This window comes from Quercus robur, chromosome 1 (genome assembly GCF_932294415.1).
Source record: "Quercus robur chromosome 1, dhQueRobu3.1, whole genome shotgun sequence".
NCBI classification, from domain to species: Eukaryota; Viridiplantae; Streptophyta; class Magnoliopsida; order Fagales; family Fagaceae; genus Quercus; species Quercus robur.
In genome coordinates, this window is record NC_065534.1 from 34,528,042 (window position 1) to 34,600,130 (window position 72,089).

At 37.2% G+C, this 72,089-nt stretch overlaps 3 protein-coding genes and 1 long non-coding RNA gene across 6 annotated transcripts; 3 read left to right on the top strand and 1 right to left on the bottom strand.

The window, feature by feature from the left end:
- The first annotated feature begins 27,700 nt into the window (after positions 1 to 27,700).
- On the top strand, positions 27,701 to 31,242 carry LOC126732804 (laccase-17-like). Its single transcript, XM_050435837.1, has 6 exons — positions 27,701 to 27,936; positions 28,068 to 28,219; positions 28,356 to 28,600; positions 29,072 to 29,200; positions 29,293 to 30,273; positions 30,831 to 31,242. Exons 1-6 carry the CDS (start codon positions 27,814 to 27,816, stop codon positions 30,959 to 30,961), a joined length of 1,761 nt encoding a protein of 586 aa, XP_050291794.1. The 5' UTR covers positions 27,701 to 27,813; the 3' UTR covers positions 30,962 to 31,242.
- A 2,314-nt stretch (positions 31,243 to 33,556) lies between these two features.
- Positions 33,557 to 34,096, top strand: LOC126732823 (uncharacterized). Its single transcript, XR_007659567.1, has 3 exons — positions 33,557 to 33,755; positions 33,840 to 33,908; positions 34,013 to 34,096. It is a non-coding gene; the product is annotated as an uncharacterized LOC126732823 (long non-coding RNA).
- A 2,503-nt stretch (positions 34,097 to 36,599) lies between these two features.
- Positions 36,600 to 37,052, bottom strand: LOC126703401 (uncharacterized). The gene has a single exon (XM_050402386.1). It carries the CDS (start codon positions 37,050 to 37,052, stop codon positions 36,600 to 36,602), a length of 453 nt encoding a protein of 150 aa, XP_050258343.1.
- A 5,613-nt stretch (positions 37,053 to 42,665) lies between these two features.
- LOC126732830 (lysine histidine transporter-like 6) lies at positions 42,666 to 49,617 on the top strand. Of its 3 annotated transcripts, none has more exons than XM_050435867.1 (10): positions 42,666 to 42,842; positions 43,306 to 43,385; positions 44,322 to 44,568; positions 44,673 to 44,818; positions 46,676 to 47,059; positions 48,120 to 48,513; positions 48,837 to 48,942; positions 49,063 to 49,154; positions 49,269 to 49,337; positions 49,417 to 49,617. In XM_050435867.1, exons 3-10 carry the CDS (start codon positions 44,545 to 44,547, stop codon positions 49,513 to 49,515), a joined length of 1,314 nt encoding a protein of 437 aa, XP_050291824.1. In that variant the 5' UTR covers positions 42,666 to 42,842; positions 43,306 to 43,385; positions 44,322 to 44,544; the 3' UTR covers positions 49,516 to 49,617. The 3 variants fall into 3 exon arrangements, with proteins under 3 accessions (XP_050291824.1, XP_050291840.1, XP_050291832.1); XM_050435883.1 differs by having other exon boundaries at positions 44,676 to 44,818; XM_050435875.1 differs by lacking the exons at positions 42,666 to 42,842; positions 43,306 to 43,385 and having other exon boundaries at positions 43,535 to 44,568.
- The last annotated feature ends 22,472 nt before the right edge of the window (positions 49,618 to 72,089 follow it).

The window sequence follows — 72,089 nt, forward strand, 5'->3', positions numbered from 1 at the left end:
TATATTCATAAGTTTTTCCTCGATTCATTCTTCTACGAATTGCGTAAAACGAAAAACAGTTTATTAAAATTCAACATCTAATAAAGCAAATAGTTCAAAATGACTCTTAAAATTAACGAGCTTTTGATTCTCAAATACCCAACTGATTTATTAAGTATTTATAAAATACTCTCTTTTTCTTTGACAAATAAGACAGCAATCGTTGACGTTTTCCCAAAATTTTATAGAGACCTCTTTAAGAGGAATAGTCTTTTCTGTGCAATTCTAAATGTGAAGTAAGTCTTCTTATTTTATTGGTCCAACGAAATACTTGAAATTCAACAGATCCCCTATTTTCTTCTTTTTTTTCTTGCGAAATAAGCGAGATGAATGAGTTTTGTACCATAAAAATGAATCGCCCCTCTCTCTTCTTCTTCTTTGTTTAGATATTTTTATCCATATATTTATTGATCAATAATAATAATTACACTCATTTTAATTTGATATACACAATAATTCTTAATTTCGTTAAGAAGTCTTAATTTTGTCAAACTTACTTATTTTAGTAGTCAATAATCAATCCAATTTTAAAATTTTATTCAGATAGGATATACTATACACAAAGTATGGTCTATTTTTGCACTCACCAAAAAAAAATAGACCTTAAAATAAATAAGACGACTTTGTTGATTCATTTCTAGATCGAATAAATATTAATATAATTCAACGCGTCATTAAATTAAGTATCCTATATCAAAATGATGTGTAAGATAATAAGATAATGGGGGTGTTTATTTCTTTGTCTTCATATACTCGATATGGTACGTGAATTGAGTCAAAATGTACCATTAATGAATTTTCAAGAATTCAACTGATATTTTGTACTATAATTTTGACATGACATGGAACCATAAATCCTCTAAATATTGAAGACATTTGCTAAAATGTAATACGCATGACTGTCCTTATTTTTCTATGTGCATTCGTTTAGTCATTTTGGTGGGGGCCTAGATGGTCTGAAATTAGAATAAGTACAAATATATATATATATATATATATATATGTATAGGAGGAAATTAGTTGGGAAGTCTGGGTCATTTATGTCACACATGCCACAATTTATATTTCCAATTGAAACCAACCTTAAGGGGTTGATTAGAGATTATAAGTTTTAAGTCCTCCGGTGACCTATAAAGTTTTGGCTTCAAGTTTTCTAGCGCAACATATCTAGGGATCATTTTTAAGGGATTAATCTTTCTTGTAATTATCCATGTAAAAGGATGGATCACACTCACCTAAGGATTAGTCAGATATTTTAAGGTTGGTTGTAATTAGCTTAATTGGTAAAATATCTTATTATCGAATAAAGTATTTGGGTTTAAATCATGCTTATACCAAAACTTAATTAGTATCTTGACTTAATGATAAAAAACAGTCTTTATGAAATGAATGTCATAAATTCAAATTAGATCATATCTAAAAAGAATTAGGAAATCTATGAGTCTTGCATGCCAACGTTTGCCCAAAAAAATTAAAAAAAAATTCCAATTTCGTCCAATCTTCCACCTAGCTAGAATGCCATAACATATTTAAAAGCGTAAGAAAAATAATCGATATATATATTGATAAAGTATATATGATAGCTTCAAATGTATAGCCTCTAAGTCTTAAGTTCCTAACATTAGCTTAATTTCTAATTCCTATGCAATGCATTGTTCATTATTATTATTATTTTGGGATTAGTAATGCAATATATATATATATATGTGTGTGTTGTTATCATTAATATGCAACACTAATAAATTTATATTAGTTCAATACCTTCTTTTCTGATGGTAGACTTTCACCTCCGGCGAGTGAAGCAAGCAATAACACACAACACGCCAAGAACGATGCACTGCAATTCCTCATCTCTATTCTCTTTTGTCCTAACACAGATATAAGCCCTCGGCATCTAGCATCTCTCTTTGTTTTGCAACTTACATTCTTTGCTAGTTCATTCTTTCCTTGCATACACAAAAAGTGTGTATTCTTAAACTTTATATATGAGACCTTATTTCACGCATACGTATAATAGGTTCCTTAACTTTTACTTATGCTTGTGAACTTTCTGAAGGCTAATTATCCCTTTATCTGGGTAAAGCATCCTTATATTAATCCTAATCACTTTATATCTCGATGGTTAAAGCTAGATTCTATCACTTCTTACTTGATTATGGGGCCACATATGTCATGGCCATGCATTTTCAGTTCTTTTTATATATACTGCAGCACCTAGCTAAATCCCTTTTTCTTTCCCCATGTTGAGAGTGGGTCGGAGGGAGTTAAAGGGTCTAGAATATGATCCAAAATGCACTTTGTAAGGTCATGTTTTTATGTGGTTGGCATATCCTTCAACAAAATGCATTTTACATATAATTGAGTCTTAATTTTTAGTGTGTTCAAGAAGACCTTGACTTTGAAAAACAAGTGGTATTATTGAAGACACAAGACTACTCAAGAAAAGCTGAAACCATAGGTCCCAATACCTTCTTGATACCTGTTATCGATATATTGAGATTTAATGAACCTTGATACCTAGCTCAACACCTTTCAATCTATTGAGCTTTAGGAAAATTGAATATAAAATTCTTTTCTTAAGCCCATGATGACTTGGCTTTCTAGGGATTCATGTACTAGGGTTCCTGAGCATATAAAAGACATGTTTAATAACCATCATCACAGAGACAAAGAGACATGCCCACATAACAGGAGTTGATGCGATGTTTGTGTGCCTAGGGTTTTGTGTTAAGCCATTTATGGTTCATCTTTGCTATATATAGAGTTAGTCACAGATAAGGAGATTCGTGCAGAGGAGAAGTCTTCTACAATATCAAATTCAATTGGGAATTGGAGCTGAGACTGGCATAGCTCAATAGGTTCTATTGTAGGTAAATATTTCTAGATAAGCCTACAGAGTAAGATTCATTATACTTATAACCGCTTTTTCTTGATTAGTAAATTCTTAGGGAGTGGTGACCTAAAATTCACCTAGTAAGGTTTTGCCTACGAGTATTTTCCTCATCATTTTCAAATCGTTGTGTTGACCTTATTTTTTGCTGCACTCTAATTTAGTTTAGTGATTTAATTGTACCTTAATCTTATTTACAAGTAATTTGATTAATTAATCAAACTAAGTAATTGAATTGATTAACTATGGTCAATCTATAAACCAACACAATTAATTAATACATAATTACTAACTCTAATATCTTAGACCCATTAGTTTGAGAAAATATGTGTTCAAAGTTAATGCTTTTGTAATATCCAAATGCACTCATTTTCTTACACGTTATCTAGTTGGGTGAATGTTAAGGCTATCATTAATGTTTGAAAAGATATTCAAGTTATTGGAGAAGTCTAGAATCTTTTTTTCTTTTCTTTTCTTTTCTTTTCTTTTCTTTTTCTTTTTTTTTTTTTTTTTTGAGAGAGAAGTCGACTTATATTATTCCAATGAAACGGCTTAATCGGCCTGAACAAAATAAAAAACTGATGGTGGAACATCCCCATCCATATTATTAGGTTCTAAGACTTTAGGATCTAAATGTATTAAAACTTCAATGTGTAATGTTGGCAAACCATGATCAAAACTTAGAGTCTAGATTTAGGCTGCTCAAGGTGTGTTTATGTGTAAAGTTGGAATTGAGTAATTGTAGGAAATTACTATTCAATTTCTGCAAGGCTCGATCAATCGAAGCTTGTGCAGATTGTTTTTTCTACAGAATTTCCAACTCAACCCAAGCCCATATGACGTGTAGGGTTTTATGTTTTGCTTAAAGTATAAAAGGAAAAACCCTAACCATGTTTTAGAAGTTGTTAATATGTTGTGTGTGTGAATCTTCTGTGAGATCTAGAGATGTTTACCTTCATACACACTTAGGGTTATCAAGATCAAGATTGATGTCGAGAACTTGGTGATCTCTTCAGTTGCTATTTTAAGAGCTTAAAGAAAACACAAGTGGAAGCACTTGTGGTTGCTGTGGATCAAGGAAAAAAGTAGTCCGTGGACTTGGAGCTGTCACGTGATTGTGGTAGTAAGTTTTTTACTCGAGGTAGTAATAGGATGTTAATGGTCTAAATCTTATTGTAAAATTTCAATTTTTTCATAGTGGATCTATTTTACCTTGAGGATAGCTAGGTTAAATCCTCCTTAGGTTTTTTTACCGGTTTGATTTTCCTGACTTATCATATCGTTGTGCTATTTACTTTTCTGCATTGTTTACTTGATATGACTTGTTTGTGTTAACCTAAATCTGTATAATTTATCTAAGTGATCACTTAGCTAAATAACTAAGTTAAACAACTTGTGTTTTAAGGGGTCTAAAAACATATAAGTGGTATCAGAGCGGGTTAGCTCTAGTATTTAGATCCTTTGATTTAAGAGTTGATCCTTGACCCTTGTTGTCGTGGAACATGGTCACTCTCTTGTGATCCCACCTCACTTTGATGGGAACAATTATGCCTACTAGAAAGTAAAGATGAAAGCATTCTTGAAATCTATTGATGAGAGAGTTTGGAATTCCGTTGAATACGGATGTGAGAAGCCGACTACTCCTATAAGCGAGTGGCAAACTTCTCAGAAAGAAGCAGCCACTTTTAATAGCAAAGTCATGAATGCTATTTTTAATGTTGTATCTATGGAGGAATTCAAGAGAATCTCTAATGTTGAGGTTGCTTATACTGTAAGGAATATTCTTCAAACTGTGCATGAAGACACAAAGGCAGTTAAGATTAACAAACTGCAGTAGTTAACTACTAGATTTGAAAGTATTAGAATGTCTGATGATGAATGTTTTGATGAATTCTATGCTAAACTGAATGATATTGTTAACTCTGGTTATAATTTGGGTGAAATATATGATCAACCTAAAATTGTTAGGAAGATTCTTAGATCCCTGACTGAGGACTTTAGACCCAAAGTGACTACCATTACTGAAAGCAAGGATGTGGACTGCATCTCTGTTGATGAACTTGTAGGATCTTTACAGTCCTATGAGTTAGACCTACCTAAGACAAACAAATCCAAATCAATGGCTTTTAAGTCAGTTGATGATATTGACAGTAATGGATTTGATGATGAACTCACTACTACTGAGATTGCATATCTTGCCAAGAATTTTAGAAACTTTCTTAGGAACAACAACAGAAGGGAAAGAGGTAAAAACAATGTTGTACCTAGGAATTTTAAGAGGAATGAACCCAATAAAGTGAACAGTACTGATAAACCTAAAAAGAAAGTAGGTCAAACCTCTAATAATTCCATGGATCAACAATGTTTTGGTTGTCAAGGGTATGGTCATGTGAAATCAGAATGTCTTACATTCTTGAGATCAAAGGGTAAAGTTACAGCTGTAACCCTTAGTGATGATGAAGTATCATGAGTCTGGTAGTGATGAGGATGGAAACTTCATTGCTTTCACAGCTACTACTATAGTTGATAAAAGTGTTGTGGTTGAGGAGAACCCTTCTAATGGGGAACTCTCTGAGAATGCTAATTTGCAAGAAGCATATAATAAGTTTTGCAAGATTGCTACAAAGGATGCTATGAATGTTGATTTAGGTTTAAAGAAAATTGCTTCTCTTGAACTTGATAAGAAAAATTTTCTATTGAAATTGTTTGATGCTAATGAATTGCTTGATAAGGTGAAGACTGAGAACATGTTGTTGCTTGATAAAGTTAAGAACTTGGAACTTGAATTATTTATTGCTAGAAAACAAAAAAATAGGTTTGCTAGTTCTAAACTTAAACACATGTTGAGTATTCAGAAGTCTCCCTTAGAAAAAACTGGTCTAAGTTTTGAAGATAGCATCTCCATCTCTAAGACTCATTCCACAAACTTTGTTTCTTCTTTTGTACCCCCCCCCTCCCCCCCGTAAGTGAGATTGTCAAACCATTAGAAGTTACACCTCCAAGGAAGATTAGGGTTGATCTTAAAGAGTCTAAGCCTAAGAATCCTACCCTTCCTAAGGATAAGTTGCATGATAAACCTTTGTGGGTTTGTCATTTTTATGGAAAGACTGGACACATTCGTCCAAACAGTTTCAAGTTGCAAGCTACTAAGCCTGCAAATAAGCCAAAAGTATCTGTGCCTCAAGTACAAGATCCTATGGTACTTATTGGTGAGTTGGTAAAGGCTTTGAACTTTTATACCAATCCTAGAGTTGCTCATCATTCTAATATGAATAATAACTTCAATGCAAGAGTTACATCTAAAAAGTTTTGGATATAAAAGGCTCAATCTAATTAAGTCTTTCTAACATGGTCCTTGTGCTTCATCTCTCTACTCTTTGTGACCATTCTTCTTCGTTGTTTTGTTTTCTTTATTTTTAGGATTTGCATTGCATAACATTCATACATTTTATTATAGGTTGTTTTTGTTATTCTTTTCAAAAATTAAAAATTAAAAAAAAAAAAAAAAAAAAAAAAGGAAAAGGAAGGAAAAATGTGTTTTGCATTATTTTTCTTGGATTTGTAATCAAGGCTGACCATATTATCTTTACATAACATGCTTATGTACACTTTTTAGCTTGGATGAGCTTATTTTACTACACTTTGCTAGTTTTAGCTTTGTAGTGCATGTTGTGTGGGAGTTATTTATAGTTTTTGATCACATGATCTTGATCTTGAAGTCACATGTTTTTTATTATAAGAACTAAAAAATCCTAAGAGAAAGGCATAAATAACCATCTCACCATTGTTTACTAGCCAATCATGAACACCTTAGTGCATATCATAAGATTTTGTGCTCAAGAAAGTGTAGCACATGCACAAAAAGAACATAAGGTGTAGTCTTGGCTTCATAATAAAATTGGTGTTAGGTTCTAAGGAATTAGGAACTAATGTATTAAAACTTCATTTTGTAATGTTGACAAACCATGATCAAAACATTTTAGTCTTATTTAGACTTGCTTAAAGTATGTGTTTTTATATAAAGTTGGAATCAAGTTACTGCAGGATTTATTGTGTAAATCTGCCTAGCCACGTTTTCTGGTTGCTCTTTATGCTGTGTGTGTGAATCTTCTGTGAGATCTAGAGGTGTTTGCCTTCACATACACTTAGGGTTTCCAATCTCAAGATTGATGTCGAGAGCTTGGTGATCAATTCAATTGCAGATTCAAGAGCTTAAAGATACACAAGCACTCGTGCTTGTACTTGCTAGGAATCCAAGAAAGAAGTAATCCGTGGACTCGGAGCTGTCACGTGGTCGTGGTAGTAAGTTTCCTGCTCGAGATAGCAATAAGATGCTAGTGGTCTAAGTCGCTATTGTATAAATTTCAATTCTTTCATAGTGGATTCGGTTTACCTTGAGGATAGTTAGGTTAAATCCTCCCCAGGTTTTTTACCGATTTGGTTTTCCTAGATTATCATATTGTTGTGTTCTTTATTTTCCGCACTTTTCAATAATATGATATATTTGTGTTAACCTAGATTTGATAATTTGACTTAGTAATCACTTGGCTAATTAACTAGGTTAATCTAGTTGTGTTTTAAGAGGTCTAAAAACAAACAAGTGGTATTAGAGCAAGTTGTTCTCTTGTTGTAGATCTTTTGATCTAAAAGCTGATCATTGACCCCTGTTATCATGGAACATAGACACTCTCTTGTCATTCCACTCACTTTAATGAGAATAATTATACTTATTGGAAAGTAATAATGAAAGCATTCCTGAAATCAATTGATAAGAGAGTTTGGAACTCCGTTGAATACAGATGGGAGAAGCCAAATATTCCTGTTAGTGAGTGGAAAACTTCTCAGAAAGAAGTAGCCACTTTTAATTGCAAAGTCCTGAATGCTATCTTTAATGCTGTTTCTATGAAGGAATTTAAGAGAATCTTTAATATTGAGATTGCTCATACTACTTGAAATATCCTCCAAACTGTGCATGAAGGCACAAAGGCAGTTAAAATTAATAAGTTGCAGCAATTAACTACTAGATTTGAAAGCATTAGGATGTCTAATGATGAATCTTTTGATGAATTCTATGCTAAGCTTAATGATATTGTTAATTCTTCTTATAATCTGGGTGAAATCTATGATCAACCTAAAATTGTTAGGAAGATTCTTAGATCTTTAATTGAGGATTTTAGACCCAAAATGACTATCATCACTGAAAGCAAGGATGTGGACTCCATTGTTGTTGATGAACTTGTAGGATCTCTTCAGTCCTATGAGTTGGACCTACCTAAGACAAGCAAATCCAAATCAATGGTTCTTAAGTCAATTGATGATGTTGATGTGAATGGATTTAATGATGAGTTCTCTGCTACAGAGATTGTCTATCTTGCTAAGAACTTTAGAAATTTTCTTAGGAACAATAATAGAAAGGCAAGAGGTAAAAACAATACTGAACCTAGAAATTTTAGGAGGAATGATCCCACTAAGATTAATAACACTGAAAAACCTAAAGAGAAAGTAGGTCAACCTTCTAATAATTCTATGGGTCAACAATGTTTTGGTTGTCAAGGGTATGGTCATGTGAAATCAGAATGTTCTACATTCTTGAGATTTAAGGGTAAGACTATGGCTGTAACCCTCAGTGATAATGAAGTTTCTGATAATGAGTCTGGTAGTGATGAGGATGAAAAGTTCATTGCTTTCACTGCTACTGCTGTAGTTAATGAAAGTATTACTGTTGAAGAAAACCCTTCTGATGGGGAACTCTCTGAGGATGCAGATTTACAAGAAGCTTATAATAAACTTTGCAAAATTGCTGCAAAGGATGCTATGAGTGTTGATCTAGGCTTAAAGAAAATTGCATCTCTTGAACTTGATAAGAAAAATTTGCTTGTGAAACTATTTGATGCTAATGAATTGTTGAATAATGTGAAGACTAAGAACATGCTTTTGCTTGACAAAGTTAAGAATTTGGAACTTGAATTATCTATTGCAAGAGAACAAACTAATAGGTTTGCAAGCTCCAAACTTGATCACATGCTGAGTGTTCAAAAGTCTCCCTCTAACAAAACAGGCTTATGTTTTGTAGAAAGCATCTCTATGCTTGAAACCAATTCCACAAATTTTGTTCCTTCTTCTAAGTCCCCTTTGAGTAAGATTGTCAAACCTGCTGAAATTACACCTCCTAGGAAAATTAGGGTTGATCTTCAAGAATCTAAACCTAAGACTCCTAACTCTCCTAAGGGCAAGTTGCATGATAAGCCTGCATGAGTTTGTCATTTTTCTGGAAAGTCTGGACACATTCGTTCAAACTGTTTCAAGTTGCAAGCTGCCAAGCGAGCAAAAAAGCCAAAAGTACTTGTGCCTCAAGCACAAGATCCTATGGTACTTATTGCTGAATTGGTAAAGGCTCTAAACTTTTATTCCTATCCTGGAGTTGGTAATCATTCAAGTGTGAATATGAACTTCAATGCTCGAGGTGCATCTAAAAGTTTTGGATGCAAAAGGCTCAATCTAATTGAGTCTTTCTGACATGGTCCTTGTGCTTCATCGCTTTACTCTTTGTGACCATTCTTCATTGTTGCTTTTGTTTTCTTTGCTTTTCTAGGATTTGCATTGCATAACATTCATGCATTTCATTCTAGATTTTTTTGTTATTTCTTTTCAAAAATAAAAAATAAAAAATAAAAAATAAAAAACAAAAACAAAAAAAAGGAAGGAAAAGGGAAGCAAAATGTGTTTTGCATTACTTGTCTTGGACTTGAAATCAAGGTTGGCCAATTTATCTTTACATAACATGTCTTTGTACCTTGTTTAACTTGGATGAGCTTATTTATTGCACTTTACTAGTTTGAGCTTTGTAGTGCATGTTGTGTGGGAAAATGTTTATAGTTTTTGATCACATGATCTTAATCTTGAAGTCACATGTCTTTGATTGACAGACTTGAACTTATTGAGAGAGGTATAAATAACCATCTCACCACTGTTTACTAGCCACCTTAGTGCATATCGTAAGATTTTGTACTCGAGAAAGTGTAGCACATGCACAAAAAGAACATAAGGTGTAGCCTTAGAATAAATGCTAAAATTGATGTGTACATTATCCTGACTATTATTAATAAGTTTTTGATCAAATAAAATTGGTGTGTACAATATGAGACAAATCAAGAAACTTACATGATTGCAAACTTTTATTCTAGAAAATGTGGGAGTTATATGATGTAACTCTTTAGGTGATAGTCTCTTTCAAATCTATGTGATGAATTTTGTAGAAAGTGTGCTTAATTACTATTCACATATCACCTCACATGTATCTCAAGTTTTTGCTAGTTGCGCACACTACACATGTTACTCTTTCTAAACTTAGTACATGTTATTGTGTGTGATTTTGTTTTGGCCATCCAAGATTGAAAATCTCTTGATTGAAATGCAAAATATGTTTGAAGTTTAAGAATTTAAGGATAATTGATTGAAAACCTTATTTTTGAGAAGTCTGGGCTCAAAACAAGTGTTTTTGAAGAGCATTTCATTTCATACTCATGCATTTTATTCATAAAATACTATGCTTCGAGGAGTTTTTGCATAAAATTGCTCTGTTTTTACAAAAATTGTGTATTCCAGATTTTCGATTGATCAAATTTGTTTCTCGACCGGTCGAAAATGCGATTAAAATTTTGGTTTGAATCTAACCATTTTTTAATCGTTGCTCGATTGGTTCTGCATCAATCGAAGGCATTTTCGATCGATTGAATCTAATTTTCGATCAATCGAAAATCGCATAAAGAGTTATTTTAAAACCTTGAGTTTTCACATGTTCAATCACTTTCAAACTTTTTCAAAACACTTTTCTCTCTCTCTTCGATCGGTCAAGGCTTCAAATCACTATTTTTGTTGTTTTCCCTCAAATTTCTTCAAGGGTTTTTGTCCTCTAAGGCTGGTAAGACCTTTTTGCCCCTCTTTTTTTCATTTATTTTCATGTTTCATGCATTTTAGGGAGAATGTCAAACCTATGAAAATTTGGGATTTTTGTTAATTTCATTCAATTATTTTAAAATTAATCATTGGGTTTTTGTTATGGGATGTTATTAAACTATTGCTTGGTGTTTAATTTGATCAATTTGATGATTTTGGAAAAATTGGATTTCCTAGGGCTGGTAACTACTCGAATTGGGGATTTTGTTCAATTGAGCTTCATTTGATAAAATTGGCTTATTAGATTGATTGCTTTGATCATTATTTTATGTTATCTATCTTGTGTAATGATCAATTTGGTCAATTTGCTGGATTTTTGAAAGTGGGTTTTCAAATTTGGGGTTTTTTTTATTTAAACTCTATGCTTAAGCCAATTTTGTGATTGTAAAGTGCAATTGAACTTATTCTCACTGTATTAAAACATGCATCATATGTTGATAATGTTCAAGCATCATAAAGAATTATTATTTCTACATTTTTCTGTGCTAACATGTAGTCTGCCTTTGGTTTTTCTGTTTTTTCTTTTTCTCTATCTCTGTTGTGTCTGTCATTTTGATCCTTAGCATCATGGTTAGGAAGACTAGAGCCCATAAGACCTCCACCTCTTCTTCTTCCCCCACCTTTGATAGTGAGAGGCTCCTGAGTGAGAAAAACCAGGAAGCATATGAGAAGCTGAACCTTCGTTGGAATATTTGGGCTGAAAGGAAAGTTTTGTTAGACAAGCTAGATGGTGAGATTAGGAGAAACTTTGACCGTAGGGGCTGGTTACCTTTGTTGGATGTTGATCATCTTTCTCTGGCTACCTTGATCAGAGAGTTCTACTTGAACCTCTATGTCCACTCCTATGATTCCAACACTCCTGTGAAAAGTTGGATACGGGGTGATGAGTACACCATTACTCCTTCGGTAGTGGCTGCTGCTCTTGGGGTGCCATTGGTCCAGCATCCTTTTTATCCGTACGATGAGTCTCCGGCCCTTGATGACATTATGTCATTTATTACTGGTACTTCTATCCAGTGGGGTTCTAATCCTTGGATCACCTCTCACGAGTTGACCAAGACTCGTTATCTCTTTTTCCTGATTTCTTGTCATTCCATCTAGCCCATCTCTCATTTGCAAACCATCCCTATCAAGCGTTGTGCGTTTTTGTATGCCCTTGTCTCTGATGCTCCTATGAGCTTTCCTCATCTTTTCATTCGTTCTTTGATTGAGGTTCATAGGAGTAGTTCTACTGCACGTGCCCTTTTCTTCCCGATTTTATTCACCAAATTTTGTTACATCTAGGTTTAGATGAGTTTCCAGCTCAGCCTCCTTCTCTTGATGACATTATGTCATATCTCACCGGTACTTCCATTCAGTGGGGTACTGATCCTCATATCACCTCCCATAAGCTTTCTGAGATCCATTATTTGTTTTTCCGGATTTCTTGTCATTTTATCTGACCCATCTCTCACTTGCACGCCATTCCTATCGAGCGATGTGCAATTTTTGTATGCTCTTGTGACTGATGCTCCTATGAGTTTTCCTACTCTTTTCATTCGTTCCTTGGTTGAGGTTTATAGGAGTAGTTCTACAGCACATGGTCTTTTCTTCCCTGTTTTTATACATAGGATTTTGTTACATCTAGGTTTAGAGGATTTTCCCGCATCTGAGCCCATACATATTATAGCTCTCATATGTGCCACCTTTCTTAGGCAGAAAGCAACTCAGATGAAAGCTGGCTCTAAAAGCCCTAGAGTAGAGTCTTCCACAGGTGCTGCAGCTCAGCCTCCTTCTTCAGGTAACCCTATTGCTAAGGCTTATGTCGATCCCACTGTCGCTGTTGATCCTCCACCTTCGTCTTTGTGTGATTCATCCATTCAGAATATGTTGGATACTGTCATAACCGTTCAAGCAACGCATGGATAGCTTTTTGTGGATGTGTTCACAAAGCTTCAGGCTTTGCGTGCAGATTTGGCGAGTGTTCGACGGTCTACTCCACCACCTTCTTTTAATGATGAGTCTTGATTGCCCTTTGGCAATTCGTCACAAAAAAGGGGAGTATATATTGATGGAGATAAGGGGAGATTTTGAGTTTTTGGAGCTTTGGAGCTTTAGATTGTATCTAGGTGCTTCATGATGTATTATTATCTTTGGCTCATGATGTATTTATCTTGATGTATTTATTTTTATGGGTTGTATATGTTAGGGGGAGACACTTTGTTTTATGTTTTTATTTCTATTATTGTTTCTTGTTTCACATGTGCTACATTGATTATTGATTTATATTATGAGGTTATTCATGATATATGTCTTTTATTTTTTTGTTTTATGAAATCAAGAATTTTATTTTGTTTTACTTGTATTTTCCATACATGTGTTTATGTGTTTGTTGAGTGTTTCAGAAATATACAGGTTTATTCAGTCGTGCTGCTGTCTACACTGGCAACTGAGACATAGTAGTTAGGTTGAATTGTTTTTGGGCCTGTTTAATGTTTAATGGGCTATTTTGTAACTTTAAGCATTTCAGTTTTGTTATATGTTTTGTCACGGATTGTCAAAGGGGGAATTTGTTAGGTTCTAAGACTTTAGGCTGCTCAAGGTGTGTTTATGTGTAAAGTTGAAATTGAGTAATTGCAAGAAATTACTATTCAATTTTTGCAAGGCTCGATTGATCGAAAATTAAACTTGATCGATTGAAGCTCGTGCAGATTGTTTTCTTTGCAAAATTTCCAACTCAGCCCAAGCCCATATGACGTGTAGGGTTTTATGTTTTGTTTCAAGTATAAAAGGAAAAACCCTAGCCACATTTTAGAAGATGTTGATATGCTATGTGTGTGAATCTTCTGTGAGATCTAGAGGTGTTTACCTTCATACACACTTAAGGTTATCAAGATTAAGATTGATGTCGAGAACTTGGTGATCTCTTCAGTTGCTGTTTTAAGAGCTTAAAGAAAACACAAGTGGGAATACTTGTGGTTGCTATGAATCAAGGAAAGAAGTAGTCCGTGGACTCAGAGCTGTCACGTGGTTGTGGTAGTAAGCTTTCTACTCGAGGTAGCAATAGGATGTTAGTGGTCTAAGTCTTATTGTAAAACTTCAATTCTTTCATAGTAGATCTATTTTACCTTGAGGATAGCTAGGTTAAATTCTCCCCAAGTTTTTTACCGGTTTGGTTTTCCTGAGTTATCATATCGTTGTGTTATTTACTTTTCTGCATTGTTTACTTGATATGACCTGTTTGTGTTAACCTAGATCTATATAATTTATCTAAGTAATCACTTGGCTAAATAACTAAGTTAAACAACTTGTGTTTTAAGGGGTCTAAAAACGTACACATACAACAGTATCTGACAAGCTAAGCACTAATCTCGCCAAATAATGTGCAACTTTGTTATTCTCTCTTTTCGTATGAGAGTAGGATAATTCTGAAAAATTTCTCTCTACTATGTTCGCATCTTGAATGAGTAAACCATATGACGCTCAACCTATATTTTTTGACCTCAAGGCTTCCGTAACAACACTCGAATCCCCTTCAATCAAAACACTATCCACTCCAACTTCTTCAGCAAACTCAATGGCTCGGGTTGCTGCCATAGCTTCAATCTCCACCGGTTTGTAAGCTTGACTGAGTCATTGAGCAAGTGATGCGATCATCAACCCATCATGATCTCTAATCACAATGCCAATACCTAAACGGTTTGAGTTTGAACAAACAACGCCATCATAATTGATTTTGAAGGAATTAGAGGGAGGGGGCACCCACTGTATTTGACTAGCTGGTACAGACCTTGTAGAATCAATTTGGAATAGAGAAAGAAGAGAAAAAAATTACAACCGCTTTGTTAATTGTACCCTCATAAAAATTTGATCTTTGATAACTGAATCTCAGAATAAAAAGTCATCAAAATATGCATGCCACTCTATTTTAAAGCTAACAATATGGTTTTATCATACCCAAAAAAGCAATGTGGATTTATTAGCTTTTGGTGCCAAATCAAATTTAAGAGTTATATAAGTTTTTTTTTTTTTTTCTTGGATGAATGAATGAATGAATTTATTAAAGAAAAACAACCTATACAAACAACAATTCAACAACTACTAATGTTGTAACAAAACATATATACAATTCAACGTCAATTAATGTTGTAACAAAACATATATATTCAGCAACAAGCGATACAAACCACGTTAGCTGCAAGAAGGTAATTGGCATCAACACAACATCCCTCAGTTAAGCCTATTAGGTTTTTAGTTTTGGCTAATTCTAGGACAAATTTCTATGTCTTTTGGGTTATGCTTGTATTGTAAGTTTAGGTACTGAAGACCATATTGAAGCTGGAAAAATAGTTCTAATCAAGCTAGTTTAATTGTTCGAGCAAAGTCAAACCTCAGCTGAGCCAAGTTGAATATCTTAGTAGAGCAAGACCATTTTCAATCGAGCGAGATTGAACCAAAGACTTTCATTAGACCTTTGTTCAAGGGTGGAACCAAGGGGCAACTGCCCCCCTTGACTCCACTAGAAATTTCGCATACATATTACCATTAAGCAAATTTAACCTAACATTTAAAAAAAAAAAAAAAAAAAAAAAAAAAAAACCAAAACACTCCACAGTCCACACTTAGAATAATGACAGAAAAAACAAAACACTCCAGACTTGGGAACAGTGAAACCTGACATCAAAAAGAAGGAAAAAAAAGGTTACTACGTAGTCTTTATACTCCAAAGTCTATATCATACCAATCTTGTCCCATGCTTTTTTTGCCTTATCCCAAATTTACCCTTATTATCACTCACAAACTCATTAGCTAATCACTTTAACTTTCTTAGTAATCTTCAACCACAAGGCTTAAATTATTTGAACAAATTAAATTAGATGTTTAAAATTTATGAATTTAGATTACTATCTTACATTAATTGTTATTAACAATAAATTGATTATTTTCATTCATTGATGATATGAAATTAAGAAATGATTAATTTCATTGTTATTTGTTTTGATTAACAATTATTTGTTTATTTTTTTAATATTGATTAATATTTTTAAAGTTAATTTCATCTTACAATCTTGCCCCTCCTGGATTGAAATCCTGGTTTTGCCATTGCCTTTGTTAGAGGCTCCATCGAATGAAACTCTATTACATAAATTTTCATGATGTACTTCCAAAGTAATATATATATTCTAATAACAATTATTAAGTAACTTATTATATAATTTCAAATATTTAATATAGTTTTCTAGAAATATATCAGAATTCTCATTCCAAAGATATCTTTAACTTCAAACACATGAAAAGGGGTGACCGATCAATCCTCAAAACACACAGAACCAACAGCGGGAACTATCTTCGTCTTTTGTCAGAGGTTAGTACGAGAATTTTGCCATTTTCTAAATAGATCAACCCTTTGATTTAGGCAATGGGGATCAACTTCCAATACAGGAAAGGGTGGTTTAGTAATATTATCAATACTATGTTCAACAGGAAAGCCGCACACCCTACTATTTATATAGTATTAAAAAAAAATTAATAGAAAACAAACAAAAACCTAGAGTTTTTGTTTTAGACCCCCGTATCTTAACCTCGAAGTAGGGCAAGGGCATCCCTAAGATCCTAAAATGCCCAACCCGCTCAAGTTATTCTTAAAAAAGAAAATCATTATGTTCAGTCGAAGATAGGAGCTACTAGTTTTCGTGTGATAAATTATTACTTGTTCCAAAAGTTTAAATAGTTAAAAAAATGTTAACCTTTTAATAATTAATCACTATAATAATATTCTCTTTCAAGTGAGACTTCTAACATTTTAAATAGAATAATACTAGAGATGCAAACTATTTTACAAAAATTTTTACAAACTACTGATGTGGTGAATAATTGTTGGTAAATGAAAATGTGATATTAATGGTGGGTCTAGATAAAAACTAATAAGAGGTTGACCACATCAATATTTTGTAAAAGTGTTGGAAAATAATTTGTGACTGTAGCATTACTCTTTAAAATATAAGGTAGATTGGAGATATGATTCGAATTTAAGACCCCTTATTCTAATACCATAATAAATTATCACTTGTCCAAAAACTTAAGTTATTAGAAAATGATGAATTTAGTCATTTAACAGTTATTATAATAATATTGAATGAATATTTTTAGATAGGTTGTAGTGACAGTTTATATAATATTTTGTTACTTTTAATTAGTTAACATAAACTTCTTGAGGGCATGAATTAAAATGATTTACAAAGTTTATTTTTTAATTATAAATTTTAAAAATTTTAGGGTTTAATTGAATCACTCAAAAGTACAAGAAAACTATATAATTTATCCAAGTCTTTAGTTAAAAATATTTAATTATGAAGTACATGATTTGAATGCTAGTATCATTGGAATAAAAAGCTTTCATATAAAGGAGTTGAACCGAAAAAGAAAAAAAGAAAAAGCTTATCTTTGTCTTTTTAATTCTTTGCTAAGGAAAAGAAAAGCAACTCAAGACATTGGAAGGTCATGGAAGAGAGAAAAAGCTTATGCTTACATTTATTTTTAAAAAATAAAAAAAAAATCAACTAATGGCATACCTAATGACCATTAAAGTTTGGGCTTGTCAGGTCACCAATCCTATTATGTTTGTCTAATTGGAATAGAGGGATCAGTTGTTGTTAAGGCTGGTGCAACCGCAAGTTAAGTCTTGTGAAGCTTAAGATACGACCTAAGAAGCTTCCAAATGAAACCCCCATCAGCTTTATTAAAATCTATATATTCATCTTTCGGCTGTCCTTCATCAACAAGCTTTTGCAGTTAGCTCGTATGCTTGAGAAAAAAATTGCGTCAATTGAGGTTCCCCAACTATTCACCTATGATCTGTCCTCATGAAAATCTAAAAACTATGCATTCATCTGCCTCTAAAACGACTGCTGGATGGAAACCCTTCCTTTTCCTTTTTTACTAAGAATAATGGTTGAGAAAGCTAGTGTCATTCCCATGCTTCAATATTATTAGTGAAATTTGTAATTCCAAACAATGTGAAAAGTAAAAGTGTAAAACAACATCAAACCAAAAGTGAAAGATGTTGTAGAGAGGAAAAATTCCCGACCTATCACAAGCTGACACATCATACTACCAAGTCCACAAAATATAGCCAATAACAAAGCGCCACGTATTGCTACTAGGTTTTGCTATCACTACTCAAAAACCAACAGAAATTTGCCAAGTGTCATTGAAATAGAGGCATAAAATGCATGCAAAAACCAATCACACATCAGCGCGTGTAAGCGATGACATAAGCACTCCAGCACGTGTAAGCGATGACATGGGCAGTCCAGCACTTGTAAGCGATGACATATGTAATCTAGCACGAGTAAGTGATGATATAAGTGGACCAATCAAGCTGTGACATGTGTCACCAATCAGATTCCACCATGTGTCACTCACCCACCCCAAAACTCCTATAAATAAAAGCCTTCCTAAGGCATTTCAAAAGACCAAGACATCTTGGGACAAACCAAGGCATCTTAGGAGAGGATCGGGAAGAGATCTTGTGTTCAAAAGTCCAGAAGCACTACTAGAACCAAGCCCTAAAGCCTCTAGGAACTTCAAAAACTTCAACTTCAAATACAAAGAACATTCGAAGAGAAATCATCTAAACTACCTGCCTAGATCTCAAAGGTTACTGGAATCAAGCTCAAAAGTCTCCAAAAACCACAACAAATCACAAATCAGTGAAGCTCTTCAGATTCAAGCCTCCAAAGCCCCGAAGAACTTCTGCCACAAATCTTCAAATATGAAGAACATTTGAAGCAAAATCATCCAAACTACCTGCCTAGATCTCAAAGTTCACTGGAATCAAGCTCGAAAGCTCCAGAAACCTCAACAAACCACAAATCAGTGAAGCTCTACGGATTCAAGCCTCTAAAACACCAAAGAACTTCCACCACAAACCCTCAAAAAGAAGAAGAATGCATAAAGAACACAAAGAACACACGAAGAACACGAAGAACGTGAAGAACAAAGAATTTCTAATAAGCTCATAGCTAGAGATTCATTGTAATTCATTTTCAAAGATCTTCGATCCATTCCTCAACCAAATTGAAGAATATTTTGTGTTCAAGTCAAAATCACATTACCACAATTTCAATCAATAAGTCTTGCAAGGAGATCGAATCAAAGGATCACTCTTTTTTTTTTTTTTCAAAGAATTGTACCACATATTCATCAATACAAATTCACATTTGTGAAACTATTTTACTTGTTTGACTTCTTTCGATCTAAGAAATTTAGTCATCCACAAATTTTGGCACACCCGGTGGGATATCTCTGCCTCTCATCTCATTCTCCTTCAAAGAAAGAAATCTTTATCATCTTGCTACCAACTTCAATGGCCTCTAGCAAGAACATTCAAGCTTCAACAATAGCTACTTCAATTAGACTTGGTACAACTACCACCAACAATTGCATTGGTGCAATCAATCGTAGCCAGCCTAAAACTCATAATCAACCTCAAGCTCAATCAACCAAGGAAGCCAAGGTCTAGACAATCATCTCCTTAGACCCTCTCACAAGAAACAAGGTCATCAACAAGGACATCTCCACCTTGGAACACCTCAAGTATGGGGGCAAATCCCCTTCTTCCTTCAAAAGAAGTTGGTCGCACGATTTCTCTCCCATCAAAGGAAACCCAAAAGATGAGATTTCACGTGCTTACTTCAAATCACTTTCTTCTCCATCATCTTGGGAAGTTGTGTCAATCATGATGACTAACACCTTTACCATGGAAGAAAAGATGGCTGAAATGGAACAAAGGGTTGTCCTTCTCACAAAAGCACTTGAAAATAAGGACCTCCAAATTGCAACTTTAATGAACAAACTCGAAGTACAAGATCTTGGTGAATCAAGCCATGGTTAGAAATTCTCATCTGCGAAGGATGATGAAGGGAGAGAAATTGAAAACACTCCCCGATGAGAACAATCTACTTCGATGGCTTCATTGTCAGTCCAACAATTATAAGACATGATAACAAATACCATCCGAGCAAAATATGGAGGTTCTTCTACATGTTCTCTCACATTTTTAAAACCCCACACAAAGCGCATCGACAACATGAGAATGCCAAATGGGTATCAACCCCCCAAGCTCTTGCAATTTGATGGCAAAGGAAACCCTAAGCAACACATTGCTCACTTCGTAGAAACTTGTGAGAAGGCAGGGACTCAAGGAGATCTCCTTGTGAAGTAGTTTGTTCCTTCACTCAAATGGAATGCCTTTGATTGGTATACAGACTTAGAACCTAAGTCAATCAATAGTTGGGAACAACTCAAAAGAGAGTTTCTTGACTGATTCTATAGCACGCATCGTACGGTGAACATGATGGAGCTTACTAATACCAAGCATTGGGAAAATGAGCTGGTGGTCAATTATATCAATCGATGGCGTTCTTTGAGCTTGGGTTGCAAAGATAGACTTTTTGAAATTTCTGCGATAGAGATGTGCATTCAAGGCATGCATTGGGGACTTCTTTACATCCTTCAAGGGATAAAGCCTCGAACATTTGAAGAGTTAGCAACTCGTGCGCACGACATGGAGTTAAGCATTGCTAGCCATGGAAGTACAAACCTCCCATACTTGAAAGCAAAAAGGAAGTAAGGAAGAATGATAGGAATGCAAAAGTCAGCCTCAAATACCCAATGGCTGTTAACACTGCCAAAGTCGAGGTTCCAAGAAGAGAAGCAAATGCAAATGAAAAACGGCTTGAAGGATGGCAAAAGAACGAAGTGCATCGTTTGAATTTTAAGGAACGTTAGCAAAAAGTATATATGTTCCCTGATGAAGATGTGCCAAACATCTTAGAACAACTATTGCAATTGAAGCTAATCGAATTGCCAGAATGCAAGCGGCCGAAAGACATGGGAAAAGTTAATGATCCTAACTACTACAAATATCATTGCATTATTGGCCACCCAATCCAAAAATGCTTCGTCTTCAAAGAACAAATCATGAAGCTTGCCAAATAAAACAAGATTGATCTAGACTTCGATGAAGTTGTCGGGTCAAACCATGTGACCATTGTTTGTGATGTACTTCCAACTCTCAGGCAAGGGGCAAACACCAACCAAGCTCACAAGTTGATCGACAATGATGATGCAAGGATCTGCCCCCATCAATGGGAAGTTCCTTAAACACTTCTACACTTGAAAATCGAGGATTGCTCATTGGTAAGAGCTTAAACTGCCCATTACAATGCTGCAAGGGTACATGATGTCTTCCCATTACCTTTAAAAGCATATGAATTAAAAAAAATAAAAACAAAAAACAAAACAAAAAATCATTAAAAAAAAAAAAGCTTTTGAACTACGTGATGACTTGATCCCTTAACAAGGTACGTAGGCAACTTGGTATCATTTACTAAGTTTAGTCACATGAAAAGAAGAAGGATTACCAGTTTAGCTTGAAGAGTTTTCCAAAGGTCGTCAATATGCTTTTGAGATCCCTTTGATTGGCAGGCGTTGCTTAAGATCAGTCAATTGCTCACTACATGATGCTCAAAGATCATTGTGGTAAAAAATGACGGCTGTAAAGAATAGGAATGACGTCTGCATGGCATTGCCCCTCTTCTGTGGACATCCTCCCATGTCTTTATAGTATGCTTTGCATCACTTATCTCCTGAGGGCATCTTCTTGTACCTTGCAAGTCTAAGCTACATCATCTCTCTTCTAGGTTGTGCCACTTCACAATTCTAAAATTTGAACCACATCATCTCTCTTCTGAGTGGTGTCGTTTCACATCATGTCTCTAAAATCTAGACAACGTCACCTTCCTCCAGCATCTGAAGTTGGTGTTGCATCATCTCTCCTCTAAGGACATGTTCATGCAATGTCAAAGTCTTGGTAGCATTCTTCTTGAAACTTCAAGGTTTTGTCGGCATCTCTTTGCATCTTCAAAGTCTTGATAGGAGTTTCTTGAAACTTCAAGGTTTTGTTGGCATCTCCTTGCATCTTCAAAGTCCTAATGAGAGCTCCCTGCATCTTCAAAGTCTCGTTGGCATCTTTGAAATCTTGATGGCTGGCTACAGTGCTATGTAACCTCAATGTTTGAACTTTATTGCCACTAAAAATTGGTGCTAATGCAGCTCCATTATAAAGGCCAATGTTGGTGCAACTTCAGTGCAGATGAAGTGTTGACGCAATGCCATGGCGAAGACGAATATTGGCATGGCTTCAATGCAAATAAAGTGTTGACGTGGCTCCATGGCAAAGATGAATGTTGGCGCGACTTAAGTGTAAATGAAGTGTTGATGTGGCTTCATAGCAAAGATTAGTAATGGTGATGCTTCAATGCAAATTCAAGTGTTGGCGTAGCTTCATGACGAAGATAAGTGGTGACACAACTTCGATGCAAAGAAAAATATGGATGCAACTTCATTGTGAAGGCAAGTGTTAATATGGCTTCAGTACAAGGACAAATGCTAGCGTGGCTTCATGGTAAAGACTCTTGATGTGGCTGCGTTGCAAAGACAAGTGTGGAACATCTTCATGCAAAAATTAGTGCTAGTATAGTTCCATTACAAGGACTGGTGCTAGTATTGCTTCATTGCCAACACAAGAGCCAGCATGACTTCATGGTAAAGACTGTTGATGTGGCCATGTTGCAAAGGCAAGTGTTGATACGACTTAATTGCCAAGATAAAGGCCAGTACAGCTTTGAAGACAAGTGCCAATGATAGCATCAATGTGTCATGAACACCAGTGTAAAGTTTGATGTCCAAACCTAAAGATCAATGGGATGCATGCTGCAAAACAAAAACAAGCAACCAAAAGAAAAATGTCAGACGAAAATCTCATGGCATGCCAAAAAAAAATGAAGGCAGAAGGAAAACTAGCTATGTGATGAACGAAGACAATCCTATACTCTTTTATAGAGAAGTTCTGGTAAACTAGAAGCCAAGAAAAATAAAGGGGGCAGATATGGTTCCACCAACCGAACAGTGGAAAAAATGGTGTTCACGTGAAAATAGCAGAAGCTCAAAGTCATTTTTGCAAATTCACAAGCACTCAAAATCAAAGAAGTCTGCACCAAATTTTGAAAATAAAATTCAGCAAGCACAAGAGACATTTAGTAGGTATCTTGGCATCGTCCTGTCAGAGCAGCCACCAACCTATTAGAGCAGCTAGCGTCAAAGTGGACTAAGATGGCAACAAGTCCAACAATGCCTACGGTCTCTTTTTCCGAATTTCTAAAACTTTTGATAAGATTTCACAAAACTCAACCCACAAAAATCTTCTAAGGACTTCGAAGTACAAGACCTAGAAAATCCGTCCATAATGAAGCCGTAACGCCCTGCCATGCACGGCCACAAATTCCCAAAGACTCGCGGATTTCTCATTCAAATTTGCGCAAATCTAAGAAAATTTTTACAAAACTAATGCAACCACATGACCAACCACGTGCCTCCACGCACCACCAGAAAAGCCGGCAGTCACAGCCTCAGTTTTACGGGCCAACACATGCCACCCTCAGCAAATCACACACTCCCACGCGCCATACTCTAACACGCGCCTCAATTGTATGACGTCATGGATGACGCCACCAGACCCGGTTTGGCCCGCTTGTATAGATCTGAACTAGTTTGACCCGTTGATCCTGATCCAGACTAAACCGCCTCAAACAAAAATAAAATAATAATAATAATAATAATAATAATAAATAATAATAATAAATAATAAAAAAATTAGAAAAGGGCCTTAACCATAGTTGACTTTGACCAAAAAGTCAAAATTTTCAAAACCGACCTATCCTACTCGGTTTTTCGAGTACATTCCAATTTTGGGATCCGTTTCTTCATTCGAAATTTGAAAATTGCACAAACGTCTAATTTCCAAAAAAATTGACTTTTGCATAAATCTTAACCGAAAGTCAAAATTTTCAAGAAAGAGTTGTCTTACTCAGTTTTTCGCATAGATTCCAATTTTAGGATCTATTTCTTCATTTGAGAATCCAAAAGTGCTCAGGACTTGAAAACCACCAATCTGACCCACTTCTCCAAAGTACTGGCAGTGTCCAAAACTCAAGCTCCCGAAATCAAAGTTTGAGATTCATCCATTTGGTTTGGATTCCTTCAAGGTTATCCTCTAGACTTCGTCAAGGCTTCTCTCTCAAAGAATAAATGAACTCTCACAAGTGTATCCTAAACTTGGAATAACATTGGGCCAACAATTCAATCTCTCATTCCCGTTCGGTGCCTATTGGTCTCCCACCTACCATTCCCATTTGGTGCCTACCATTCTCACCAAAAATTCTCATTCATCATTCTCATCTAACATACCCATCTACCATTCTCCGTCTCTCCGCTATAAATAGAAGGTTCAAATTCATTGAAGCTCACCAAGAAAAACACACTAAATCATGAAATGAATATTTGTTTCTTTCAAATTTTCAAATCCTCCTTCTCATAGCCATTTCTCACTATAGCTTCATCATTCCCAGCACCTAGCAACCATTGTTGCTTCATAATCATCTTGAACCCAATCTCCTTATGGTTCGGTAGAAACCCTCCTAACAACATCATTGTAGTTTTGAGATCCAAACAAGCTTTGTTTCTCCATTTAACGACTACATTTGTCCAAAAAATTCACATAACATAGCCCGTATCATTGTTCCTTGTAGTCTCAGATCTACCTAATCAGGAGATCTAAGGCCAACTGAATCTCTTGTACCCTAGCTCAAGGAGCTTCCTAACTGCTTTGAGAACTCTATAGTCCTTAAGTTGTTTGGTCTTATAGCAAAGGTAGAGGTTTCCAAACCAAGTTCACAAGTTAGCTCCACCTTTCATTTTTTGGGTTTTTCCAACATATGGCAAACTCATTACCTCATCTGTCTCAACTGACCTCTCGACTTTGTTCATATCTTTCAACAAGTGTCATTATATAGGGGTTGTAAATGTGTTGGGGTATCCTACAAATTTTCCCCCATCCAACACTTACAATGACCTCCAAGGTACCAGCTCATCAGAAATCAACCTTTGGTGTCGGTAAATGGTCGCCAGAGCCTCATTCCATGTTCCCACTAGTGTGGGACCCAAAGGTCATCATTGCTAGTACCTCAGAACACACTTTTCTGGAATTACTCCAACTTAAATTTTGCTTGAAGTATTTCAAAAAGTAATCTTCAAAAATTACTTCAACTTAACATCCGTCGGCAAGGTCCCATCACACAGGCACATTCAATGACTTGTCGCGGGACCTGATTCAGCATGCAGTTAGTCCCATATCCTAAAATACCCAGAAACATCTACACCACAAATTCCCCGATGTACACAACTAGCTCCATGGTGTTGTATGTTTCACCCATTCACCATCTTTGCTACATCCCCGTCTTCTTTACTATCACCATCAGCATACCCAGAATCCATAAGTTTCTGAAATTACCTCAACTTAACCTAAGTGATACAATAACACACGCGCACTCACCATCTTTCCCACATGTCCTCTCTGTAATCCAAAGTATATTCTTCGGAAATTACTTCGCCAGGACTTCTTAAAAATGCGAGGCTAGCCCTATGACTCTGCATGATGTACCTAGCCAACATCCTTGCCTCTTCCCCATCTTCTACACCCTGTGATCACCGCCAACGATCCAAAATACTCTTCTGAAATTACATCTACTGAAATGATTCAATCTCGCAAGTACATCCAACTACTAGCAAATAACATTCAGCCTTACCAACCCACTCCAAGTACCATGGAACACTCTTTTGAAATTACTTCAACTTAACCTCTGTTGAGAAGGCTTGGTCACGCAAGTACATTCAAATGCTTGCAAACCCCTTTTCAGTCTCATCAAAGCCTTTCATATGGGTGGGTCTACTCTTCGAAAATTACCTCATCCTGCTAAAAGCTTCACCACCTTCAACTACTTCACTTGAAGAGTCAAGTGTAAAAATCCGTTTTCGAAACTCATTCTCGCACCACACTCCGAAACTATGTGCGTGAACATGTCTCGAGGGGGCATTTGTAGAGAGGGAAATTCCCGACCTATCACAAGCTGACACATCATACTACCAAGTCCACAAAATACAGCCAATTACAAAGTGTCACGTACTACTACTAGGTTTTACTATCACTACTCAAAAACTAACAGAAATTTGCCAAGTGTCATTGAAATAGAGGCATAAAATGCATGCAAAAACCAATCACACATCAGCGCGTGTAAACGATGACATAAGCAGTTCAGCACGTGTAAGCGATGACATGGGTAGTCCAACACTTGTAAGTGATGACATAAGTGGACTAATCAGGCTGTGACATGTATCATCAATCAGACTCCGCCCCGTGTCACTCACCCACCCCCAAACTCCTATAAATAGAAGCCTTCCTAAGGCATTTCAAAAGATCAAGACATCTTGGGACAGACCAAGACATCTTGGGACAGGACTGGGAAGATTCTTGAGTTCAGAAGTCCAGAAGCTCTGCTGGAACCAAGCCCTGAAGCCTCCAGGAACTTCAAAAACTTTAACTTTGAATACAAAGAACATTCAAAGAGAAATCATCTAAACTACCTGCCTAGATCTCAAAGGTCATTGGAATCAAGCTCAAAAGCCTCCAGAAACCTCAACAAATCACAAATCAGCGAAGCACTACAGATTCAAGCCTCCAAAGCCCCGAAGAACTTCCGCCACAAACCTTCAAATACGAAGAACATTCGTAGCAGAATCATCCAAACTACCTGCCTAGATCTCAAAGTTCACTGGAATCAAGCTCGAAAGCCTCTAGAAACCTCAACAAACCACAAATTAGCGAAGCTCTACGGATTCAAGCCTCTAAAGCACCAAAGAACTTCCACCACAAACCCTCAAAAAGAAGAAGAACGCACGAAGAACACAAAGAACACACGAAGAACGTGAAGAATAAAGAATTTCTAACAAGCTCATAGCTAGAGATTCATTGTAATTCATTTTCAAAGATCTTCAATCCATTCCTTAGCCAAATTGAAGAATATTTTGTGTTTGAGTCAAAATCACATTACCACAATTCCAATCAATAAGTCTTGCAAGGAGATCGAATCAGAGGATCACTCTTTTTTTTTAATTTCAGAGAATTGTATCACATATTCATCAATACAAATTCGCATTTATGAAACTATTTTACTTGTTTGACTTATTTTGAACTAAGAAATTTAGTCATCCACAGATGTGTCAAAATAAAAAGAGTGAAAGATGTTGAAAACTTAAACTTACTTGATTTGGAATGTCATTTTTAACCCCACTAATGAAAACTTTAACATACACATTATAGAATATCGTTGTTTGTGTTTTAAAGCCACGTGTTCATAGATTCTCTCAATTATTATATTTATCTAAGTTTGTGTTACTTTATGTAACCCAAAAAGGCTCTGTAAATTTTTAATGTGGGCAACACTTAACACAAACCCACTTTATTCCATATCCCGATCTATGACACCATATTTTTAACATAAATAACCATAAAGTAAATAATTTTCAGGAGCATTGCTTCTTCACTGTGCTTTGTTAGCATTCAAAGAGAGCTTTTATTAGCCTTTTCTCTTTTTTCTCCGTTATTGCTAATTAATCACGGAAGTAGGTCAAAATCACTTCTGTTCTGTTTAAGAACCATAACATCATAGCAAGGAAAAGTTTTGACTTGAACAGAAAGGAGGTCAATTAAAATAGATTGTCTTCGACACCACTCTATAGTTGTTCTAACAACTGGTCCCATTAAAATTGTTATCCAAGCTCTTCTATTTATACTTTTGCCAAGTTAACTTCTATCAACTACTCAACCAAACACCCTTTCTTCTCCCCTATATAGACACTAATTACGTACCTTTGAGGTACACAGACTCAAGTGTACGTTTTGGCTGATTCTCAAAAAAAAAAAAGTGTACGTTTTGGCTAGCACCAAAGAACATACTAAAAGAGCTTCAGGTTAAAAACACATAAAAAAAATGGGTGTGGCTCTTATTTCCTCTCCAGCATTTCCCAGCGTCTTTCTATTCTCATTGATTACAGTTTGTCTCATTCCTGAGCTCACACTGGCTGCAGGCATTACCAGGCACTACAAGTTTGATGTATGTTTTGCACACCTTGGTACCTAAATTATTAAGCAAATACTGTAGCAAATCTTTAAAAAAATTGATTTTACTTTTTTTTTTTTTTTTTGGTTCTTTCTTGCTATTAACGCTTTTGACTTATCTTGTAGATCAAATTACAAAATGTCACACGACTGTGCCACACAAAGAGCATTATTACTGTAAATGGGCAGTTTCCTGGGCCTCGCATTGTAGCTAGGGAGGGTGATCACCTTCTTATCAAAGTGGTTAACCATGTCCAGAAAAACATCTCCATCCATTGGTAATAAATCTGTACCAAGTTTTGTGCACTCATTTAAAGTTATGAAACAATTAATATAGTTATAAAATATATAGTTCCTAGCTTAAATTTAACTTCATGTTCTAATTTGCAATTGTGATAAATATATTTAAAACAGGCATGGAATTCGACAACTTCAAACAGGGTGGGCTGATGGACCAGCATATGTGACTCAATGTCCCATACAAACTGGCCAAAGTTATGTGTACAACTTCACCATTGTTGGCCAGAGAGGCACTCTTTTTTGGCATGCCCACATTTCATGGCTAAGATCAACTGTCTATGGTCCTCTAATCATTCTTCCCAAGCGTGGTGTTCATTATCCATTCACCAAACCCAACAATGAAGTTCCCATTATCTTTGGTAAGTTAGACATGCGTTCAGATTAGTTCTTAATTTGCTGATTTTTTGAAAGTTGATATAAGTATAGTTATAGCTAGAAAAATAAATAAATAGAGAAGTTAACCAATACTTTAACGGCATTGGCTAAGAAGAAAAATTAATTAATTTTTTAAGGAAAAAGAATAAAACAATGGACTTCTTTTTACTGTTTTTTATCAAATTCTCATGAAAATTGTATTAAAATTTTTCTAAAATAATTTATTAACAAATGTCATAAAGAAACCTTTAACAAAACATATAAATAAATTTTTTTTTTTAAATAATAAAAGTATAATTGTGCCTATAAATAAATATCTAACAATGAGATTTTAAAAAATTGTACGCAAGTCAAAAAGTTGAAAAAAAAAAAAAAAAAAAACTAATTTATTCACATGTATCCATTTCTGCATTGATATATATACTAACACAAACTTTGATACCAACAAATTTCAGGAGAGTGGTGGAATGCAGATCCTGAAGCAGTCATTACCCAAGCTCTGCAAACAGGAGGTGGCCCTAATGTCTCCGATGCATATACCATCAATGGACTTCCAGGGCCACTATATAACTGCTCAGCCAAAGGTATCAAATGCTATATGGAACATTTTCAAATGTTTAAAGAAATGTTGTATAGGTCAACTTAACATGTTGTATAAATGTGTCTTCGCATGCAGACACATTCAAGCTAAAGGTGAAGCCTAGGAAGACTTACCTTCTTCGGTTCATCAACGCAGCACTCAATGACGAGCTATTTTTCAGCATTGCAAACCACACCCTCACAGTTGTTGAAGCAGATGCCGTTTATGTTAAACCTTTCGAGACCAACACGCTTCTCATAGCCCCAGGACAAACCACAAATGTTCTTCTTAAGACCAAACCCAATTTCCCAAATGCCACATTCTTCATGACTGCTAGACCATATGTGACTGGCCTAGGCACTTTTGACAATTCTTCTGTTGCAGGTATCTTAGAATATGAATTTTCATCCAAAACAAAAGGCCTCTCATCAAACATTTCCATCAAAAAGCTTCCACTCTTCAAACCAGTTCTCCCTCCTCTCAATGACACTTCCTTTGCTACAAATTTCTCAAACAAACTTCGTAGCTTAGCAAGTGCTCAATTCCCTGCTAATGTCCCACAAAAAGTTGACAAGCGCTTTTTCTTCACAATAGGCCTTGGAACAAACCCTTGTGATCAGAATAACCAAACCTGCCAAGGTCCTAATGGAACAAGGTTTGCAGCTTCTATCAATAACATATCTTTTGCAGTACCAACCACAGCTCTTCTACAAGCCCATTTCTTTGGTCAATCAAATGGAGTTTACAACCCCAACTTTCCTATCAGTCCCTTAATTCCCTTTAACTATACTGGCAACCCTCCAAACAACACTATGGTGAGCAATGGGACAAAGCTAGTGGTTCTGACTTTTAACACTAGTGTAGAGCTTGTCTTGCAGGACACAAGCATTCTTGGCGCTGAGAGCCACCCTCTACATCTGCATGGCTTTAATTTCTTCGTTGTTGGGCAAGGTTTTGGGAACTTTGATCAGAATAAAGACCCAGCAAACTTCAATCTTGTTGACCCAGTTGAAAGAAACACCGTGGGTGTGCCTTCAGGGGGTTGGGTTGCTATCAGGTTTTTAGCAGATAACCCAGGTGAGAAATCAAGAACATCATATAATAAAATATAGTTGGACACATACAAATCTAATATAATAAAAAATATTACACCTAAGATTAAAAAAAAATAAAAACACAATATTACACCTACTACAAATTTTATTACATAAGCAATCAATTGCATTCATAAATTTAATGTGTCAATATTTAAATACAGAACAAACAAAAAATAATTAATAAATGTTTTTAGTTTATATATATATATATATATATATTGTGATTTTGAGAGTAACTTTAACATATTTTGAGAGTAACTTTAACATTTTAACATTTTATATTAGGAAAAGTACCTTCAAGAAAATATTAAAGAAAGTTGGCTATACTAGGTGATTAGGACATCAAAACCTATATAGCAATTGAATCCAGCACGCATAGTAACTTTCATTAAACCTTTATTTTATTTTTTGGTCTCATAAGAACAATTAGATTTGCTTTTACAGCTTTTGTTCAAGTTTATAAAATAATGAAATTGTCGCTGACTTGTTTGAAACTGATGATGATACGCTGACAATTGTATATATATGTGGCAACAGGAGTATGGTTCATGCATTGCCACCTGGAGATCCACACAAGCTGGGGTTTAAAGATGGCTTGGCTAGTCTTAGATGGAAAGCTCCCAAATCAGAAGCTGCTTCCTCCACCAGCAGATCTTCCTAAGTGTTGATCTTTGACTCACTTCTTGATTCACAGCAACTAGAAATTGCCCCTATTATCCTTTTTAACTTATTTTAGTTTTTTGGCCCTGCCTCGGCATTTTTTTATTGATCTTCAATAAGTATTTTGTTCATCCATATGGAGCTAGGTATAGAAAAAGAGTGGGAGTTTTTTTTTTTTGTAACAATTTCAAATTAAGTGTTAGTGTGAAGCCTCAATAAATTCCCTCAATAATATTGCCGGACAATGTATTACCATTATTTTGTTTCAATTACAAATTTTTATACTCGATATGTGTTTAGCATTTGCTCTTGGAATGTGAATCTTTATTTCTTAAAGAACAGTCAACTGTCTAGGAGCCGAACTATATAAAAATCACTATATAAAATGTTGTCATTTGTGACGAAACTTTTTCGACTAATAAGAAAAGAAAAATACTTTCTATTCTGTCGTCGAAAATTATACCATAAATAATATACTTCATTAGCGATGAAATTATGATTTTTCAATAGCAAGTCTATTTTGTCGGAAATTACTTGCCAAATATTGAAACATTTGTAACAAAAAGAAATGTTTCTATCAAAAATATCTAAATTAATTATTTCATTGTTATTTGCTACAAAAAAACGTTTTGGTAGTTGTTAATGGTTAAAAATATTTTATGAAAAGAAAGTATTAATGACGGAAAGATAGATCCATCACAATTACATATGTGACCGTTAAAAATTGTTATTCTCTTTGGAGGAAGAGTTCCCTCTTTTCATTTTCTTTTTCTTCTAAAAAAGAGTTTTCGTATTTGCAATAGCTTAAAAATTTATTACTTTGTCATTTGCTAGTTGCAATGAAGATTTGGTTGTTATAAATAATAAATTTTTCTTAAGGAAATAAGGTTTTAGATTTTTTTTTTTTTTTGAAAGTTTCAACTTCGCTCTTGATGATAGCTCTTTATTATCAAATCAAGACACTAATCAGTTTTTGGTGTAGGCGGGAATCGAACCCCAGGTTTTAGACTCAGAGACAAATAATTATGATTAAGATCTTCTGGTTATTATAAATAATAAATTTTTCTTAAGAAGATAAGGTTACGGTACAATAAATAGATTTGGAATGTTTTGACTCTAAATTTATACATTATAAAATTCATTGTTTGAATTATTTTATACTTAAGGGATTTGATATTATAAATTTTAAATCTACTGTTAAATGCTTTAATAACCTAAAATTTTGAATTCGGACTGGTACGAATATTAATAAAAAGGTAAATTTATGTGATCTTACACCTTACAAGTTATAAAGATGTGGCACAATTTTTATAGGAATATTGTTTTTCTTTTTGGATGTATAAAGAGAAAATTAAAAAAATCAGAAAAGCAATAAATTTTACCATTTGTTGTGTGATTATGATCTAAGTCATTAAATTAAAACACATAGCTTTAAGGATTCTCTCCCATTGAACAATACAGTTCAATAAAAAACAAATTGAGCCCAAACTCGTTTATGAGCATGGACTTGAAAAAGAAACATATATCTTACTAATTAAGTTTTTAATTAATTGGGAATTGGGATTATTTATCCAAACCAAATGGTCATGCTAATGTACTTGAATTGGATCTTAATCTCAAAAGCTTGATATTGAGCACAAGCTCAGCTTGACTAGTGAATCAAGCTGAGCTCGAACTTTTAGACTTCATGACGAATTCAAGAATTTGAACATTGTTTATAGACTTGGTTCGAGCTCTTAAGGGAATTAAAAAACCACCCCTAAACTGAACTAGCTGACCAGCACCTAACCTGCTTCCCCATTTCATTTTTTCCATGATCTCCCATCCCCTTCATCTCCCTCCCAGCCTCCCCCAAATTTCATTTCTCCCTTCTTCTCTCCCCCAAATTTACCGAAAAAATATATTGTTGCTATGGTCTCATCTCTTCTTTTATAAGTTGTAGCAATCCCCCATTTACAGCTTTCACGTCTTTAGAATTACAAAAGTATTTTTTATATATAATTTAAAAAGTGTTCTAATAATTCAATGTGAACCTTAAGTAGTTGTGTTTTGGTATGATGTAGGGGAAGGTCCATTTTGTAAGAAACTAGAGACAGAAATTTGTCCCACCAAAGAATGTAATCTATGCATATGCTTTCTTTTCATTTTCTTTTTCTTTTCTTCTCTCTTTTTTTAAACAGAAAGATGCACCTTTAGTTACATTACATCTGTCACAAAACAGAAGAAGTAGAAAGTTTCTATTTTCTAGTCCAATTCAATTCGGCAGCATGAGCATGCTGGACCACTTCTCTCATGTACCACTTGGAAGCCATTATGGACAATTGGACAGTAAAGTGCTTCCCTGTGTCCCTTGTCCTTCACAAAAACTATGGTTGCCAATGCCACCATCTTAAGTTTAATTGTAACTTATCCAAATCAATTGGTGTCTTATCCTGATAATAATAAATAATAATCATAAAACGAACTCCATAGATTTCAAATACTATTTTATTTATCAAAAAAAAATATTGTGGACTTATCTTGCACTTGGAAGCTAAAAGAACCTGTTAGCACCTTGCAGCTCTCACTTGTCCTTTATAGCATCCAACATTATTAATGAACAAGGTAGATGCCCTCAATCAAAAGCCAATATGTAAAGGATGACTCAAAAATCTTAGTATTTCTTTTCAATACCCTGACATAGACTATGAGGTGGTATTAGTTCTGTATTTAGGTTTCCTACTTTATGTGTTTCCCAACAGCTACATCTTTTTGAGGGAAAAAGTTTTGGATTCCTTGTTTAGAGCATTTGTAGCAGTGGAGGTATAATGCTATAATGCTAAATTTTAGCACACCATAGAAGATTAATCTTTATTTACTGGCATGTATATCTCCTGTGCTTTTCAGGCTTGCAGCAAACTGGCTGCCAACAATGCAAATAGTTCGGCTAATATCTCAGGACCACATGAACAATAAGTAATTCTTCTGAGTGAAAATTTTGATTTTGTCTACTTATGCTTGTGTCTCTGTCCATCTAGCTATCTTTCTGGATTTGTTAACTTCATTGTGTTCAATATTAGGCAATATGTTGGAAAGGCAGATTTTCTAGTTTTTTGTGCAATGGGCCAGCATGGATTTCTTGGACAACTGCAAGAAAAGAAGCTCCCCCAGCAATGGGCCAGCATGGATTTCTTGGACAACTGCAAGAAAAGAAGCTCCCCCACCACCACCCCACCACCCCCCCCCCCCCCCCCCCACACACAAATAATTCTTTTTTGGATAAGTGTAGCCAATTTTCTGTAGTGTGACCTTGTTTTTGAAAAAATTTCTGTTGAATTACATGCTATAATATCTCCCCCCCCCCCCCCCCCAACACACACACAAAAAGGGTCAACAACTATGTGTATTACTTCATTTTTTTTTCCTCTGTTGTTCAGCATTAATTTCAGTATAATGTTCTTTTGTGGATCTAGAACTGATCTTTTACTAGGTTAGCATAATGGCGCCAACTCTGTGGCTTTGGATAAGTGGGAATTCTTGAAAGTATGATGATTAATTTCAGTATAATTTTCTTTTGTGGATCTAGAACTGATCTTTTACTAGGTTAGCATAATGGCGCCAACTCTGTGGCTTTGGATAAGTGGGAATTCTTGAAAGTATGATGATTTATCGGGAACATTCTCTATAATAACAGATTTTGCACAAGTTCAAATGTTTACACAACTGGGAAAAGAGAGCGTAGAAACTGGGAATATGTTCTACACTAAGGACTACAACCAGCCTTTTATTAGCTAATTAAATGTTTTATTTAATTTTCTAGAGTCAAAGTTATTTTTGTAATTCAATAATTGGGTTTTGATCTAAGTCAATTAGGATTAGCGTTTTGATCTAACTCATGTGGAGACAAGTTTATGATAATAAAATTTCAATTTGAGTGAGGAGCCTTATAGCTCAGTTAGCACCTCTTGATGTTTCCAACGTAGATGTCCAGGGTTTAAATTCTCCCTCCCTGACCTATAGAATTATCAAAATAAAATTTTAGTTAGAATTTTTCAAATGACTTTGTGCTGACTCCAACCAACCCTAGTTGTTGATTCCTAGGTTTATCTTATTTTTCTGTTTTGGATGTTCTGCAATTTTCTTTAGAAAATTTTATGCTGCATCAACTTTGGTATCAAGCTCATTGTTGTCAATCATTGAACTATACCAACATTTATACAATTAGCAGATGTTTAATGTGGAATGAGCTTTTTCAAATCTGATATTGAATATATATTCTACAGTTGATCTGGGGTTTGAGCTAATTTAAATTGCTATGAAGTTTCCCCATAATGAAAATAATTGCTGCTTAGATTTTAAACACCAAAAGCCTTGTAGTTCAACTAGTTAGCACCTTCTTGTGTTTCCAAATGAGACATCCAGGGTTCAAATCCCCCTTCCCCCTACTATCAAATTATCAAAAAAAAAAATTTACACAACATTTGAACCTTGTTAACTACTACCATTTGAAGCCTGCCAATCCCTAAAACATGTTTTAAGAATATTCCAAGGGTCTTAAATCCTTCAATTCTGAAGTGTTATAGAACAACTACTTTGATTCTTCAAGACACACTCAAATAAATCTTGTCTAATTGTTTACTTCAATAAGAATTAAGAAGTCATATGCTTTAGAATTTGGATGTGTGGAACACTGTCTCCCTATGTTTGATGACATGCATTTGGAGGGAGAGAGGTATGCATTTTTTATGAAACTGGGTTCTGATTGCTTAAACTAAGATTTTTATTTTTGAGATCACTTTTCAATTGGATAAGGTCAAATAAGGGAAATTGGGGATTTTGCTTCTTGCTCTTTTTGGGAATGCTTAGATCTTTAGGGGTTTTAGACCACATAAATTCTTTTCTTGTGTATCTCTTTTATGCTGACCGAATATTAGGGCTATGCCCTTTTTTCATACAAAATTATTACTTAAAAAAAAGAAAGTAATATGCTTCAAAAATTCTGTAATGAACAATTTCATGAATTATTTATTTTTAATTTTGGCTGGATAAGGGTTTTGAACCCCTGCTGCTTTGACCATGCATCATGAAGCTTTACCACCTAGATAAGGTGGCATCTTTGCTTCAATTTGATATTTGAAACAGCTTAAGTTTTATGTCTTATTTTGTAAATTTGAAACCACAAATGTATGTCTACTGGGATCTTTTAGTGTGCAGTCATTCAATTGCCATCTCAGACATTGCTGCTATCTGTTTCTGACAAAGCCTGCCGCTTGATTGGAATGCTTTTTCCTGGGGTAAGATTTTTGTGAACTTCAATTATTATCAATTAACTGAGATTTTGTTTAGTACATGCCATCTGGAAAATCTTATAGCAGCCACCTCTGTGCTCTCACATTAACAAAAAATTACCAGGTTCATCAAAACTAAAAGAAAGTTGCAAAATAATTTGTGACCTTGTTTTCTCGAAACTTACTTTTACAGTAAACTTTAAGTAGCTTTCCACACTGTAAAAGTTGCTTTTGCATCTTTGCATTTCTTTTTTAATCTTTAATGTTGAAGCCTGTGAGTTCAGGCTCCAAAACAAGTTTGTGGATGAACCATGTAGGATTACTCAGCTTTGCAATTTACTAAACCTAAACTATTTGTGGAATCAGGATATGGTTGTGTTTAAGCCACAAATATCAAGTCAGCAGCAACAACAGCAACAAATGCAGCAGCAGCAGATGCAATCTCAACAGCATCCACAGCTGCAACAACAGCACCTTCCACAACTGCAACAACAACAGCACCTTCCGCAACTGCAACAGCAGCAGCTTCCACAGATGCAACAACAATAGCAGCTTCCTCAACTGCAACAGCAGCAGGAGCTGCCTCAACTGCAACAGCAGCAGCAGCTGCTGCAACTGCAACAGCAGCAACCACTCTTGCAGCTGCAACCACAACAGCAACTGCAACAACAGCAACTACTCTCACAGCTGCAGCAGCAGCTTCCGCAACTGCAGCAGTTGCAGCAACAGCAACAACTTCCGCAGCAACAACAAATGGTTGGGACGGGGATGGGTCAAGCTTACATTCAAGGTCCAGGCAGGTCACAATTAGTTTCTCAGGGACAGGTTCCATCACAAGGGCCACCAAACATGCCTGAAGGGGGCTTTATGAATTAATTATTGTATTGACTCATTCGGGACTTCAGTGTGTTAGGTTATACAGAACTTTCTTGATAAGTAGTTATACAGAACTTTGCTTGCTATCAGATTGAACCTACAATGGGCCTTATCAACTCATTACAAAGACTATAGTCAGCTTACGGATAAGAGTACCTGTAGGTTTACATGGAAGCAGATGTTTTTATGTCAAAAAGCTATCACAGCAGGAGTTCCAGTTAATGGATACTTTATTTTGGTGAATAAGATTAATTTTCTTCTACTGATCACAAATTTGGCTTTGCAAACTCACGTGTAACAAATAAATATAAAGAATTTTGAGAACTCTGTCTCACGGTTGAGATAGAGAGATTTCTTGTATTTACTTATATAGATAAAATGTTACAAGGTGGGATCTGTACAACATAACTGATGTAAATGTAATAAGAGATATATTAGGAAAGAATAAAGAAAATATGGAGGAGATCACGCCTATCCTTGCTGGTCTGCAGAAACTAAGGGTGCCAGCTGTGGTCTTGAATCTTTGTTGTTATCAAAATATTCATGCTGACATATGTTTTGGGGGCAGTATATTGTTGATCTTTCAGCTTCAGTGTTTGATCAGCCTTATTGTACATTCACAAGAATTGAGTTAATAAATAATGAGAAGTTGGTTATGTTTGTCTGTCTATCTATCTATATATCCACGTTTTAGAGATTCTCTAGTGTCATGTATTGCAGTTGGGGAAACTGTGATGAAGCACATGTAATGCGCTAGGCTAATATGGCAAAAGCTTTGATCCTTGGGAAATTTTTTGCATACTTTTTGTTTCTCAGAGGACCACCCAATTTTGGTGAATACTCTGAACCACCAAGGAAATCATGAGCAGGTTTATTAAATCTAGAATTCCCAAGGCCCTAACCTGAAGTCTAGGGATTAAAGGAAGAAAGGTACTAGTTTTGAGATATATTGATGATTTGTAAAAAATTTGGGGAGAGAGATTGGAAGCTGAAGACGGCAGCTTTTCCTTTCCATATTCATTTGCAGTGTGAGAAAGATTCAAGCAAATGTGTAATTATTGCCAAGAATTGAGGTTCATGGGATGTCCTAGTGGTTTTAACACCTCTTGTGGTGCGTGAGCAAGTGAGAATTCACATAGCAAAAAAAAGAAAATATTGCCAAGAATTTTTATGGAATCACAGGCTTGAAAGCATCCTGTGATTCCTGTCTGCCATCTTCTTGCAAAAGTGAATGAGAGGTTCTGGTTTACATATTTGATTTTGACCCTGGAAGTTCAACCTGAATGCAAGTCAGGGCCAATTCTAAATCCATGGTTAGTGAATGTGATGTATATATATATGACAATGTAAGATTAGCCAAAATATGAAAATTTGTGTATAATTTTTTTGTGGAATGCAGTGCCAAGCAGTTCCCTTTCGGTCTCCAAAGCCACTGGGGACACATCACAAATAAAGATAAGATGCCCACCAACTTTGACATAACAAGCAGGTAAGCAGCTTCCTCGCTTTAATCATTATTTCTGAAACTAATGTCCCTTTTCTGTAAAAGGGATCCAATTCATCAACCAACAAAATTTCCCACGATTGGTTCTAGTGGAAAAATAAGAAATTCCCATCAATTCCCTCTGATTCCCTGGTCTAGAGGCGAAAATGGGTAATTACCCATAAAAAGCAAACTATATAGTTAAGAGGACCGGTTTACAAACTATATGGATTTTTAGCAACTCGAGCCTTAAAGGCTCGATTTTGGGCCCCTAAATCGAGCCTCTGATTCTCGATTTTCATGGGTTGTTCGTCTCTGATTTGGCACTTCTCCCAGGTGGCGTCTACATGGAAATCGAGTCTCTAAGACTCGATTTACATTTAAAAAGAAAACAAAAAAAAAACCACAAGGGCAGCACCAACGTGTTCATCAGAGAAGAAAGAAAAAAAAAAAAAAAAAAAAAAAAAAAAAAAAAAAAAAAAAACCCAGAGAAGAAGGTGTTCATCAGAGAAGAAAGAAAAAAAAAAAACCGTGCGACCTGGGTTCGCCGCGCGACCTGGGTCGCGGTGCGACCTGGGTTCGCCTCGCGACCTGGGTTCGCCGCGCGACCTGGGTCGCGACGCGACCTGGGTTCGCCGCGCGACCTGGGTCGCGACGCGACCTGGGTTCGCCGCGCGACCTGGGTTCGCCGCGCGACCTGGATCTATCGCATGCGGCCTGTGTCGCCGGCCTGGATCTGGTGCGGCCTGGGTCAGCTTGAGCTGATCTCCAATTCTTCTTCTTCTTCTTCTCTTTCTTTTTTTTTTTTTCTTTCTTTCTGCGTTTTTTCCGTTGTTTCTGCATTTTGGGTCATTAATATTTTATTTTTGGGTTAGAAATCAAGTCTTAGAGACTCGATTTCCATGTAGACGCCACCTGGAAAAAGTGCCAAATCAGAGACGAACAACCCATGAAAATCGAGCATCAGAGGCTTGATTTAGGGGCCCAAAATCGAGCCTTTAAGGCTCGAGTTGCTAAAAATCCATATAGTTTGTAAACCGGTCCTCTTAACTATATAGTTTGCTTTTGATGGGTAATTACCCATTTTCGCCCTGGTCTGGACCATGAAGTGGGTATTGTATTCCCTGGTCTGCACTAAATCACTAACCCAAAAGTTGACCTTGGTGAACCTGAATGTTCACACATAAGATAACAGGTTCTCCTACCATGTAGAAAGCCAGGATTAGTGTGACTAGGTACAACCGTACAATGACAATAAGAGTGGCAAAACAGTGCTTGGGCAACACTCAGCACGTTATTACTATTACATGGTTGAGTGGTAGACAGGGCCGGTCCTTCCACTAAGCCAATTAGGTCATTGTCTAAAACCCCCAAGAGGAAGAGGGCTCAAAATTTTGAAAAATAACGGTTTAAAAAAAAAGAAGAAGAAGAAGAAATGTAAACTACATATTTGGTCCCTAGCCTTTACACTGAATGTCAATTTTTTTTTTTTTTTTTGAGACCAAATGTCAATTTGATCCTTAACCTTTCAAATCTGTCAATTTGATCCTAACTTTTTGGTATAGTATCAAAATAATCCCTACCATTAAGTACTAAATAAAAAATAGTGATGTTGCTAACAGTAAAATTAATATATTATCTTTTATGCCACGGCAATTTCCACATAAGCTTCCATGTGGCGTTATTAAAAAAATTCAACAATTTTCTAACTCAGTCCCTCTTACTCTCTCTGTCTCTTTGATCAAACTCAGACTCACTCTCTCTCTCTCTTCTATGCTCAGCCTCCATGACAGCAGGCCAAAATAGCCAACTGGCCCTAAAATTGTAACTATTTAGTTAGTAGGCTCCGTTTACAAACTATATCACTTATTAGCATCTCGAGTCTGTGAGGCTCGATTTTCTCTTATAAATCGAGTCTCAAAGACTCGATTTCCATGGTCCGATCTGACATATTTTTTGATGTGGCGATGACATGAAAATCGAGTCTTAAAGACTCGATTTCTAACTTTTATAACTACAACAATCCACAGCCCAGCCAGAACTTCATCAGAGCAGAAAACAAAAAAAAAAAAAAAAAACACCAGAAACAGAAAGAGAGAAGATCGAGATTGGAGCAGACCACCGCCGCGAGACCCAAGCCGCGCACCGTGAGCGAACCAGCGCCAGCTCGCGCGCGGCCTGGGTCGCGCCCCGTCGCGCGCAGGCTGCGCATCGTGCGCGAACCAGGTCGCGACGGCGCGCGACGCAGGCCGCGCACCGTGCGCGACGCAGGCCGCGCACCGTGCGCTACCCAGGTCGCGACGGGGCGCAACCCAGCGCGCGACCCAGGCCGCGCGAGACCCAGGTCGCGCGCGGCCCAGGCCTGCTTCAGCTCCTATATGATCTGATTCTTCTTTCTCCCTCTAATCTGAGTCTTCTTTCTCCTTCTGATCTTTCTCCCTCTGATTTCTGGATTTCTGAAAAAAAATTTTGGGTATTTGGCTTGTACGAGAGACTGAGACTTAGAATGTTTTCAAATTTTTTTGGTTTATAAATCGAGTCTTAGAGACTCGATTTCCAGGTAGGCAAGAAATGCCAGATCAGAACATGGAAATCAAGCCTTTGAGACTCGATTTATAACCAAAATCGAGCTTCTTAGACTCGAGATGCTAGTACGTGATATAGTTTATAAACGGAGCCTACTAACTAAATAGTTACAATTTTAGGGCCAGTTGGCTATTTTGGCCATGACAGCATGACCGAAGCTCAATCTCTGAGTTCCTTCAAAGCCACTGCTATTCTCCGCCGCTTGCCACCGCCATCATACCGGTGGTTGCCAAATCCAAACCCTCTTTTGTAACCTCCCGCTCTCTCACTCTTACTCACTCTCTCTCATCAATCTACCAAGATCGAAGCTCTAAGCCTCTATCTGTCTTTGAACTGTGCATGAGGGGAATCTAAAGGAGAAGGGTTTGGTGATTTCAGATGGGTATGTTTTGAGTGGATGAAGCCCTTTGCATTTATGGGTATTGTTCATTTTTGCAAGCCATATAGATGGTATGATTTGATTTAGATTTTGGTTTGTTTTTCAAAATGGATTCGTGGGTGTTCTAAGTTGATTTGTAAATGGGTATGGATATGAGTAAGCGTTCTATGTGATCTGACTAAATTTTTTTGTTTTGGTATAAAGGTCTGGGTATTTTCAACTTAGCTTTGCAAAATCAAAAACAAATTATTTTTGCAAAGGTCTGGGCATTTTAACTTCTATTCTATTTCCATCTTCTATAATTAAGTTTCCCAATGCTATCCTTTCTTTCATTTTTCCATTGACGGAATAGAAATGAAGGGGTTTTTTATAAAAATTATTCAAAGAGAATGAAGGATACAAATTACACATCTACAGTGTGAATAGATTGTATTTTATCGACTTCTTTCATGGAGTTCGATCATATGGAGCTTTGAAGGAGCCAAGAAGTTACATGGTATGAGACAAAAGGAGCTCCATCAAAATAGATTTGGACTTGGAATGGGTATTTTTGTATTTGCCTACCCTTGAGTAAGCTTCGGTCATGGAGGCTGAGCGATAAGTATAGAGAGAGTGATATATCACTAATATCAGAGACAGAGAGAGAGTTAGACTGAGATAGAAAAACTTTGATTTTTTAAATTAATTCCACGTGGCAGCTTAGGTGGAAATCTAGTTACATAAAAACAATATATTAATTTTACAATTAGACAGGCCAATATTTTTTATTCGGACTATTTTGACGCAACACCAAAATATTATTAGGTAATAAGCATGTAATTTATCCCAAAAAAAAAATTATTTTCAAATGAATCCTCTAAAAAATCTGATACATTATTGAGACAAAGAACAAAAAAAGTTAGAACATCCTTATAAATAATATCGCTATCCGAAGAATTCTTTGCACTAAACAAATCAATTATTTCATCAAAAAAAAAAATCAATTATCTCAAAAATATCCTTTAACCTCTGGACAAATCAAAATTCAACCGAATAAAGTGCAAATTCGGTCTAAAAAATCTACCTCCAAAACAATCTCAAATCACTCCAAAACAATCTCAAATCAAAACACGTATAAAATCTCAAATCCCTAAAATTTACTCGTCCCTTCTCTCTCTCTCTCTCTCTCTCTCAGCTCTTGCTCTCTGCCTCTCTCATTCTTTCTCTACACTGGTTCTACTTTTAAATCTTTTGTTGGTGGCTCATGCTTCCTTCGATCTGATCAGTGATCCGTTCCGTCTCAACTCTGTGCTCTCTGGGTATAGACTATATGACTTTTCATCTGCTCTGCAATCTGCAGATCCAGAATCCAAATGGTGCCATGGTTTACTGGGTTTGTGGATGGAGGCTTATAGTCTTATCTAATAAGACTTGTGGCTGTGGATGGACTAGAGTCTTATGACTCTTATGTCTTATCTTCGGCTGGGGCCGTGGGCCTTTGAGTTTTGTCTTTTACATTTTTTTTTTTTTTTTAGGTAATAGGACGATCGGTTTTTGTCTTCTGCATCTTTTGTTTTTGTTTTTGTTTTTTTAGGTAATACCGTAATAGGATCGTTTTTTTGTCTTTTGCATCTTTTGTTTTTGATTTTGTTTTTTTGGGTAATAGGATCGGTCTTGGCTGGGCTTTCAATTTTTGGCTGGGTTGTAGGTGGAGTTGTACTTCTTTCTGGGCTTTCAAATCTTTTTTTTTTTTTTTAATCATGCGTTTTTATATTTGTGCAGGTTGAGAATTTGAGATTGATAGATTCTTGTTATTGTTTAGTAAAGCTAGAGCTACCATAGTACTTTTCTATATACATCAGGTTCTATTACTCTATAATTGAAAGTTATTTTTTATTTCAATTATTATAATTATAAATATATTATAGATAGTGTTTATTTTATTTTTGAATATTATTTTATTAGAAATTTTTACTAGAAAGTATACATATGAATATGAAAAACTAAAAAAAAAAAAAAAAGAAAGAGAAGAAACATTAATTGAATCTAAAAAATGATCAATAAATAAATTTATTATTAGTAATAAACAAAATACAACACAAAATTTAGATGAAAATATCACAAATGAACAAGAAATTCACCAAAAAAAGTTAGATGATAATGAAAAGGAGATGTTAGAAGAACTTAAATACAAATTTTAATTAGTTAATTTGCATTTTAAAATGCAAGAAAAATAGATTTTAAATAAAATATATTATAATATAAATAAATTAAATAAATATTAATTTAATTAATACATAAATATTTAAAAAATGCCCAATTTTAATTCTCGCCTAAGGCCTAAAAATATCAAGGGCCAACCCTGATAGGAAAGTTTAATATCATTTTTCCAAATATCTGGAGTGATTTGTTACTTCAATTGTTAACCAAAACTTTTATTTTTTATTTTTGATAGTTGTGGGAAGAGGATTTAAACCCTAGACATTTTTGTCTGAATAATAAGTCTAAGGATATATCTTATTTCATATTCAACTAATGTGTCAAATTGTGATTTGTGCAGAACAAAAAAGTGTTTTTGATGGATTCATGTAAATGTGACGTTACATCTATTATAAGTTTACAACTCTACTAGATTTAAAATTGAATGTGAAATTGGTTGTGTTCATAGGATTGTTGCTGCTAAAACTACCCAAAAAAAATTGTCAATTGAGCTATGCCCTAAACAGCCAAAACTATTTTCAACCAAAACTATTACTTTATCCATCATTAATCATTATGGCTCTCTCATTTGATTATAGCCTTAAAGAATAAAGAGCACGTTCCACCTGAGGAAGCAGCAAAAACAAATACTAAAAATTAAAGTGGGACTAATCAATGCAAAATACCCATTTTTCACTTTATTCACTCGCACGTACACTTTGAGTCACCAACCACAGCCACTACATATACATGACGGCCATCAAGGAATTACTCACATATTGGAGGGAGGGGTCTGTCTGAGTCCTTGCTTTGGCTGCAAAAATGGTTTCAACTTCTCCTACTAAGGTGAGTGAGCATTACCACCCTTGTTACATATTCATACTGACTATTTTCTTCACTATATTAATTGTAGATTCCTTAGATCACTGTTTGTAAATTTTGAACTCTAGCAGGAAGTTGCTAATTCAGACGGCATATGGATAGAGGAGGACACCTCACGCCGTGCCAAATGGTGGTACTCAACTTTTCACATTGTCACAGCTATGATAGGTGCAGGAGTACTCAGCCTGCCTTATGCTATGGCCTACTTAGGATGGTACATATTGGACTCAACTAAACTCAACTTATATATATTCTCTTACCTAGAGGCTAGAGCACTCGCATCAGCCCTTTTAAAATATAAAAAGTTTACCATTTTACACATTTTACCTTAAAATTCACCCGATTAGCTCTTCTAAAATTGTGCAAATTTCCAAAAAAACTACGGTAAAAGCATCCACATCAGTTCTTCTAAATTTTCTGTCTATTTTACACGAAAAAACCTACTTTTTTTATTTTACACTATCACTTTTATAAAAACACCCACATTAGTTTATCTATTTTACAAGATATTTCAATAAAATATTCATTCTTCTCAATTTTTTTATTATTTCTCTCAACTACCATTTACCTACATACGCGCTCTCTTTGTCTCTTTACTCATTTTTCCTAAACAGATCACCTCTCTCTCTCTCTCTCTCTCTCTCTCTCTCTCTCTCTCTCTCAAAAACTACCAACCCAGATCACTTCTTCATCGGGTCCTTTCTTCACCGGTCGATCCAGATCCTTTCTTCACCGGCCAATCCACGAACCAAGCTCCACGACCCAGATCCTTTCTTCATCGACCGATCCACGAACCAAGCTCCGACGACCCATATCCTTTCTTCACCGGCCGATCCACGAACCAAGCTCCACGACCCAAATCACTTCTTCACCGGTTGATCCACAAACCAAACTCCCCAAGCATCGATCTATCTCTCTGTTGGTTTGTCTGTGTGGGTTTGCTTGTGTGTGGATGTGTTTCTGTGTTGATTTGTCTGTGTGGATGTGTTTGTGTGCAACTGAGGAAAAGAAGATGAGGAGCTAAGGTCGTTGTGCACGGAGAAGAGAGAGAAAAATTTGTGCGAACGGAAATTAATAAAATAATAAATACACATGCTACAGTAACTGTGTAAATATACATGGTTACTGTAGCTCATGAAAATATATACACATCTTTACACCCACTGATGTGGGTGTTTTTTGCTCAAAATGTGTAAAACTTGTACCTTTTTTCTATTTTAGAAGATTTTACCTGAGTTGCTGGGATGCTCTATCAATGTAAAGATACACTGTTTCTGTTCACTTGTGCATCAATATTTAATTAATTTCTCTCTCTTTCTTTCTATTCTATTTTGTTACTTGCTTCCTTTTTTTTCTTTTCTCTCCGTCTATGGCTTTTTTCTTTGTCTTTTTCTTTTCTTTCTTTATCTCTTCTCCTTAATCTATAGTCCTTGCTCATCACCTGTTAGCCACCACCACCACTCCAATTGGTGGCTCTCCTTTGTTTCCTACCCATTATCTTCTCTCTCAACTGAAAACCGATAATAGAGTAGTTCATTTTCCTCTTTGGTGCTCTTCTGTTTTCTAATACCATGCCCACCAAGATTCAGAACTTTCCAGAAGTGCGAGTGACTGGGTTTGCTAATTTTGGTGGATCGATTTTGCCTATTTATTGATTTTGGTGGTGGTTTGCTTAGTGGTATCTTGGCTTGAATTTGTTGAGATTTGGATGTGGGGGTTTTGGTGTAGGAAGAGAGGCTGTGATTTGTATCTGTAGAGGTTGTGATTTGTGTTAAATTGTGTTTGTTTGGTGAGAAAACAAAGAAAAAAAAAGGACAGAAATAATAGTAAAAAAATAAAAGAAGAATTAATATAATATTTAAAGAAATTATAAAATAGATGATATGTTGGCATTTTTACAAAGTAATTGGACAAAATAAAAAATAAAAAAATAAAATAGGTTTTAAAGCCAAAATAGACGAAAATTTTTAAACGGACTAATGCGGTTGCTAATATGCCCATGCCAAAACTACTATAATATCTGTCTTTTTTTTTTTTTTAATTATAAATAATAACTCATATCCTTGTTCAGGGGTCCAGGGACACTGGTTTTGGCAATATTATGGTGCATGACCTTGAACACAATGTGGCAGATGATACAACTCCATGAATGTGTTCCAGGTACTCGTTTTGATCGATACATTGACCTCGGTCGACATGCCTTTGGGCCAAAACTCGGACCTTGGATTGTGCTTCCCCAGCAACTTATTGTCCAGGTTGGGTGCGACATAGTGTATATGGTCACTGGGGGAAAGTGCCTCAAGAAATTTATGGAGATGGCCTGCACCAATTGCACACAGCTCAAACAATCTTACTGGATTTTAATCTTTGGAGGCATCCATTTCTTCTTGTCTCAGCTACCCAACTTTAATTCTGTTGCTGGTGTTTCGCTAGCAGCAGCAGTCATGTCACTAAGGTACCAACTTATGCATGCTTGTTCAGCTTAGATTTTGGGTACATGGTAGACTTAGAACACCTTCTGGGAAATTAAGTCATTTTTAACTTTGATTTCTAAGCCAAAAGAAAAGAATGGAAAGAAAGTATTACGTTAGGTTGGGAAATGATGGAAGGCCTAAGTTGGGTGGTACCGGGACCGACTTATCTACTGTCTCAACTCAGATTAAAGTTGGTTTGACATAGAATTAAACAAATTAAGGGCTTAGAACTGCATCAATTGAAGCAACAACAACCCAAGTTCTGTAGATAAAGGTTGTGTTGCTTATATTTGAGTTGGTTAAGCAACACTTATTGTTTTAGTTGTTCTATACTTGTCAGAAAGTGACAAATTTTCATTAAATAAATTAGTTGGTCAAAGATTCGCAATCCTTAAAGAATAAATTGGTAATTTTAGTGGCACAACGTCCAGCCCTGGTTTAAGCATCTAAATCTTGATATTTCCGGCAAACCAAGACATTATTAAGCCACCTGATTATAACTACTCTCAGCATAAATGAACTCATAGGCCATGCCTCCCCTGAACTATGAAGTATATATGAGAGGGTGTTCCCCCCCCCCCCCCCCCCCCCCCCCCCCCCCTCCCTCTATTTGTTCTTGGCCATTGAAATTCAACTATCCTTACTCAGATACTAGACAAGGAAACTACGGTTTGGGTCATAATTTTTTCCCTTAACATGGACATTCTATAACTATAATTCATGTCTATAGGTACTCGTTTATAAATACAAAAGAGAGAGGTTATAACTAAAGGCATCCACGTGCTTGATGAACTTTTGGTGAACCATGCACAACAAATCATGAACCACTTTGAGAAAAATAGGCAACTCAAGTGGCAAAAAGATGCATCCGAGAACACTAGAGGTTCATAAACTAGAGCAATTTTCCAATTTTTTATCCAACTTACTTGAGAACCGTCATTCTTATGAATTTCTGGCTATTTTGTAAAGCAGCTTACTCTAGAAACAACCGTGTGAAATATTGAAAGATAGTGGATTTAAATACATCTTTCTAAATTGCAGTTATTCAACTATAGCCTTTGTGGGTTGCTTGGCTAGAGGTCAGATAGATAATGTGAGCTATGCTTACAAAAAAACTAGCTCAGCTGATTACATGTTTCGTGTCTTCAATGCATTGGGACAAATCTCTTCTGCATTTGCTGGGCATGCTGTGGCCCTTGAAATTCAGGCCACAATTCCGTCAACTCCTGAGAGGCCTTCAAAGGAACCCATGTGGAAAGGTGCACTTGGAGCCTATTTTATCAATGCAATATGCTACCTCCCGGTGGCCCTTATTGGATACTGGGCATTTGGGCAAGATGTTGATGACAATGTGCTAATGAATCTCAAGAAACCTGCGTGGCTCATTGCCTCTGCTAACCTAATGGTGGTCATCCATGTCATAGGCAGCTACCAGGTACAAATTTATAGTTCTCAGTTTATATGGTATACATGCATGGTACACATGTACACGTCTGCTTATATTTGTCTCTGCATTTAAAATCGATTCATTCATAGTTTACATTAGATACCACAAATCTAAAAGCAGATACAATGTCACTTTATTTAAAATTTTAAATGTCGTTTTAGTCCATACAATTTAAATCCAAGAAATAAAATTTAAACTATGAAATTGACTCTTTCCATTTCACTTGAAATGGAGGTGATTATGTTCCCTTATATATTTATACACACACTACATGAGGATTGCAGCAACATGTAATGAAGAAAGATGTGTAGGTCTATGCCATGCCTGTATTTGCCTTGCTGGAGAGGATGATGGTGAAAAAGATGAACTTCCCACCAGGAATTGCACTCAGACTCATCGCTAGATCTTCTTATGTAGGTGGGATTCTTCTTGACATTTCAAAGGACCAGAGCCTGAGAGACAAAGATAGGCAGAGAGAGATAAATTTCGTCACACTCTTTTAATTAAAACCACTAATAAGTTCCTGAAATATTGCAGCATTTACATTATTCGTTGGAGTCACCTTCCCTTTCTTTGGGGATCTTCTGGGTTTCTTTGGCGGATTTGGATTTGCTCCCACTTCATATTTTGTAAGCTTCTCTTCTGTTGTATCATTCCACCCCCACCCCCCCCCCCCCCCCCCCCCCCCCCCCCAATGACACACTACAACTGAAAGAGTAAATTAATATTGAGCACTGTTGCAGCTCCCCAGTATTATGTGGCTAGTGATCAAGAAGCCAAAAAGATTTAGTGCCAAATGGATGATCAACTGGGTAAATCATATTGTGCAAACAGTATTCCTTTTCTTCTTTTGGTGATTATCCACTGATGCAAGTCGTTTATATGTTGCAGAGTTGCATATTCGTTGGAGTTTTTATTATGTTGGCATCCACAATTGGCGGCTTCCGGAATATTATTGCTGATGCATCCACGTATAGCTTCTACGCATAAATTATGGTGATTTTATGTCATTGGATGGAAAATGTAATTGAGTTGGCTAAACTCATTTTTCTGATGACCTTTTCTCTATATATAATGGAGTGGAAAATGTAATGAGCTGAAAAAAAAAAAATATATATATATATATATATATATATACACATTTCAATAAGGGGCGGCTTTAGGATTTTTGTCTAGGGGGTCAATAAAAAATATAAATTATATAAGAGATGAATTTTGGATAGGAGATGAATCTTGCAGCCTATGAGGTTTCTTTATTACAAATTTGTTCATAGTAGTACCAAAAAAATAAAAATAAATAAACTATAAGTTCATTTGACATATTTCTTTCTTATACAATAAACATATTAATTATTGTTAAGTGATTTTTTTGCAATTATTTAATTTATAAGTTTACAATTCTTTAAATGTTTTATATTTTTATTGTCCTTTAATGTTAATGTATTGACCAAGTCACATAGCCAACCACTACTCACAACTCACAAGTCCCATTCAGCAAAATTAAAAAACTATTCATAAGTTACAAATTAGTCAAATAGTCAAAGTGCAAAAGATAAGTCATAACTCAACTTTATATCAAATCAATACAAACACTTAGAGCAACCACATCAACCCATCTATAATCTTCTAAAATAGAAAAAGATACCAATTTTACACATTTTTACACCCACTGATGTGGGTGTTTTTTTGCTCAAAATATGTAAATATACACACATGAACAGTAACCGTGCATATATACACAGTTACTGTTCATTATATGCACAGTTACTGTTCATGTGTAAACAATTTTTTTATTCTTTTTTTCTCTCTCCTCTATCAAACTACTTCTCTTCCCCAGCATTTACAACAACCCAGCGCGCCAGAATAAGAAGAAGGAAGAAGAAAATAACCACCCAACCACCAAACCCAGCGCCACCACCAAACACCGCAACCTAGCACAGAGAATTAACCCAAAATCAACAGAAAATTAACCCAAAATCAACGAAAAAGCAATTAGAAAATCCAACTCAAAATCAAGACAAACCCATTGGAAAACCCAACCCAAAAACAGTCCAAACCCACCGGAAAACCCAACTCAAACCATACTCAACGGAAAACTCATGTGAAATGCCCAACGAAGTCGGATCTGCTGCCACTGCTGCCGCTCAATGGTCTTTTATTCCTGCCACCAGATCTTCCATTGCTGTCGTCGGTTAGGGGTGAAAGGCGAAGGGTCGTCAGTTGGGGGTGGGAGGCGAAGGCTCGGTGGTGGAGGAAGAGAGGGAGGGGCAAAGGAAAGATGGAGGGCGAAAGCGAGAGGGAGGCTGAATCGGTGAAGGGCTGAGGTGGCGAGCTGGATCGGCAGAGAGCTAGATCGGCGGTGACGGCGAGCTGGGTGAGGTGACTGTGAGGAAGAGAGTGAGGGAAAGAGAGGAATGGGTGAATGTGTAAAAATGGGTGTTTATGAGAGAGAATGGGTAATAATAAAAATAATAATAAATAATATTATTTAATTAGAATAGATTTGTAAAATAGATAAATTGATGTGGATGTTTTGGAAATATGATGGTATAAAATAGAAAAAGCAGGTTTTTAGTGTAAAATAGACGGAAATTTTTAGATGAGCTGATGTGGTTACTCTTACAGCAACACTACAACAGTAAAGAAACTCAAAACTCAACAACAGTAAAACACTATAAGCTTTATAACCCATTAACCCCCACAGGCCCACACACACGGTCAGATTTATTATAGACTCAAAACTCAAGTTGACCAGTTGAGTTACTCAACAACACATATCAGAACACAGTCACAGTTCTTAACCCCACAAACACAGTCCAAGATTCAAAACTCAACAAAAGAAATCAAAATATAACTCCACGCACACACAGTGATTCACTCACACAGATTCAATGAAATAGCATATCAAAACACTTTAAACACACTCTCACAATGAAAAAAAGAGAGAAAGAGAAAGCTGAAAAACCAGATCAAGCGGCAGTAGAAGGCAGACCAAACGGCGATGGCAGATTAGGGACAGTTAGGTGGCGGCAGATCGTAGGGGCTATGCAGCGATAGATTTTGTGTGTGTGAAGCAGAGGCAGCCTTTTTCCTTTGGGTTTGGAGAGTGAAGAAAGATAATGAGAGATTTTGGAGGTTAGGCAGCTACAAATTCTTAGGTTTTATTTGGCCTTCTTTTTTTGGTTTATGATTTTTCAAATTTTGATTTATGGGCTTTTTATTTCTGAGATTAAAGACCTAAATTTTCTTTTGAACTTCTTCTTTTTTTTTTTTCCGAAGTTTAAGTTGGGCTTTAAAAAAATAAAGAGTCAAGTGCATGGTGAGGGTGTGCAAATTTGTATTGCAGGGGGTTCAAAATAATTTTAAAAATATATATATTATATATATTCTGATACCAAATGGGGGTAAGCTACAAACAGAGAGTGCCGTTCAGAGGGCACTGGGGGCGGAAGCACATATAGGTTACAAATGTAGTTCTAGTACAAGTGTAAACTAAGGGAAGAAAGGGGGAGAGAGCCATTCTGATTACAAAGTAGTTCTAAGTACAAAGTAAGAGAGCTCTGGAGAGTGAGGTGTATGAAGCCTAAGCTATCATATGAAGCCTGCTGAAGACTGAAGCCAAAGGTCCCTTTTATAGCTGAGGAGAGCCTTGGATAAGATCAGGAGACTGCTGAAATCACGGAGAGTAATTTGCTTTTACTGAGGGTAGATTCTTTTCCACCGAAAGCAAATAGTGATTTCCATAATTCTGTCAGGGGTACTGTGGGGTGAACAGTAGCTGGTCACTGTTTTTGAACAGTATCTTGTCCCCTTGCTTTTCTGGAATAGTAACTCTGCATAGTGTTCTGGACTGTGCAGTGAATAGTGATTTGTCTACATGCGGGTACTGTTCTGAATAGTAACCGGTTCTTTGCAGATGGTGATTTCTGAACTGTCTGGATTCCTGAAGCTGTTCTGGAGCGTCAAGAAGTTATTAATCACTGTCCAAATTATAACCATCGTAGGGATCTTGTGAATCCTGGAATGGGTTAATTGGGACACGGTTGCACGAGACTTCTGAAGAAGCAGGAGAGTTCTTCTCTGCTGACTCTAGCTGTGCAGACTGGAGGAGGAGCTGTTGGGCAAGATCTTTTAGTTCTTTGCTGGACTTTCCGGAAATCTGTACGGAGTCGAGGCTGGACTGTGATCTTGTGCAATGAGCTATTAGTTTTTGTACTGGAAGAGGGAAGTCATTGTACATTCTGGAGATAGCATCAGTAGGTCTGAATTTATCCCACCATTTTGTAAAGAACTCCCTATCGAGTATATTTTGGTTGATAGCATAGCTCCACATGCTTATCCAGTGGATCTTGTATTGAATCGTCATATGCAAGATGACTGGAAACTGTGAGGAATGCCTATCTACCTGGAATCTGGAACTGAAGTATCTTAGTGCATCCTGTAGGGGTTCTGGCCAGTTCTGTGGAGTTGAACCAAACATTTCCCACCACTTAAGGAACCACGAAGGTATCTGTCCCTTGAAATTCTTGTCAAATTGAATGAACCATGAGTGATCATAGTTCTCATTCTGGAAGAATAATACCTTTTCAAATGCATCCATATAGTCATAATAGTTGTACAGGGGTTCTGAGCCCTTGAGAACTGTAAGTGTCTTGAGCGTGGAGGGGTGTCCCCAAGCTTTGCTGCTTACAAATCTCTGTATTATGAATTTATGGTATAAGACAATTGAGGGATTATCTCTATCTCTGATGTCTTCTATTCTGGCAGACTTTTCTTGTGTGAGAATGCCTTTATAGAATTTGATGCTTTTTTCTGGGCTTTTGGGAAGGAAATTCCATTCAGGAGGCAATACTTCCATTGCTAATGCTAGCGGATCCGTTATATGGGCCAAGTGTGGCTCAACATAAGAGATGTGCTGAACAAAAGGTTTCTTGATGTAAGAAGCTCTACCTGTTCTTGGAGGGAGAGTGAAAGACTACTTTTTAGACACAATCGGGCCAAAAGGTTCTTCAACTGTATATAGGGAAGGTGAAGGTTCTTTGGAAGGAAGTGTGGCCAAAGCAGAACTGTAACTGTGTTGTCCTTGGGGCCTATGGTAATTTGGTTTCGGGATTGTAGAGACCAAATAACGATTGGCAACAACGGATGGTGACACAGGTGAAACTTTAGGTGAACTAGAAAAGGGTACTAAAGTGCCAGGGTTCTGTGCCTGACTGGTACTCCTAGTGGTTTGCTGTTTAGGCAATTTGGGGGGTTGTGGTTGTACGGGTTTCTTCCCGGACATTTTGTTCTGGATTCTGCAAAAATTCACGGGTCAGGAAGTCAGGGATACTATTCTGGGTTCCTGCTATGAATTCAATGTCAAAATCGAAAACTGAAAGAATGGCTTGCCAACGTGCAAAAATCTGTTTTGATGCAATGTTTTAAACATCTTTTTCTAAAACATGTTTTGCAGATTTACAATCAATTCTTAATAAAAACTTTTGATTTAAAAGATCACTTTGGAACTTTGAAATACATAGTACTATAGATAAAATCTCTTTCTTAATAGTACTATAATTAAGTTGAGTGGGAGTCCAAATTCCTGAATGGAAACAGACAATCTGTTCAGGGGAAGTGGGACTAACACGCTGGAGGAGAATACCACCATAACCAATGTTAGAGGCATCTGTTTGGACTACCTTGAAGGAATTTTCAGAGGGGATTCCGAGGCAAGGGAGTGTTTTGACATATTTCTTGATCTGTTGGACCACTGATGTGTGAGTAGGTGTCCAAGGGGGAGGATTGGTTCGGAGTCTATCAAAAAGAGGCTTGCATTGTTGCCTAAGATTTTGATAGAAATCAGAAATGTAATTGAGGGATTCTAGAAACCTTTGGAGTTGGGTTTTTTCGAGGATCTCATCAGGAAACTTTTCTGCAAACTGGATGGCTCTATCTATGGGTTTGATAACTCCATGTCTTATATCAAAACCTAAAAACCTAACACAAGTTTGGAAAAGCTTAATCTTCGGAGCCGAGACAACAAGACCATTTTTCTTGATGGTTTGGAAGAATGTTCTAAGATGCTTCCAATGTTTGTCTAGGGATTCAGAGAAGATTAACACATCATCAATGTAGACAATGGTATGATTGGAGAATGGATTAAAAATCTCATTCATTATGTTTTGGAATTCAGAAGGTGCATTCTTGAGACCGAAGGGCATTACATTCCATTCGTAATGGCCAAAGGGTGTGGTGAAGGCTGTTTTGTACCTATCAGACTCTCTGATCTGTATCTGCCAAAAACCACTCTTCATGTCAAACTTACTGAAGACCACTGCTTTACTAAGCCTGTTAACTAAGTCTCTTTTGTTGGGAATAGGGTACCTAATCCATTCTAAGACTTTGTTAAGGGGCTTGTAATTGATGACAAGTCGAGGAACACCTCTTTCTATCTCAGCGTTTTTTTGGACATAAAAGGCTGGACAGGACCATGGTGACCTAGAATTTCTGATGATTCCTTTTCTAAGGAGATCCTCTATTTCTGCCTTACATGTATCCATGAGGTTCTGGCTCATTTGGATAGGTCTGGCTTTGGTTGGGATATCCTTTTCTTGGAAATCTTTGACATAAGGTAGTGCAACTTCGTGCCTTTTCCTATGCCAAAAGGCTGTGGGAAGATCAGAGCAGACTTCATGCTTGAGTTCTTCTTCAAACTTTCTGATGTTAGATTGGAAACTCTTGCAAGCTAATTGCTCATCAGTTCTTTTGTAACTTAGTTCATTACCAAGGTACTTAAGATGTTGTGTTTTGGCTTTGATAAGGTTAAGGGTCTTGGAGATTGAATCCTCTTGGAGACTATTGATGTTTTTAGGTTCAGGTCTCCTAAGAAACTTAAACTTGACTGGTTGGCCAAAAGGATGGGTAGTGATTCCTTCACTATCCGTGGTGAAAGGATATAACAGACACATGAATGGGTTTCCTAAGATGACCCTATCTGTCATATTCTTGACAAGAACAAAGGTGGTTTTAAAACACGCATTGTCTTGGCAGACATGTGCTTCTGGGATTTTGAATTCGATCTGCATTTTCCCACCACTTGCAGAAGTTAACCGTTCTTGGGTTTTCTGGAAGTATTTAGAGGGAATAAGTCCTTGAATGCAGTTGAGATCAGCGCCTGAATCCATTAGGGCAATCACTTCTAATTCAAAATCTGTACTTATGACAATCCTGACTTTGGAATGCCATTTCTGGAAGTTAATGCTACTGATGGTTTGCAAGAACGACCCTTTGGATGGTTCGGGCTCCATATCTGCAGTAGGATTAACAGTTTCATCTACTTCACTATCAGAAGGGTTCTGTAATGAGATTCTGTCCTCATTGCCTTGATGATTAGTGAATTCTAGGTTTTTGACTCTCAAATCCATGAGACCATGATCAGCCTTAAGGATGGTTAATTCTTGCTTAAGGTTTCTCATTTCTGCTTTGTGATCCTTGATCTCTTTCTGAAGATCTTGGATGGTGATCTCTTTCTTGGATTTGGTAAACCTATTGTAGATTTTTTCTAAATCGACTAAGGGTTCCTGAAACCTTGGTTTGGATGCACTAGCTTCCTTGACTAGGGTTTTGTGAAACTCAGTAAGTCTTTGAGCTTTCTCTTCCGGATCCTTGATCTGTTCTATGAGATCGAGGAGCAATTCTTCTTGCTTGGTAAGAACATGGATAGTTTTGTTTCTACAGCAACTATCCTGACAGGCTAGGATTTCGTCTATATCACTAGAGGAACTAGAAGATACTCTAGAGGTTTCAGAAGATGTCCTAAACAACTGACTTTTCTCTTGGTCACTAGACTCACTGCTTAGGTGATTGAGTTCTAAGAGTTTGAAGATCTCATCCTTGTTGGCTTGGTCACTAATGAGTGTGTTGATAAGGGTTTTTGCCTTAGCTTGACAATCTTTTTTCCAGTGACCTTGTTTTCCACACTTATGGCATGTTCCTGATGCTTTAGGTGTGAATTTGCCTGTGGACTGGGACCTAGGTTGGGATCTGCCTTTCTTATAGAAGTCATCGATTATGAACCTTTGTTTTCGATAATGTTTGGGGGCAGGTTTCTTCCTATGGGACCTTCTAGAGGGTTCTTCGCCTCTGTGTTTGGATTTCCTTTTTGGAATGATAGAAGGTAAGCCATATTGGATGCAGAAATTTCCTATTTCATGCTTGGCTTTGCTCTTGTTAGCTTGACTCTGGATTTTGAGATCTCTACACATTTTCATTCCTTCATTTCAGATTGTGCTAGAGATGTCTCCATAGGTTAGGCTATCATAATCTATGACACCTAGAGAGCCTGCAAGGGTTTCTTTGACCTTCTGTCCAAACAGTGTAGGTAAGCCATTGATAAACTTCTCCTTCCAAAATGGAGAGTTACAATCGCTCCTATGCATGACACGGGTGGTGAACACATCTTCGTACCACCGGTATTCTCCAAGGTTTTTGCATCTAAGGTTACTCAACTGGTCGTAAATCCTAGATGTGATATTGCTGGGTTTGCCTAGGAAGTGCTTCATGATTGTATAAATCAGGGTATTGACTCCATCGGGAATCCCTCTTCCAATGCGTTCGTCAAAGATGGGGTTCTCATCCGCATCTTTTTGAACAGCATGCTTAATATCTTCCTTGGAAGCTGCTGACATGCAATTGTTCCACCAAAGTAGCAGTTTTCCAGTAAATCCTAAAACAATGAGCTCTACAACCTCGGTATTTGAAATACCATCATTTAGATAGTTATTTGCTACCATGGTTATGTGCTGGATTTTGTTTTGGATTTCTTGTTCTGAGAGGCCATCTATGTTCCATTCATAGAGCTTGGCACTGGATACTGTGAACTGGGTGGTCCTTTCCTCATACTGGAGGTCAGGGGGTGTTGGTCTAGGATACCAATTTTTGGTGAGGCTGGTTGGCGTTACCTTGGTTTGGTAAAGCTTATTTACCTGTAATCCTCGAAATTGGTCTTCTATTTGTTCTATCTCCTTTTCAGTTTCAGAGGAGGTTCTACTAGAACTGCTAGAAGTTGTATGGGTATGTAGGGTTACTAACCGAGATTCAAGTCTAGGATCCCTACTGGTTGAGGTGGATTCTGGTGAGGGTTCCTTCTTCACGAGATCCTCAAGCTTTTGGGCCACTATCTGTAAGGCTGTTTGGTCCTTCGGTTTGAGGCTAGCTTATCTGGTTGTGGGGAGCTTGACAAAAGGCTTTTCTAGAATTTGGATTGGTTTGACAGAACTGGACTTCTACCTAGACTTATCGGGTAATATATCTTCATAGAAACTGGTTTAGTACACATCTGTAACAAATTGTGGGGAAAGAAACAAAGACAAGAAGAAGAAGATAACTGGGAAGTAAAGGATTAGCTTAAACAGATAATCACAAGATAATAAACAGTTTGAATGAACGGGAGGCTCAGCCTACCACCAAAAGAAAGAACAGATACTACAAGCTGATATGAAGTAGTAGATGAAAAATGCAACATATGGGAGTGGAAATGCTATCAGAAAATAGATGTAAAACAAAATAATGTTTGTTAGAGATAACATACGAGCTCCGGAGAGTGAGGTGTATGAAGCCTAAGCTATCATATGAAGCCTGCTGAAGACTGAAGCCAAAGGTCCCTTTTATAGCTGAGGAGAGCCTTGGATAAGATCAGGAGACTGCTGAAATCACGGAGAGTAATTTTCTTTTACTGAGGGTAGATTCTTTTCCACCGAAAGCAAATAGTAACTCAATGATTCTGTTGGGGTACTGTAGAGTGATCAGTAACTGGTCACTGTTTATGAACAGTATCTTGTCCCCTTGCTTTTCTGAAATAGTGACTCTGCATAGTGTTCTAGACTGTGCAGTAAATAGTGATTTGTCTGCATGCGGGTACTGTTCTGAATAGTAACTGATTTATTGCAGAAGATGTATCTTTGAGCTTCTGGAGGCCGTTCTAGAGCGTCTGGAACTTAATTAGTATCATAGCCAGAAGGATAACCATCATAAGGATCCCATGGAGGATCGTAATCATAGTTATGCTCATGGTATCTGGCAAACTTGTCACAAATGCCGCAGAACAAGATAGGTTCATAATCTGCTTGTCGCATTACTATCTGTCCGGGCTCAATGAAGTCAATTCTTTCAGTATGGAGAGATTCAGAATACGGCCTGGTGGTGAATACTGTAATTCTTCCAGTATTTCCAACAAAGTGGTAATTCTGCCATAACTCATGGGTGACATCTATAATCTCATTGTTGAAGTAACCACTCCAGCAACTTGCAAGAGCTTTAGGGTCTTCATTATGGAGATAAGAGTCTCCTTCATACCAAGGTCCATTGTGGGTGTACCCGTTGATGAGTACAAGGTGGTGAGCAGGTTGGATATCCATCCAATTGTTTCTGTCCCAGTGGGGGAGAGTACTCCAACATCTGATAGAGACAAATGGACTTTTGATTTTTGATACAACCTGTCAGATGATCTGTGGGAATTGGTTGATCTGATCATGGCTAGTGAGCCTGATGAGTCGGACGAACCCATATTCGAACATCCTTGAAAGCCAGCTTGGATCTTCTTCAACGGACCAATCTTCATAATTGATTATTAGGCCGGGGAAGGGATGCTTCTTTTCATAGATCCTCTGACTGCTTCCAAAATACTTTTCCCAAGTTGATAGGATGAAGGCAGCATCTTCTGATTCATCGTATACTGGAAAATGAGTGATGACCAATATCTGTAAATGTTTGAACCATAGGTCACATGATTCAGACATAGCCTTGCTTCGAAATATACGTTGCTGTATATCGGAAGGCAAGTTGGCAACAGCACCTCTTAGCTGGTTTTGAGTCTTAAGACTTAACCTAGCATAATTGGTACCCATGATAGTCGTTTTATCCATTGAATGGATATCCTCTTTGCCAAAGAGTTGACTAATAGTGTTTCTTCCAATCTCAATTTCTGCCTCAAGGTTCACTAGGTGCAGTTCTAATGCTTTGAGGGTTCTTTGAAAAAGATGATTGTTACTTTGGGTATAGGCTCTTTGAAGGTTATCGAGGACAATTTTGATGGAGGGTGGAAGTCCTGTATACACTCCATTTGCAAATTGGAAATTCCTGGATAAAACTTCATGCAAAGTAATAGTCCTATTACCACCTGAAAAGGTTACTTGAAGCGGAACATGTTCTAGAAGGGATATTACTTCCCTGGGTTCTGATCCAGAGGAAGCGCCTTCGTGCTTTTGAGAAGGAGAACCCTGAACAGGGGCTTTTCCTTTGTTCCTGCTTGAAGAAGCCATTTTTCCCCTACTAGTGGGGCTAGTATGAAAAGTTATTTGCTTTTCTTCCTGCCATGTATTAACAAAATGGTTATTTCTGAAAATATGTTTGTTAAAATCATGAGATGTGATGGAGCAAATATTTTTATATGCAATGTGATGAGATGATAATTCAGGAGGTTTACTGGGACTCAAAGAATTATCAAATATGATGGATGGTACAGTTTGATCAAGGTTCTGGGCTTGATTTGGACCATAAGAAGGAGTTTTGGCATTGGTGAGGTTAAGATTTTTAGAAACAGAAACTTTCTGGAGACTCTCAATCTCTCTAGGTTCTGGGTTTCTAAGAAACTTAAACTTGATTGGTTGGCCAAAAGGGTAGGTAGTGATTCCTTCACTATCCGTGATGAAAGGATACAATAGACATATGAAAGGGTTTCCTAAGATGACCCTATCTGTTATATTTTTGACAAGAACAAAGGTGGTTTTAAAACACGCATTGTCTTGGCAGACCTGTGCTTCTGGGATTTTGAATTCGATCTGCATTTTCCCACCACTTGCAGAAGTTAACCGTTCTTGGGTTTTCTGGAAGTATTTAGAGGGAATAAGTCCTTCTTGAATGCAGTTGAGATCAGCGCCTGAATCCATTAGGGCAATCACTTCCAATTCAAAATCTGTACTTATGACAATCCTGACTTTGGAATGCCATTTCTGGAAGTTAATACTACTGATGGTTTGCAAGAACGACCCTTTGGATGGTTCGGGCTCCATATCTGCAGTAGGATTAACAGTTTCATCTACTTCACTATCAGAAGGGTTCTGTAATGAGATTCTTTCCTCATTGCCTTGATGATTAGTGAATTCTAGGTTTTTGACTCTCAAATCCATGAGACCATGATCAGCCTTAAGAATGGTTAATTCTTGCTTAAGGTTTCTCATTTCTGCTTTGTGATCCTTGATCTCTTTCTGAAGATCTTGGATGGTGATCTCTTTCTTGGATTTGGTAAACCTATTGTAGATTTTTTCTAAATCGACTAAGGGTTCCTGAAACCTTGGTTTGGATGCACTAGCTTCCTTGACTAGGGTTTTGTGAAACTCAGTAAGTCTTTGAGCTTTCTCTTCCGGATCCTTGATCTGTTCTATGAGATCGAGGAGCAATTCTTCTTGCTTGGTAAGAACATGGATAGTTTTGTTTCTACAGCAACTATCCTGACAGGCTAGGATTTCGTCTGTATCACTAGAGGAACTAGAAGATACTCTAGAGGTTTCAGAAGACGTCCTAAACAACTGGTGTTTCTCTTGGTCACTAGACTCACTGCTTAGGTGATCGAGTTCTAAGAGTCTGAAGATCTCATCCTTGTTGGTTTGGTCACTAATGAGGGTGTTGATAAGGGTTTTTGCCTTAGCTTGACACTCTTTCTGAAAATGACCCTTTTTTCCACACTTAAAACACGTTCCTGGTGTTTTAGTTATGAATTTACTTGTGGATTTGGATCTGGATTGGGATCTGCCTTTTTTATAGAAATCATCAGTAATGAACTTCTGTTTTCGATAAGGTTTGGAGGCAGGTTTCTTCCTATGGGACCTTCTAGAGGGTTCTTCGCCTCTGTGTTTGGATTTCCTTTTGGGAATGATAGAAGGTAAGCCATATTGGATGCAGAAATTTCCTATTTCATGCTTGGCTTTGCTCTTGTTAGCTTGACTCTGGATTTTGAGATCTCTACACATTTTCATTCCTTCATTTCGGATTGTGCTAGAGATGTCTCCATAGGTTAGGCTATCATAATCTATGACACCTAGAGAGCCTGCAAGGGTTTCTTTGACCTTCTGTCCAAACAGTGTAGGTAAGCCATTGATAAACTTCTCCTTCCAAAATGGAGAGTTACAATCGCTCCTATGCATGACACGGGTGGTGAACACATCTTCGTACCACCGGTATTCTCCAAGGTTTTTGCATCTAAGGTTACTCAACTGGTCGTAAATCCTAGATGTGATATTGCTGGGTTTGCCTAGGAAGTGCTTCATGATTGTATAAATCAGGGTATTGACTCCATCGGGAATCCCTCTTCCAATGCGTTCGTCAAAGATGGGGTTCTCATCCGCATCTTTTTGAACAGCATGCTTAATATCTTCCTTGGAAGCTGCTGACATGCAATTGTTCCACCAAAGTAGCAGTTTTCCAGTAAATCCTAAAACAATGAGCTCTACAACCTCGGTATTTGAAATACCATCATTTAGATAGTTATTTGCTACCATGGTTATGTGCTGGATTTTGTTTTGGATTTCTTGTTCTGAGAGGCCATCTATGTTCCATTCATAGAGCTTGGCACTGGATACTGTGAACTGGGTGGTCCTTTCCTCATACTGGAGGTCAGGGGGTGTTGGTCTAGGATACCAATTTTTGGTGAGGCTGGTTGGCGTTACCTTGGTTTGGTAAAGCTTATTTACCTGTAATCCTCGAAATTGGTCTTCTATTTGTTCTATCTCCTTTTCAGTTTCAGAGGAGGTTCTACTAGAACTGCTAGAAGTTGTATGGGTATGTAGGGTTACTAACCGATATTCAAGTCTAGGATCCCTACTGGTTGAGGTGGATTCTGGTGAGGGTTCCTTCTTCACGAGATCCTCAAGCTTTTGGGCCACTATCTGTAAGGCTGTTTGGTCCTTCGGTTTGAGGCTAGCATGTCTGGTTGTGGGGAGCTCGACAAAAGGCTTTTCTAGAATTTGGATTGGTTTGCTAAGGTTTCCTGACTGTGGGATAACCTTATTATCAATACAATCTTCTATCCTATCAAGCTGTTTCCCTATGACTCCTAAACACTGGTTAGTGTAGTTGTTTTGCTCTATTACCTTTCTGACTACCGTTTCTTCTGGAGCTACAGCACACTTGAAGGGGGAGGCAACAACTTCTGACTTGCCAGTTTTGAAGAGTATGGTTTCCTGAGGAGGATGGCTGGACCTAACAAATTCTGGTTTGCTAGTACTTGGTGCATCCTTCTTAGGTGGTATTTTCCAGTTGGTTTTGGTAATAGCACAGTTCTTTTTATGCAATTGGAAATGTTTCTCAAAGTATTCAAAGAAAGGATAATCTGCTTTTACCGTTCTCATGAATAACTTCCATTTCTCCAAAACTTCAACTTTTTGTTCTCTGGTATGGTTGGCTCGATAGGCTTCTCTTTTAACTCTGTTCTGCTCAGAATTAAATTCCTTTTCAAGCATATCCATATCAGGGATGAATTCTTTTGTCAACACTAGGAGCTGATGGTCGTATTCAGTTTCCTGCTGAATAGGATTCTTAAAATCAGATCCTGATGGTGAGGGAGGTTTAAGACTATCTTGACTAGTGTTGTCATCTTCTTGATCAGCCACTGAGTCTTGTTTGGCTGTGTAACAAGGGGTACTAACCTGAGAGTGGTCTTTGACACCTTGAAACAATGGTCCTAAGTCTGTTCTAGACGTAGGGAATGGAGCTTGCTTTCTAGACGAACTACACTGGGATGCAGGTCTATCTCCTAAGAGGATAGTTGGCTGCCTAAATGGTTGGCGTAGATCGATGGATCTAGACCTATGGTGTAGATCTGTGGGAGATCTGGGTTCCTCATAGTCTAAGGGTGATCTAAACCTAGACTGATCAAAGCTTAGTCTAACCGTTCCATTGGCTAGCTGCTGGATGATATCTAGATCTGGACTCCTAACAGGGTTCTGAACCTGTAAAGGATAATTCTCATTTTCTAAAGTCCATTGGGCTGGGAATGTTATTTCAGACCATTGCAGGGTTCTAGGTACCTGAACAGTGGATCTAACATCCGAGGTTTGGATAAGAGTAGTTTCACCTGGCTTTCTCTTATCGAATGCTTGAATGGACATGTTGGTTCGCATGCACTTATAATACACCCTGTATATAAGAGCAAGCTGCTTGGTTCCATGTAACACAAGGTTTCCATGGGTTTTGAGGTTAAGAGTGAGGACCTTCAATATGTGAGGGTCGTCAAGTGCAACTGTGAGGTTCGGGTAGCAGTCGAAGTGAACTGGACCATTACTCAAACTGGATTCTATGGTTCCTAAGAGACTGTCTCTAAATCTGATAAGACGAGTGTCTCGTAGTGCCATAAGGATCGAGTTGTTCAAACCTTCTCTGATCAATGGTTTTACTCCAACTTGGACAAGTCCTATGTGGAGGAATCTATGACCACTTTCCCTGTGAGCCTTTATGGCTGCAGGGGACAACAAATAACAGGTTTCAAATTCCTTGTTAATGCTGTAAACTTGTTCTATAGTCCTAACATGGTAGTCCGTTCTGAAAGACTTTTTTAAGGACCATGACGAAGACTTATAGACCTGAGTTGTGGGAACTTTGGGTATGTTCCAATCTCCTAACTTCTGATCTAGATCTGAAAGCTGGTACGACTCTGAGTTGATTGTTCCATCTTCTTGTGGAATATCAGGAGGGTTTGTACTGCTAGATCTAATGGAAGTGGAAGAGTCACTCCTTCTAAACATCCTATTTATCATTCTGGATTATAAGCCTAAGAAATCAATTACAACCTAGACTACCTCTATCTTCCAATTTCTGGATCTATCCTTAGATCTGAAACAGGGAGTGTATGGCTACCTTCCTATGATATGCTACCACTTATGGCTGTTTCCGGATGCCTTCTGTGTCTTTTGCTGCCACTGACCACCGCTGTATCTAGCTTACTGGTGTATATGAACTTTCCCTTACACGTTCCCTCAAACGCCTAACGCTCTCCTAGCTAACGGCTACTGGGGCTTGTTTCTCGGTCTTCAGTTCACACCAATACTAGAATATTAGATTTACCGGACAGCAAAACCAACACAGAACTGGACTTCTACCTAGACTTATCGGGTAACATCTCTTCACAGAAACTGGTTTAGTACACATCTGTAACAAATTGTGGGGAAAGAAACAAAGACAAGAAGAAGAAGATAACTGGGAAGTAAAGGATTAGCTTAAACAGATAATCACAAGATAATAAACAGTTTGAATGAACGGGAGGCTCAGCCTACCACCAAAAGAAAGAACAGATACTACAAGCTGATATGAAGTAGTAGATGAAAAATGCAACATATGGGAGTGGAAATGCTATCAGAAAATAGATGTAAAACAAAATAATGTTTGTTAGAGATAACATACTTCAAAGTAATGAATAACCACAAAATAATGGATAACTATGGCGGTATTACCGGCCAACTTGATTATAATTCAAAATACAATGTAACTTACAAACACTTACGATCGAGCTCAAAATGGCTCTGATACCAAATGGGGGTAAGCTACAAACAGAGAGTGCCGTTCAGAGGGCACTGGGTTCCTGCTATATATATAATTTCAGGTTAGGGGGTTTGAACCTGTAAGGTTGAATTTATTCAACCATCTAATTGGCTTTATTCCGTGCCAAATTTGCTTGTAATTCAGCATTTAGTAACCCTGTATTTAGGTGGGTTTGTTGTAAGGGTAGTGAGTGAGATAGAGTGAAGATTGCTCAAGAGTGTGCAAGAAAACAGAGTGTCGCGGCTGGGACTCGCGGGTGGACTCGCGGCTACAAGCCGCCAGAAGCTGCACACGTGCCAAGCATGCTGGAAGATGAACAGTCATGCTAGCTGGAGCACTACAGGACAAAACAGGACAACTGGCCATACGGTTAACTCGCGACTGGATCTCGCGACTTGGTCAAGCCGCGAGGTCAAGCCGTGAGCCACCCTTGTTTTGGAAATACCTAACGTTTCACATTCCTCTCCACTCAAGTATAAATACCCCTTTAACCCACGATTGAAAGAGAGCTTCCAGAGAGAATTTTTGAGAGAGAAACCCTAAAGAAAAACAAGATTGTTTCACACACAATCCCTACCTTAGAGTCTCTTCAAATTCCCTCACTCTCTTCCTCTCCATTGTCAAATCCTTGAGAGGCATTACACCAAACCTGGTTCTCACCATTATCATCTCTGTGAGACAGTCGTTTGGAGTTCTGGGAAGCAGTTAGGAAGGAGCCAATCTTCATTGGTTGATGCTACGGTGTAGTAGCGGAATCCGGGAAGCTAGAAAAGAAAAAGGTTCGGCGCAACCTCGTTGGAGCAAGAAGCTTGGAGGGCTTAGGTGCACTGGGTAGATTAGGCTTGGAGGGTCTATTGTTGTCCTTGTATCCCAACTGTATTTTCTAGTGGATTGATTACCGCTTGGAGGGCGGCGGAGAGGTTTTTCGCCGAGGTCTTCAGTTTCCTCTTCGATAACACATCGGGTGTTATCTTTGTGTTTGCATCTTCCTTCCTCTCTATCTCTGCCTTTACATTATCTGCTGTGGTTTTATTTTGTTATGGCTTAGATAGTTGTTTAACCAATTTCATATTATAGCATATGTTAAGTTTCCGCACACTAGTTGTTTGACATATTACTTGTGTTGGTTAAGTTGGTTTTTTGGGAGTCTAAACGTTCAAAAGTGTTTTTGTACACGTTTTTGAACTTTCAATTGGTATCAGAGCGGGTACACTGCTGTTTGGTTTCATTACCATTTGTGTGATCCTTAACTCCTTTTTTTGAGATGGATAGGTCTCAATCCCTTAATGCACCTCCATATTTTGATGGAAGTAATTATGCGTTTTGGAAGGTTCGTATGAGAGCTTTTCTATGCTCTATTGATGAATCCGTGTGGGATGCTGTTGAGATTGGTTGGACCAAACCTGAGGCAGCCAAATCCACATGGGATAAGGCAGCACTTGCTGCATCTAATGCTAACAGTAAAGCACTAAATGCTATTTTCTGTGGTGTGTCTCCAGATGAATTTCATAGGATTTCTCACATTACCATTGCCAAAGATGCATGGGAGATTCTGGAAACAACTTATGAAGGCACGAAGAAAGTGAAAGACACCAAGTTACAAATGCTGACCACTCGGTTTGAGGAGCTTAAAATGAGTGAGGATGAGTCTTTTGACTCTTTCTATGGGAAGCTAAATGAGGTGGTTGTCAGTAAGTTTAACTTGGGGGAGAAAACGGAGGACTCAAAGATTGTAAGGAAGATCCTTCAATCATTGCCGGAAAGTTTTCGTGCTAAAGTGACAGCCATTGAAGAGAGCAAGGATCTTAACGACATCAAGGTACAGGAGCTGGTTGGTTCTCTGCAGACTTATGAGATGTCGCTGCCTAATCAACGGAAGAGTAAATCCCTTGCTTTAAAGACCATTAATGAGAAGGTGGAAGATCAAGACTCATCGGGAGAAGATGTGGTTGACAAAGATGTAGCCTATCTTGTGAAAAATTTCAGAAAGTTTTTGAAATTCAAAAATAATGGAAAATTTGATGATAAGAGAAAATTCCAAAGTTCTGGAAGGGAGAAGAAGGATTTTAAAAAGAAAGATGGAAAAGAATCCCAATCCACACAAGGTGTCACTTGTTTTGAATGCAACGGGCATGGACACTTTAAGAAGGAATGTCCGAATTATTTGAAATCGAAAGGCAAAGTGTATGCCACGACCTTGAGTGACTCAGACTCGTCTGACTCAGAGTCTGAAGAGAGCTGTGATGGAGAGGGGAACTATTCAGCTTTTATGACTATTGCTCATGTTGAGTCGTCGGGTGAGTTGAATTTGCTTGTACGAGACCTTGGAGAACATAGTGATGATGAATCACTAGGAATTGTTGAAGAATCGGAAGCTGAAGAAGAAGAAAGCACAGCAAATCTTCAAGAGAACTATAACTCACTCTTGGAGAAGTCGGGTGAATACACAAGGGTGGCCAAGGCTGCTGTGAGAAAAATGATGAAGGCTGAGGAGGACTACAAAAGTCTCCTAATCCGGTATAGGGAGGCCAAATGCGAGATTGAAACACTGAATGGTGAGTTGTCCGAAGCTTACACTAAAGTGAGATTCCTTGAGAATGAGGTTGTGCAAGCAAATGCTAAAATAGAGAGGGTCACTACCAAGAAGCTAGATGATGTTATATCTTCTCAAAAGAGCGTTTCAGACAAATCCGGACTGGGATATACCGGAGGAAGTAGTTCATCTGAAAATGTCACTAAAGAAGTGAAGTTTGTAAAGGCCAAAGATCCAGTTGTAGCTGACCTTACTGGTGTGAAGCTCGAGGTGGAGGAGAAGAAGAATGTGGTGGACCAACGGATGCTGAATCATCGTAATCAGTCTGTGGGCAGGTCTGAATCTCGTGCCAAGTCACGTCCACGACCACAAAGAGATCCTAGAGGAACGTATGTGTGCCATTATTGCGGACTTCAAGGGCACACTCGACCAAATTGCCAAAAGCTGAGAGTAAAGAACAGTGCAACTCCTCAAAGGTCAGGAGGACCCAGAATTGATAGGAGAACTTGGGCAGGTGATCAATCTAGAGAGCAAAATGGAGATCCCGGAATGATGAACGTGATGAAGATGATTGGTGCATTCACCAACTGCTTGGAAAGCTTCTCACGAAGGTTTGAAAGCCCTAACTCCCGTACCCAATCCTTTAAGGAAATCACCCCAAACGCAAGTGACGTGTGGGTGAAAAGGGGTACTCATGCATAAGCATTACAACATGTCCATGCATTAATACTTCCTATGCTTTGTGACTATGTTTGTTTGGTATGCTTGTTGTTTTTGATTTTGGTTGTTTGATTATTCTCTTGTGAATATTTCTTAATTTTGTTTTATCATTCTTTTTGTTTCTTGTGTCAAAAATCCAAAAATCACATAAAAAATTAGAAAATCAAAAAGCTTGATTGACTTTGTTGAGTTTTGTCTCAAAACTTGTTTTGCCTTGTACCTTTGTGCTAATGGCTTTGTGCATTTTCGAGCATTGCTTGTTTTCATGCACTCATATCACTGTGGGAAAAATCTTGAAATCTATGTGATTGTTGTAAATAGATCTTCAAACTTGTCATGAATGATTAGTGAATGGTTATGTTGATCTTGAGACATGCATAGACTTGTGTCTATATATCTTCCCACTTTTTATTTTTGTTTTGCTAAAAAGAGCTCACCAAATGTAAATCTCCAAATGAAAAGAGATATTGAGCTGCAAAAGCCTGTCGCACATTCTAGTTTTGACTAGGAAAAAGGGTAAGCGACCTTATATTAAAAGTGATATTTCATTCAAAAAGGCCAAAGGCCTGTTCTTCAAAGAGAAATGTTAGAGATGATTGCCTCAAAAGATCAAAAAGATCAAATGTTATGATTGTTAGTGGAGTCAAATGAAAAGCTCCAAGTTATGTTATCAAGATGTGTGGGAGGTCATATATTCATATTTCTATAATTGAGATTGGTCACATGATCTAGTGCTAATTGTGTATGCCTTGGTTGAATTGATCATTGAAGCTTCACATTAGACAAAGGACTATCTCATTGTTGATATCCACACACAACACACAAGTTTATGTTCAATAAATGCCATATTCATTTGTGTGGTTGTACTTGATAAAATGTGTTTTCACATGCTCAATCTTTGTTAATTCAAGCACAAAAAGATTTTTGAGTGTTTTAGGTGTTTTTGGAAAGTATTTTGTTTGAAAAATCTGAAAATTTCAAAAATACAGTTTTGCCCTGTTTTGGCGGCTCAGTCGCGGGTATGTCAAGTCGCGAGCCTCAGTCGCATCTTCGCTGGTCATTTTTGGCGACTTGTTCGCGAGTGGTAGGTCCAGTCGCGAGGTTCACTCAGAGATTTTCGCGGCTTAGCTCGCGACTCACTCGCTGGTAGACCTTCCAGTCGCGAAAAACACTTAGAAAAATTTTTCAAAATTTTGTTCTTGAGTGCTTTGGCGGCTTGAGCTGGCGACTGTGTGGCGACTTAATCAAGTCGCGAAAATCGCGTGTTTTGCAGAAACAGGAGCAGTTTTTAAACCTCTTTCAGTTTTCCCTCGAACTTTTGTAACTGTTCATCTTCTCTTTAAACTGTTTTTTTTCCTTCCAAACACTTCGTGAATCCATTTTTGGAACCTCATTGGTGCTTCATTTCTTATCCAAATCATCAAGAAAAGGTATGGGTTTTGCTTTCTCAATCTCATTTTCTTTTTCCTGCATATTTCTGTTACTGTTTGGACTGGTATTGTATTTGTTATACTTATCTCTTTGTGTAATGGGTATGGAATGTCGTGTTTGATATTGGTCTCACCTGTTTTCATGCTGAGCAGTCACAATGTGTTTTTCATTGTTCTGATTTTTGCCTATTATTGAATCTGAGAATCTTTTCTGAAATGGGTTTGGTGTCTATTTGACTTACTCATTACACTTGCTTGAGTATTGTTGTTGGTGTTTGGTTTTGGTCACTGAGTTGTTATGATAACCTAATGTATGTCTCTCATCCACGTGCTCCAGTGTGGATGTTTGGTTTCTTCATGTTTGAAACATTTTCCCCATGTTCTTGTCTCTGATGGAGTGATTTATGTTATCTGCTCTAAATGTTCAAATGCTGTATCTTATTGCATATCATGGTCATGTTAACCTGTCTCAAAGACAGTTTTTGTCAGTTGTGCTGTCTATCTTTGTCTTGGTGCACTTTCACCAAGTTTGATGCACGTATTAGCTTGTGCTTCTGTGTATTGTTGGAAGTTTTGGTTGGGTCTGCACTATCTTCAGTTTGGGTTTATATATTGAAATATTGTTTACACTGAAGCTTGTTGACAATCTTTTTGTGGGGTATTGTTGCTTAGTTCTTTTCTGTTGGCCTGTTCTCTTGCAGATGTCTCGACGATCTTCCAGGGGTAAAGACATTGTTGCTGACGAACCAGCAACACCAGTTGCTAAAAGGACTCGTCTATCATCTCAGGCATCTCAAGATCCCAATGAGGATAGATTCAGAGTTCCCCTTAACTCACACGCCTACTCAAATGTGTTTGACAAGTCAACCACTATAGTGGAACAGGTGGTAGAGTTCAACACCTTAGGGACTACTTTCATCCCTCGAATCTTTGAGAAACGAGACTGGGCAAACTTGTTCGGAAACTTTGATGATCCAATGGATGAGCTGGTCAAAGAATGCTTCTCTAATGCAACTGATCTTGGACCTAACCTCATTTTCTGGGTCAGAGGAACAGAGTTTTCTGTTACCCCAGACTCCATCGCAGATCTTCTCGGCATCACCAGACCTCAGAATGTGAATTTAACTCCCTATGATGAACGAAATCCAGAGGTTGGAGAAATTTTACAAATCCTAGGACACGATCATGAGGTATCCAGTGCAGGAACTTCCATCAGCACCGCAAAGTTTGCACCTGAGCTGACCACACTGAAGTTGATCATGTTCACCAATCTCTACCCACTGTCCAACACTACATTCATCAATCTTGGGAGAGCTATATTTCTGTGTGACCTCATTACAGGAGCCCCCATTGATATATGTGCTCACATCTACTACAACTTGAGGAAGACCACGTGTCGATCTACAACTCGAGGAATCATTCCATTTTGCAGTCTCGTCATGAAACTCATTCTTAGTGCAGGCATTATTCCTCCTGCAGATGGTAAAATGTTGACTCGTCAACGTCCCATTTCCTTGTTCACTCTTCAAGCGAGCAGAAGTCACTCCTCTAAATCACCAAGAAGTGCTCACATCTCTCCGGTTACTTCATCTGCCCCTGACTCAAAGACACCTGCACATACCACATCTGCATCACATGCTGTTCCTGAAGCTTCAGCGGCTGGTATTCCGCAAGCACAAACTGCTTCTCATACTGACAGAGTTGGCAGTGTACTTGAGCATATTCAGAAACGCGTTGATGAGCTTGTGGCACTTCTCTACTCCACAAACAACCATGTCCAAATGCGCCTCGAGACTATGGAAAATCAGCTAGATGAGATTCAACGAAAGTTAGACGAGAGTCTTTAGCTATTCGTGACAAAAAGGGGGAGAGCATTCAGTAAGGGGGAGAAAAGTTCAAAGGGAAGTGTGCATAGTGATAGGGGGAGTACACACATACTTTTGACATACTTTTGTTTTTAGTCTTATCTTCTAAACTTATGGTTTTTATGGTTTTGATACACTGTGTTTTGGTGTATAACTATTTCTAACTCATTTCATATACTCTTGGTTTAAACTTTAATATATGTTGATGATGTTATTCAGGAAGTTGTTGTTTTGTACCCATGTGCTTTTGTAAGCTTTTAGGGTTAATGTTTTATGCATAGTTTGTAGGCTTTATGGTATGTACCTTGCTTAAGTGCAGCCTTTATGCTATGTTGAAATCAGTACCTTAATCTAAATGTTCTGCATTTTGGTTTATGTACTGTCACTCTTGTGCCCTTGTAGGATTGTTCCTAGATGCATATGCCTTGTGTGCTATGCATTGGTTGA

Excerpts from the sequence above, each read along its gene's own strand:
- LOC126732804 (XM_050435837.1), top strand. The coding sequence starts at position 27,814 with ATGGGTGTGGCTCTTATTTCCTCTCCAGCATTTCCCAGCGTCTTTCTA. Across the intron at positions 27,937-28,067 it reads CCAGGCACTACAAGTTTGAT|ATCAAATTACAAAATGTCAC; the intron begins GTATGTTTTGCA and ends CTTATCTTGTAG. Across the intron at positions 30,274-30,830 it reads GTTTTTAGCAGATAACCCAG|GAGTATGGTTCATGCATTGC; the intron begins GTGAGAAATCAA and ends ATGTGGCAACAG.
- LOC126703401 (XM_050402386.1), bottom strand. The coding sequence starts at position 37,052 with ATGGAACCTGTCCCTGAGAAACTAATTGTGACCTGCCTGGACCTTGAA.
- LOC126732830 (XM_050435867.1), top strand. The coding sequence starts at position 44,545 with ATGGTTTCAACTTCTCCTACTAAG. Across the intron at positions 44,569-44,672 it reads TTTCAACTTCTCCTACTAAG|CAGGAAGTTGCTAATTCAGA; the intron begins GTGAGTGAGCAT and ends TTTGAACTCTAG. Across the intron at positions 48,514-48,836 it reads ATGTCATAGGCAGCTACCAG|GTCTATGCCATGCCTGTATT; the intron begins GTACAAATTTAT and ends AAAGATGTGTAG.